The 72089-nt window shown below is 38.0% G+C and overlaps 5 protein-coding genes and 1 long non-coding RNA gene across 15 annotated transcripts in view; 1 reads left to right on the top strand and 5 right to left on the bottom strand.

Annotated features, from left to right (window-relative positions):
* Nucleotides 1-7739: 7739 nt before the first annotated feature.
* On the bottom strand, nucleotides 7740-9465 carry LOC110931676. Its single transcript, XM_022175063.1, has 3 exons — nucleotides 9336-9465; nucleotides 7984-8283; nucleotides 7740-7921 (listed from the first exon to the last, which is right to left on the bottom strand). Exons 1-3 carry the CDS (start codon nucleotides 9463-9465, stop codon nucleotides 7740-7742), a joined length of 612 nt encoding a protein of 203 aa, XP_022030755.1.
* A 15284-nt stretch (nucleotides 9466-24749) lies between these two features.
* LOC110878867 (patellin-3) lies at nucleotides 24750-28537 on the bottom strand. The gene is made up of 4 exons (XM_022127252.2): nucleotides 27553-28537; nucleotides 26584-26708; nucleotides 25293-25443; nucleotides 24750-25222 (listed from the first exon to the last, which is right to left on the bottom strand). Exons 1-4 carry the CDS (start codon nucleotides 28474-28476, stop codon nucleotides 24968-24970), a joined length of 1455 nt encoding a protein of 484 aa, XP_021982944.1. The 5' UTR covers nucleotides 28477-28537; the 3' UTR covers nucleotides 24750-24967.
* Nucleotides 28538-33034: 4497 nt separating this feature from the next.
* Nucleotides 33035-34718, bottom strand: LOC110878875 (beta-1,6-galactosyltransferase GALT29A). Its single transcript, XM_022127265.2, has one exon. The coding sequence runs from the start codon at nucleotides 34380-34382 to the stop codon at nucleotides 33210-33212; it is 1173 nt and encodes a 390-aa protein (XP_021982957.1). The 5' UTR covers nucleotides 34383-34718; the 3' UTR covers nucleotides 33035-33209.
* Nucleotides 34719-37096: 2378 nt separating this feature from the next.
* On the bottom strand, nucleotides 37097-43233 carry LOC110939959. Of its 8 annotated transcripts, none has more exons than XR_004861834.1 (12): nucleotides 42727-43233; nucleotides 42594-42642; nucleotides 42250-42384; nucleotides 41558-41704; nucleotides 41388-41439; nucleotides 41209-41295; nucleotides 39655-41126; nucleotides 39375-39496; nucleotides 38935-39051; nucleotides 37830-37971; nucleotides 37608-37719; nucleotides 37097-37521 (listed from the first exon to the last, which is right to left on the bottom strand). It is a non-coding gene; the product is annotated as an uncharacterized LOC110939959 (long non-coding RNA). The 8 variants fall into 8 exon arrangements; XR_004861830.1 differs by having other exon boundaries at nucleotides 39375-40197; nucleotides 40720-41126; XR_004861829.1 differs by having other exon boundaries at nucleotides 39375-40863; nucleotides 41001-41126.
* Nucleotides 43234-43503: 270 nt separating this feature from the next.
* LOC110878883 (F-box/FBD/LRR-repeat protein At1g13570) lies at nucleotides 43504-49079 on the bottom strand. Of its 3 annotated transcripts, XM_022127280.2 has the most exons (5): nucleotides 48860-49079; nucleotides 44481-45114; nucleotides 44293-44412; nucleotides 44129-44184; nucleotides 43504-44059 (listed from the first exon to the last, which is right to left on the bottom strand). In XM_022127280.2, the coding sequence occupies exons 2-5, from the start codon at nucleotides 45090-45092 to the stop codon at nucleotides 43711-43713; spliced, it is 1137 nt and encodes a 378-aa protein (XP_021982972.1). In that variant the 5' UTR covers nucleotides 45093-45114; nucleotides 48860-49079; the 3' UTR covers nucleotides 43504-43710. The 3 variants fall into 3 exon arrangements, with proteins under 3 accessions (XP_021982972.1, XP_021982966.1, XP_035830867.1); XM_022127274.2 differs by having other exon boundaries at nucleotides 43504-44184; nucleotides 48860-49078; XM_035974974.1 differs by lacking the exon at nucleotides 48860-49079 and having other exon boundaries at nucleotides 43504-44184; nucleotides 44481-45720.
* A 22195-nt stretch (nucleotides 49080-71274) lies between these two features.
* The window catches only part of LOC110878891 (F-box protein At3g56470), a 2281-nt gene continuing 1466 nt past the window's right edge, over nucleotides 71275-72089 (top strand). The window contains exon 1 of the mRNA XM_022127281.2: nucleotides 71275-71452. The gene's annotated coding sequence lies outside the window, so the exon portion shown is untranslated. The remainder of the gene's footprint in view (nucleotides 71453-72089) is intronic.

Here is a 72089-nt window from a genome sequence, read left to right as displayed (position 1 = left end):
TATGATTTCTACAAGTGGTGTCTGAATGAGTTAAAGGTTTATATTAGAAAACTTATGTTTGAGGTAGAGATTGTGCAGATAACCTGAGCTGGAGGAGAGCCAGGTCATGATCTTGGGATGGATTCTGAACTGATGAGATTAAAGATTCAACATTTGAGGGGGAGTGTATATTGGTGCTGATGAATAGAGAAGACGTCAACATCCGAAGGAAGATTGAAAGAGAAGAGAAGATAGAGGTTGAGGATGCTTACAACGTTAGATACTTTAAAGAGAAGCCCAAAGGCAGATAAAGACTGAAGATGTGAAGACTCGACACTGAAGACTCCGTCAACATCCGAGGGGGAGTTTGTTGGTGCATCCGTCTGTCGTCTTCGTCTTGTATCGAGTCTTGCATAGAATGTATTAGATCAGGGCACGAGAAACGAGAAAATGGGATTAGTAGAGATTCCGCTTGAAATGACATTGAGTCAGTTTCAAACGAAATCATTCAAGATCCTGATTCCGCTCGAAATGTAAATGTTGATTTCACTTGAATTGTTGTGTTGTTATTTCGCTTGAACTGAACATGCATGTTCAAGCGGAATCAAAGCCCTATATATAGGGTCCTCCAAGCGAAATCTCAGTAGTGGTCTTCCGGTTTGCAACGGAGTGCTGCCGAAGTGTCAAATCGCTCTAAACGTCATTATTATCAATCAAACGACAGTTTAAAATGTATTCCTTGCTGAATTGAACTCAGTTTCTTAGTTTCCGCCTCTGAAACTTAGATAAACTCTTCTGATCGACTCGTTTGGGTCTGAAAACGATCCTACAACGTCACACATATTAATGGCCTTGCAAACCATTATTTGATCTGTTTCCTTGTTTGCTTTCATACCGGGTTTACAAAACATACATACTTACAATGATTACAAAGTTTATCCGTGCACACATACAAAACACATGAACTCGCTCAACTTTTGTTGATGTTTTCAAACTACATGTATTTCAGGAAACTAAGTATGGATCTGGCGGGCGCTGAAGTTTTCAAGTCGAGTCTCTAATAAAAGATGTCATCCTAAGTCAAAGGGTTTGGGTTATGTATTTTATCTTGGATAAGATACATGGTTCAAAGCCTAGTTTGTTAGTGTCTTTTGTCGAGTCCTTATGGAACTCTAAACAATTTGAATGGTTTGTAATATGGATTTGAAGTCTCGGATTTCCGTTAAACAATGTTGTTTGTAATGTTTGAAAATATCTAATGGATGAACATCTTGGTTTTATCATTTAGTTGTTTGTTATGGTTGAATGCAATGATATTAAGCAAGTCACACATAATCACGCTTCCGCAAAAGTCAGGGTGTGACATAAACTGCGCCATCAAAGCGCCACATTGCGCCCATCGCCCTTGTCCCTTGCCCGAGCCCGGTCGCGTGTCGGGTGCTTCGCACTCTCCTGGCTGCTACTGGGTGTGACTTGTCACGTAAAAATACATTCGTGTAGAGAATTATAATTACAAATCAACAAAAGATTTATCTCTCCACCAATGTGAAACAAAGACACATTCCTACACATCAAAGTTCCAACACAGTACACACAATTAACGCTTATGATGTCTCATTCATTTGCCTTTAATCACTAAATAATCATTATATTATTCAATAGTATAATATTATTTTCCAAGATTTCCAACAGTGAGTGGGTGTGGGTGGTATAGCTAGTGGTGCGATGGTATTGATGGTGAATCTGGTGATCGGAACAAATAGTGGTGTAGTGGGGTCTTAATGCGAGATTACCGAACTACCTTTTCATCTGATGCTCAAACAAACGGACGTTTGACAGAAGGACGCATTGTCTTAGGGAATGTAAACTATGGGGACTTATGATGCGGGATTTTGAAAATAGGGACTCAAAAAGATCCCGTCTCCAAACTATAAGGACGCAAATTACACTTTACTCTATAAAAGATGTACTACTTGCTCAAACCTTTTTTAGACAACATCCATTGCACAAAAAAATCCCACTACCCTACTAGGTGTAGGTTAGTCATTTTGCAAAAGATGAAACAATTGCTATTTGAGCATCCACATGCATATTGTTATAAACTTTCACAAACTTCCACCTCAATTAATCCGATCATATTTCAAATCCCCCCCTAAAAAATCCTATTTTTCCACAACACCAACCTTCTACAAACCAACTTTAAAAAATATTAAATTTGTATATTTAATATTTGTATGCAAGTGAGGAGAGCCCACACCAACTTCCAGACTTGGTTTGAATTCACGGTCCACACCACAAGGATTTGGGGCCGGACCTCACCCACATTGCAAGCTGCCACCTAAACGTCCGGATTTCCAGACTTGCCACATCCACATGCGTTGTGGACGCTCTTAGTTGCTTGCACTCTTGCAGACAATATTTGTATCAAGATATAAAATGGGGTGTTTCTTGTAAACTGGCCAATGCTTCATGCTTTTATCATTAGATAAAACAAAACTTTGTAAATTTGATTTGTCTCAGCAACAATTTCAAGTTCACATCGGCCTTCAAGCTTTACTAGATATGTCAAATGATAAAAAAAATTGAGAGTGTATCTATATAAGAATAATAAATTAATAATAACAATTATAAAAATTACCATAAAATTTTATACACCTAAAACAGTGAGGCTCACAAGTGACATTAACTGAAAGAAATATATCAAAAAGATGTGTAGAACAGTTAATATATATAGTATACAGGCAAAAGGTCAGGATTTAGAGAAAACGGTGGAAAGTGTGAGAACGGAGAGAACGCTTATGGATCGTCAGATCAAAACAATCCATGGACTAGATTGCGCGGTGGCGTTTTCGTAAATAACATCAATTTTATTATGTGGGACGCGCTTCATTAAGGGTAAAAGGGTATTTTACCGCTCAAATTCAAAACGCTATTAAAACAAAATGCCAAAAATTAGTGATAAAACGCGTTGGATATTACAGGAAGAGGAAACAACACAGTAACTGAATTTCAGTTATTAACATTTATTAGAAGAAATTCTCTCCTAAATTACGCGCCAAAAACATCATTATATAAACGATGTAAAAACATCGCTTCCATAATCACTTCAAATCTATCCATTTCTGCAAAAACATCTTTAACCAAAAAGGCCAAAAATGGCAACAATCGTTTGATGGAGATACACTCTGGCAATCAGGCGATTCGTCCTGCGTTTTGACAACAGAAGGAGGGTGTATGTTAGGACAATCAAGGCAATTTTGAAGATGGAAGAAGATGTACAGAGGGGTATGCTATCCCTTGGCATCGCTCTAGAGAACGAATGCCATGAAACGCATATGCTTATGAAAGCATTAACAAGGAAATTTGGACCAATCAAAGCAGATGTAAAGCCGGACCCTGTCATGACATCATGGCGTTTTGATGATGAAACAGACATGGTGACAGTTATATACGACAGCGGAGAGCAGGAAGTTTACTGGCTTGAAAACATAATAACAAAACAGGGGCTTGGTTTCATGGAAGAATTGCATAACGCCACTTGTTTGAACACAGAAATGGACTCAAAATTAGAGTTAATGCAAAACATGTTCAAGTGGAGGCTTCAGAATCTTCAGGAACAAGAAGCCGATGAAGGTGAAGATGATGAGATGGATGAAGATCCAGATGAAGACTCCGAGGAAGAAGATGACGCAAGTGATGGATACTTTTCGGATAAAGTACCTTCTGACGAAGGGTTCTAATTTTTTTTTCTTTTTTTCTTCTGTGTAATCTTCTTTTTTTAAGATAATTAAATGATATATTTCTCTATTTATTTGCAAAACGTAAAAAAAAAATACTAAAAAGGTTATTGCTTACAAAACGTCAGAAATAACAAAAAATATTTTTCCTGCGTAATATTTTATTTTCTCCGTTATTGTATTTTGTCATCTTGGTCTGCATAACGCCATTTAAAAAAAACGCCAAACTTAGAAGATGAGACGTCTATCACCTATAAACTGATAAATCTGATCAAAACAGTAAATACAAAAACAGTAACTGAAAAGACAATTAATTTATTACTATCATTTATTACAATAAAAAAATCTCGCCTAAACTACGCGCCAAAAAACTCCTATAAGAGAGGGGTCTATATACAATGAATTGATCACACCCAGAAACACAAACGCCATATCCTCTAGAAACCACTTACTTTAAAACGCCAAAAAATGTTGGTTAAAATAACCACACATGGCAAAGCTTTCACTGAATGGATTCTTTTCTTCTGAGGGGGTTATCTTAATAATATTTTACTGAATGAGATGGATAAATATTCAAGAAAAAGAGACTGATGACAGTGATATGCCATCATGTGAGCTTTGTTCTTGATGAATATCAGCATGGAATAAAGGGATCAACACAAGTGTAAAATGCTATTTTGGACTCCATTATTATAAATAGCATCAAGCAAGAGTTGATCTTCAATGACATGCCACCAAACAAGAATATCACACCAAAAAACAGGATGCCATTAAGCAGCTTCGTCTGAAAAAGACGGGGTTTATGTAGGAAAGTTGGCATCTAGCTAAGGTATTCAAAAAAGATTCAAATGCCAAAACAAAATGAAGAAGAAAGAGGCCGATGACAGTGAAGATTCGGAAGAGAAATTAGATTACCATTTTATTTTTTTTTTCATTTTATATTGTTTTGTTATCAAGTTATATGTTGTTTTGTTATCTAGTTCTCCACAAATAAAATACATTATTATATAAAACGCCAAAAACTATAAACACCAAAACACTAGTAGTATGAAAACTGTGAGAACGGGTGCTGGCAAAGCACCTTGTCAAATGTATTAAACGCCAAAAAATTCAATAAACGTAAAAGAAAAAAAAAACATTTGATCTTATTGTAATCTTATGAAAATATTAATGACTCGTAGTGAATTATTAAATAAAACGCCACAAAAACGGCAAAAAAAAAAATTGACCAGAAAACGCTATAACGCCAAAAATTTATCTATGTGACACAAAAACAATTAATTCAATGCCAAAAAGTTTAATAAATACAATTAACGCCAAAAAAATCTTAGACGCCAGAAAATGTTATAACGCGTTGGGAAAATAAAAGAAGATTGAAAAGACAAAAAACCCCTCGGATCCTGATTATGTCCCACGCCACGTGTTTGGCCACAATACGTTCTTACCGTTCTCATACTTTTGGGCGTTTTCTCCTGTTTCCGTTTCTACAGACAAATTATTAAAAAGATGCGTAGAACAATTAATATATAGTATACAGACAAATTATAATAAAAGGTAGGAATCTAGTAATGACTTCATTACTTTTAGTATCAAAACTTTGTGGAGAGGATATCATACTTAAGTTTGAGCATAAAAGAGTTGGAGCATAAAGCAACTCCACCGAGAGTTACTTGTTTGAGGAAGTGGTGGGGAGTCATTTCATCAAAGCAAAAGATATTCTCATGAGTTTCTACTTATAGAAATCTACCACCATATATGTAAAACTTTTTATTGGGTATTTTTCAATTATGTTCTGATTCTCAGGTAAATTGGTAGTTAAATGTCACTACAATATACATACTTGCAAAATAAATGTATTATATATTTTTTCTTCATGTACTCTTAATTAAGGGTTGGCTAAACGTACCCCCTTCTTACTTGTCATACCCCCACCCCCTGAAAAGCACTTTAAAATTTGTCAAACTCCCCCCTCCCCCTATAAATCTCATGTTTGTTTATTTATTTCTTTTGTTCATACAAACATACTTGAATACCCACTAAATTTTTTTTATCAAATTTAAAAGAAATTCTTAATATCAATTCGTTAACCACTGGTTGTTTTTTATTAAATTTAAAAGAAATTCATTAGTTGATCATAAACTTTGACTTTTATTAAATTATTTAGTTAGTCTTTATTCAAATGATTTTTACAACGAAGAAAATATAAATTCGTTTAATTCACCAATTCTAATATTTATATTAAAGTACCGTTTAATAATTTCACACAAATAATAGCACAATGATAGCATAAAAAATACTAATATAACGAATGAAAATGAATAGTGTATAAATAAAAAAGTTAAAGATCCATGTCAATAGTCTTATAGTGATAATAAATTCTCTACTCATCTATCACGACCTTTGAAGAACGAGAAACAGAACTAGTAAAGAAATCTAGATGCCACTTATACTTCGACTTCCATGAAATTGCAGACGGATGCTTATATTGACTCCATAGTCCCATAGTAGGCGGTATTGGGTACTCACCTTCTAATCGCACCATGACAAAATGGTTACCATGCACGTGTGCGATAGTAACTGCTTGGTGGTCTTGAAAGTATTCATGGCCTTTCCAAAGTGGGAAGCAAGTGCTGGAACCCTTTTTGCTCAAGAAATGAACGACAACGCCAAACCGGTTTGCAATCAAGACATCAGTATCAGGCATAATCATCCATTTTGTTCCTGGTGCACAACCCATTCCTTCAAAATATCTAGACTGATACATTTCATTGTAATCTCTACCAAACACTTTCTTGTATTGATATCAAAGTAATATCAAAGTTGTGGTGTCAAACCTAATCAGTAAAAAAATCAGACATCTTTTTGTATGAGCTTTAATGTCAAATGACCGGTTTATGTAGAAGCGGTAATGGTTCTTGAATAGACCTTTGTAGTAATATCTGACTATAAAACATGCAACACTATGACTATAAACTCATAATAATTTTCAAAACTAAATAAAAATAAACGACAATATTCATGTTTATATGAAACAATATAATATTACGAACGAAGATCGACAGAGACATGCCTTTTTTTTACTTTGTGCTTAGTTTTAACTTTAACCACAGATCCAATGGTGAATAAGAAATCAACTAGGATGTTGATTAAATAATAGAAGTGCAGCTTCGAATACGATGATTACTTTTCTCCATAAACCTCCACTTTCTCAAATTTATGTATGGTGATTAAATAAAAGAACTCGATGGTCATTATATTTATTAAATTAAATAAAGAACTCATGTTGATTAAGTAATAGAATCGCAGGTTTGAATAAACAAATAAAAAAATATATGTTGATGTGAAGATATATTTATAGATTATCTATTTCAAAATTTAAAAAGAATCTTAATCTTTTAGAAGATTATATATAAATTTAAAAGATTATATTATTTTAGTAAAAAAGAAAATAAAAGGTTAGAATTGTATTATGTGAAAATTTCAAAGACGGGTATGACTAGTAAAATTAATACAGAGGGGTACGTTTAGCAACCCCTTAATTAATTATACACTTATATTTTTAACATGATAATGATATTGTTAGTTCTATTTAAATTAAATAACAGGTTAACTTGGGTCACTCTTGAAACATTTGTAACCAAATGGATAAGCAACACCTAAGGCCATTGTTTCTCATTACCACCACCTAAGGGTGGAGGGTATTGAGTGAAATCCTACCCAATAATATTATGTCATGTTAACTCACCATTCCACTCTCCATTTTGCACTCAATCAGAGAGTATGGTTAATCACCCTAGGGTGTTTGAGTTATATATTTTTTATTCTCTAGAAATTATTCATAAATAAACAAAACATATTTTAATGTAAATAAAGTACTTTTAATTAAAAAAAACATTACATAAAAAACCTAATTTAAAATATAAAAATAAATTTAAAAAAAAAACCTAATTTAAAATATAAAAATAAATTTAAAAAAATCTAATTTAAAATATAAAAATAAATTAAAAAAAAAACCTAATTTAACTATTCGTCGTCGGAATCCGCTAAAAGGTGGGGTAAATATTGTTCTCCAAGATGCTCCACAAGATCATATTTTAGTCTATAATGCGTATCTTCATCAATGAGCTCATTATAAGCAGTGTCTTCGAAAACGGGCTCGACTGGAGGATCCCGAATATGTACCGGTGCAATCGCGTTTCCGTCGTCTTTTAGAATCATATTATGCATAATAATGCACGCATATACGACCATCCTAATTTTTTAACACTCGTAGCACGCATCGGGCGATGAAGTATATGCCATTTTGCCTTTAAAACACCAAAAGCCCGCTCCACGTCTTTTCTTACCGCCTCGTGTTGCCTCTTGAACTTCTTTTCTTTCACAATGTGAGGATACGGAAATGATTTCACAAACACGGACCAAGTAGGGTATATTCCATCGGTAAGATAGTATCCACGCTTGTACAAGTGGTTGTTCACGTAAAATGGGCATTTTGGTGCAGTTCCATTTCGCTCACTAAGAAATAACGGAGATTGTTGGAGCACGTTGATGTCGTTTTGAGAACTTGCTGGACCACAAAAAGCATGCCAAATCCATAAATCCTGAGAGGCCACCGCCTCGATCATAACTGTCGGGTGACTGTGATCCCCCCTCATATATTGACCCCGCAACTCCGTTGGACACATTCTTCAAACAAAATGTGTACAATCAAGACTACCCAACATCCCAGGAAGGTGATGTTTCTCCTCATGAGCTTGGTACAAGAGCGCAACGTCGTGGCTAGTAGGTCTACGTAAAAACTCGGAAGCGTATAAAATACATACGGTTTCGCAAAAATATTCTAGACTTTCTCGGGAAGTCCTTGTGGACATATTTAAATACTCGTCGAACTCGTCTGGGGCGTTACCGGTTGCTAGTTGCTTAATCGCCGAAGTAACTTTTTGAATCGATGTAAAACTCTTCCTACCACTAGCATCTACGGCGTCTTGAAACCACGAGTTATTCGCTTGAACGTCACTCAAAATTTTTAGAAACAACCTTTTGGACATACGAAACCTTTGACGAAAAACCTCTTCGTTGAATACGGGCTCCTCGACAAAATAATCTCTCATGAGGTTTTCGTGACATTTCACTCGTTCTCGACGGACAGATTTCCTTTTTTCTATAAGTGCCTATGTCTTCCAGTTGAGCGGCTTCGTTAATAAGATTTTGGAAAAAAATTAAACTACTATCGCTCGAAGAAGAATCATCGTCTTCACTAATATCAATTGGAAGGAATAGCGGTGGTATATCATCCATTGAAAAAATAGTATCATCCATTGAAAAAATAGAAGAAGTGAATTTTTTAAAAAATAGAGTTGGATGGAGAAGAGTTGTTTATTTTAACTTTTAAATTGATTGAAAATATGGGTTTATATAAAAAAAGCAAACGCTCAAAAAAATAACGGTCAAAAATAGGGGAAACGGTCAAAAAATCAAATCAATCACTCTCACCCATTTTCGGTAAACACTCACCGATTTCCATACTCTCTCTCTCCAACTCACCGAACACTCTCAATCACTTGGTATAGTCACCGATCGGTGACTATAAGTCACCGCTCAAGTCCCCGCATATTATACCTTGTACCCTAATGGTCCCTCTTGCCACTGACGTAACAACCAACACTGTCATCACCACCAGTCCCACCACCACCTTATCCGACACCACTATTGGCACCAACACCGTCACCGCGGCCGCCTCCACCACCATCTCCCTAGTCCATTAGGATCTCCATTGTGCCTCCATCAATACCCGTTGCCACTAGCCGTCACAGTGATGTGCTTGTGGCCCTAAAATGACAAATGTTTAGTAAGACGGACAATACACTTTAATTTAACATATTCACAAGCTATGCAAAATTCACCTATTAACACTATAAGGATGGAGGGAATCCCTCCCCATCATCCTAAAGCCATGTCAACACAACATCATCATTTTTTTCATCCTATCATTTTCATCCCCAAACCAAGGGCATTTATCCTCATAGTCTTGCTCATCCCCAAACCATTTTAGAAATTATTAATATATATATATATATATATATAGGTAAAGAGTAAAATACAAATGCGTTTATCGTACGATACGTATGCGATCATCCCAGCCGTTCGATCAGGTGCAGATCTGGTGAGAATTGAATACATATCGCATGTGAAAAAATGGTTAGCATAGGGTAGTGTGAAAAATGGCATGGGGTGTGTAGATGGACAAAATCGCATGTGGAAGATTTGAATATCGCATGTGAAAAAATGGCATGGGGTAATGTGAAAAATGGTATGGGTTGTGTAGAATCGCATGTGGAAGATTGAATATCGCATGTGAAAAAATGGCTAGCATGGGGTAATGTGAAAAATGGCATGGGGTGTGTAGAATCGCATGTGGAAAATTGAATATCGCATGTGAAAAAGTGGTATGGGGTAATGTGAAAAATGGCATGGGGTGTGTAGAATTGCATGTGGAAAATTGAATATCGCATGTGAAAAAATGGCATGGGGTAATGTGAAAAATGGCATGGGGTGTATAGAATCGCATGTGGAAAATTGAATATCGCATGTGAAAAAATGGCTAGCATGGGGTAATGTGAAAAATGGCATGGGGTGTGTAGAATCGCATGTGGAAAATTGAATATCGCATGTGAAAAATCTGTGTGTGTGTTACTGTTCATCTTCTTCGATTGTTGGTCGATCATTGTCAGTCTTCCTCCGTTTGACCCTTACAACTCCCAAATTAGTAGTTCTTATTATCGATATAGCACTAAAAGGAACGAAGGGAGGTTGGGGAAGAAGATTTTCAGGTTTTTGAATTTGATTTAGGGTTTGATTTTGAACAATCATCGGTCAATTACAGAGATTTATGACCTCGCAATAACGTTTAACCTTCCTGGTATGATTTAGATATATTAAAATGATTGATTTAATCATTTTAATTAGTTTCGCTCGCGTTTGATCGATTGAAGATCGTACGGCTGAGGGCATCGCGTACATAATGTAGGATAAGAGGTATTGTACGTTAACCGGCCTCTATATATATATATATATAGAGAGAGAGAGAGAGGGAGAGAGAGAGAGAGATGGTGTTCGGAATGACCAGCACCATTGTCATGTTTCCGGATGAAATCTTCGGTACTACGAATGGCGGGATCATGTTACCATCGGTACTGAGCGACCAACTCATCATCCCATCAGACCACCCGTAGTGGGGGGGTTTTGGGCGTTTTTCCCTAAAAAAAGTCCATCCACACCCCCCAAACCACCCCTTTGGGCGTTTTTGATTTTTTTTATCCACAGCCAATGACAGCTTTTTTTCTTTTTGGTTGGCCAATACCCATTTTTGATTTTTTTTATTTAATTTTTTAAACCCCTGTTAACATAATATACCACAATGCCCACATCCCCACTACACCCATTTTAGAAAACGCCCCATAATGCCTCATTGCTGACTGGACCGCCACATAACGCAAAACACCCAATGGTCTTCCCCTCCCACTACACCCGGTCTCACATCCGGATTACATTACGTCTAGTCTAATAGAAATCTCTAGTTAACGTTATTTGATTCGCAAATTCTTTAGGTCCTTGTCTAAGTGTTTAATTCATGCTTCATTTAAAAAAAAATATTATCATTAATTTGACAATTCTTAATACTTAATATTATCATTAACTAATAACTATACAATTCTTAATACTTAATATTATCATTAATTATACAATTCTTAATACTTAATAGTTGTTCCTTTAATGGGACCAGTCACAATTTAATCCACATACTTTCTTTTCATTATCCTCCTAAAAAGTGGTAAGTTTTTGGTGCAAAAACGAACTTCAGTACTGTTAAAAACTTTGATTATGATAGTAAGTTCTCATTATTTCGTTTTGTTAAGGCTATTTTATTGTTAGATATTTTAGTGTAATCGGGGATTGACTTGGTGATCAAAGCGAATAATAATACACATCAAGCAAGTTAGGAGATGCGGGAGTGCACGCTTGTTTGAGTTATTATTATTCGAAGTGTACGGACGGAGCCCGTACTCTACGGGGGTTCCAAGGGGGTAGCGCCCCTAGGAGCAGGGTCCAAGGGGCGGCAGCCCCTGGCGGGGTCCAAGGGGCAGAGCCCCTGGCGGTGTCAGAAAATTTTATTTTCTGAATTTTGCCACATTTTCGAAATGTTTGAAACAATGGCAGTTAAATAACAGTTTTGTCATAAAAATAGAGTTAACTGCCATTGGGCAGTTACACCCCAAAACCCAATTTCGTATCCAGTTTTGATCACAATTTTCTGGTTCATCAATTTACACAAACAACATACACTAGTTCAATTTCTCGAAATCAGAGTTGTATCCGATTGAATTATTCGGGTGAACCACCGAAATAATTTGATCTGAGAGTGATTACACGCCTCTCTGATCGTCCGGTTTCTGAAATTTCCCCAACAAAGATCAAATTATTTTCTGTGAAGATGGCAAGCGGATCGATGAAGGATATGACAATCAAGGAGAACAAACTGGAGAAGTTCGAAGGGGTGGACTTCCGAAGATGGCAGAAGAAGATGCATTTTCTTCTGACTTCGTTGAAGGTTGTGTACGTGTTGACTACTCCAATCCCGGAGATACAGGAGGAGGGAAATCTGGAGCAAATCAGGAAGAGGTCGAAGTGGGAGAACGACAATTATATATGTCTTTGCCACATCCTAAACGGTATGTCTGATCCCTTATTTGATGTTTATCAAAATGTTGAAACTGCAAAATTACTGTGGGACATGTTAGAAGCCAAATACATGGCAGAAGATTCTTCTAGTAAGAAGTTTCTTGTCAGTAATTTCAATAATTACAGAATGGTTGATGAACGACCTGTGATGGAACAATATCATGAATTGCTACGAATTCTGGGGCAGTTTGCCCAACATGATATGAAGATGGATGAATCCCTCTCTGTTTCGAGTATCATTGACAAGTTACCTCCTTCCTGGAGAGATGTTAAACATAATCTGAAACATCAGAAAGGAGAGTTAACTTTGGTTGAACTTGGAAGCCACTTCAGAATTGAAGAAGGCTTGAGAGCACAGGAAAATGTGTTGGTCAATGATGATAAGAAACGGGCTGGATCAAGTTCTGTGAACATGGTTGAAACGGGTGAATCGTCCAAAGGAAACAGTAAGTTCAAAGGGAAACGCAAGTTTCAAGGAAACAACAATTCGGGTTCAAACAAAAAGTCGAATTACCCTTGCTGGAAATGTGGTAAGGTTGGTCACTTTAAGAAGGAATGTAAGATGATGAAGAAAAACAAGAAGTCTGGTTCAAAGGACAAGCAAGAGGCTGGTTCTAGCGGGTCCAAGGACCCGGGTAAGCAAGGTCAGAATTTAGTACAATTTAATAATTCGGTTCAGAATTATGTGTCACTAATTTCTGAGGCATTTTATGTGCAGGATGATGACATTGCTTGGTGGGTTGATTCGGGTGCAACAAGTCATGTATGCAAGGATCTTCGTTGGTTTAAAGACTTTCAACCAATCGAAGACGGGTCTATCATAAAGATGGGGAACGTTGCAACTGAACCAATCAAGGGAATAGGAACTGTGAATCTTGTTTTTACTTCTGGAAAATGTTTACTTTTGAACAATGTTTTGTATGTGCCCGGAATTCGAAAGAATCTGTTAAGTGGCATTGTGTTGAATAATTGTGGGTACAAACAAGTATTGGAAAGTGACAAGTATATCTTGTCAAGACATGGTACCTTTGTTGGTTTCGGTTATCTATGTAATGGTATGTTTATGTTGAATGTTGATGTTTCGTTTATGAATGAAACTGTTTGTGTTGCTTCAACTAGTAATGTTAATGATGTACCTTCAACCAGTAATGCAAACTGCATAGCTTCAACTAGTAGTAGAAACAACTTGACTAAATCGGAATTATGGCATGCTAGACTAGGACATGTACATTATAAAAGAGTTAAAGAAATGTCTAAAATGAGCTTAATTCCGCCCATTAACATAAACAATGATAAATGCCATGTTTGCAAGTTGAATAAGATAACCAAAAAGCCTTTCATGCAACATGTTCATTGGGAAACTAAAGTGTTAGATTTGATACATAGTGATCTATGTGATTTTCATGCTACACCATCTGTAGGTAATAAAAAATATGTAGTAACATTTATAGATGATGCTACTAGATTTTGTTACGTTTATTTGTTGCATGCTAAGGATGAAGCTCTTGAAAAGTTTAAGATTTATAAACAAGAAGTAGAGCTTCATCGGAGTGGGTTGATCAAAACCCTACATACGGACAGAGGTGGTGAGTATTTTGATCCAGTGTATTTCCAATCTACTGGAATAATACACCATACCACAGCTCCTTACACACCGGAACAAAATGGTGTGGCGGAAAGGAAAAATAGGACTTTAAAGGAAATGGTTAATACCATGTTGTCTTATTCGGGCCTAAGTGAGGGCTTTTGGGGTGAGGCTATGTTGACAGCCTGCTATTTGCTAAATAGGGTTCCAAATAAAAGGAACAAGAACACCCCTTTTGAGCTTTGGTATAAAAAACCACCTGGGCTGCATAAGCTGAGAGTTTGGGGTTGTAGAGCTGTGGTGAGGCTCACTGATCCTAAAATAAGGAACATAGGGGAAAGAGGTATAGACTGCATTTTCATTGGGTATGCGGAGCATTCATTTGCTCACAGGTTCTATGTTATATAACCAAATGACTACGTGTCAGTGCATACGGTTATTGAGGCAAGAACTGCAGAGTATGATGAGAATAGATTCTCTTCAATGCCTAGGCCTAGAGACATGGTTCCAAGCTCTAGTAACTCTCACGTGGCTGATCAAGTGATTGATACTCCTCCGGAACTTAGGAGGAGTGGTAGAGCAAGAAAAGCTAAATCATTTGGTGATGATTTTCAGCTATATTTGGTTGAAGGATCTAGAGATGAAATTAAAATTCAATATCAATATTGCTTTAATATTGAGGAAGATCCTAAAACCTATAGTGAAGCCATGGCATCTCGAGATGTAGCTTTCTGGAAAGAAGCTATAAATGATGAGATGGATTCTATTATGCAGAATAACACTTGGAAACTGTCTGATCTACCCCCTGGGTGTAAACCACTTGGTTGTAAATGGATCTTCAAGAAGAAGATGAAAGTAGATGGTTCAATTGAAAAGTTTAAAGCCCGATTGGTTATCCAAGGCTTTAGACAAAAGGAAGGAATTGACTACTTTGATACATACGCTCCTGTAGCAAGAATATCCACTATTAGATTGTTGGTTGCCTTGGCTGCAATACACAATCTTGTAATTCACCAAATGGATGTGAAAACTGCTTTCCTGAATGGTGATTTGGATGAGGAGATATATATGAAACAACCAGAGGGTTTTGTTATGCCTGGCAATGAGCATAAGGTGTGTAAGCTAGTTAAGTCATTATATGGCTTAAAGCAAGCACCAAAACAGTGGCATCAAAAGTTTGATGAAGTGGTTTTGTCTAATGGTTTTGTATTAAACCAAGCAGACAAGTGTGTATATAGCAAATTTGATGATTCTAGGAAAGGAGTCATAATTTGTCTATATGTAGATAACATGTTGATCTTCGGTACTGGCCAAGATCAAGTTGATGAAACAAAGAAATTTTTGTCGTCTTGTTTTGATATGAAAGACTTGGGGGGGGGGGGGGGGGGGCGGAAGTGATCCTTGGTATAAGGATCAAATGGGAGAACAATGGCAAATCTATCTCTCAATCTCATTATATTGAGAAGATATTGAAAAAGTTCAATTTTCATGATAGTTCTCCGGTTAGCACTCCAATGGATCATGCTTTTAAGCTCTCACCTAATGAAGGTGTAGCTGTAAGCCAACTTGAATATTCAAGGGCCATTGGATCCCTCATGTATGCCATGATTAGCACTAGACCGGATATATCTTATGCTGTTGGAAAGCTTAGTAGGTATACTAGCAATCCAGGTGCAAGTCATTGGCAATCAATGAATCGAGTATTTAGGTACTTGAAAGGAACCATGAAATATGGTTTGACCTATACTGGAATTCCTTTGGTTTTAGAAGGTTATTCGGATGCAAGTTGGATTAAAAACAAGGAAGATCATTCTTCTACGAGTGGATGGACTTTTCTGCTTGGGGGAGGTGCCATATCCTGGGCATCTAAGAAACAGACTTGCATTACTGATTCGACAATGGAGTCTGAGTTTGTAGCATTAGCCGCAGCTGGTAAAGAAGTTGAGTGGCTAAGAAACTTGATTTATGAAATTCCATTGTGGCCTAAACCTATATCACCAATATCTATTAGATGTGATAGTGTTGCTACCTTGGCTAAGGCCTATAGCCAAGTGTATAATGGGAAGGAGACACTTAGGTGTTAGACACAGCATGATTCGTGAGCTCATCATGCATGGGGTGATATCGGTGGAGTTTGTGAGAACTCAACAGAATTTAGCCGACCACTTAACTAAAGAGTTATGTAGAGATCTTGTGCACAAGGCGGCTGTAGGGATGGGATTAAAGTCCACCTGAGATTTCTCGTGTTAAGATACCCAATTCCCACCTAATATGACGTTAGGTGCTGAATTCAATGTGGAAAGCTTAACATCTAGAAATTGGAACACATTTGTAGCATCATCCCAAGGTATGTGTTCAGACCTGCAAGTTAAAGGAGGTTGAAGGTTTTCTTCTTAATAGTTCTTTGAAAAATTGCATATGCAGGTGCAAGAATAAAGAGCTACCTATATGAGCATGAAGTTTAGCCGCTTCAAGAAGCTAGGACTTGGCTTTGATATGTTCATTGAAGGATGGGACACAGGCTAGTAAAAATAGTGTCAAGAAAGAACATTAGAGTATGTAAACTTGTGTGTATATTATCTTCATGTATTCACTAAATAGAAAGGGTTCAATCCTTAGCGACACCCCTATATTCGAATATTTGGAATGTGTAATATACTAATGTGAAATTCAATCGTCGCGATATTTCATTTATGCATAAGTTTGATTTGTTGTGAATTTGTTTAAGTTAATCAAGGATTACGCTAAAATGGGGGAGGAATGTTAGATATTTTAGTGTAATCGGGGATTGACTTGGTGATCAAACCGAATAATAATACACATCAAGCAAGTTAGGAGGTGCGGAAGTGCACACTTGTTTGAGTTATTATTATTCGAAGTGTACGGGCGGAGCCCGTACTCTACGGGGGTTCCAAGGGGGCAGCGCCCCCTTGGCGGGGGTCCAGGGGCAGCGCCCCTGGGAGCAGGATCCAAAGGGCGGCAGCCCTTGGCGGTGTCAGAAAATTTTATTTTTTGAATTTTGCCCCATTTTCGAAATGTATGTTAGATATTTTAGGGTAATCGGGGATTGACTTGGTGATTAAAGCGAATAATAATACACATCAAGCAAGTTCGGAGGTGCGGGAGTGCACACTTGTTTGAGTTATTATTATTCGAAGTGTACGGGCGGAGCCCGTACTCTAGGGGGGGTCCAAGGGGGCAGCGCCCCCTTGGCGTGGGTCCGGGGGCAGTGCCCCTGGGAGCAGGGTCCAAGGGGCGGCAGCCCCTAGCGGGGTCCAAGGGGCAGAGCCCCTGGCGGTGTCAGAAAATTTTATTTTCTGAATTTTGCCACATTTTCGAAATGTTTGAAACAATGGCAGTTAAATGGCAGTTTTGTCATAAAAATAGAGTTAACTGCCATTGGGCAGTTACACCCTAAAACCCAATTTCGTATCCAGTTTTGATCACAATTTTCTGGGTCATCAATTTACACAAACAACATACACTAGTTCAATTTCTCGAAATCAGAGTTGTATCCGATTGAATTATTCGGGTGAACCACCGAAATAATTTGATCTGAGAGTGATTACACGCCTCTTTGATCGTCCGGTTTCTGAAATTTCCCCAACATTTATAAATCCACACGCGTACACACTAGGGCCAACGTTTAAAAAAAAATCTAAGGGCAACGAAATTGAAAAAAACGTCAAAAAAATTGTTTTTTTTTACACTACCGACGAGCGTTTAAGGGGTAGCGGAGGCTACCTCTTGTCATATGGTATGTCCGCCACTGGTACACACCTTTTTTAAATATATTTTAAGTGTTAGGATCAAATACAAATAGATTTAATATGCTAAACGTGAGAAGTGAAGTAGTAAACAAAGAAATTACACGGTGACAAACTTGTAAATATATTTTAAGTGTTAGGATCAAAGATAGATTTGAAGCTTTAGAATTAGATTTGATTGTTCAATTGAATTTTGCGAATTTTGCGAATCTGATTTAACAATCAATTTGTAGTTACAGAACTTTGTGAATCGGACTAATCATCAATCGGAGTTACATAGCTTGCGTCGTGCTTTTGCGAATCCGATTTTATTTTCGATCAATCGTTGAAGAGATAAACGTTAACTCTTCTATGGATTCTGCAAGCGAGTGGTGGTTAAAGGTTGTAAGGGGTTTGGTGGCAAAAATCCAAATTCAGTGTGATTTTGATGGAGATAATTAAACAACGGAAATAGGTAAACTGTTTATCGTTAAGGCATAAGGGCACATTTTTCGAGTTCGAACAGGGTACATGAATTCATAGAGACATCACTAAGTAAACATATGCAATTTAGCATTAATTTTGAAGGAGACAATTAGATGAAGAAGAAAAGATAGATTAATTACTCTACATATAATACTCGAGAGTAAAACTAGCATAATGCAACTACGCTACATATATAATTACTTTAGATCATGGGGTATGGTGGGGCTTGGTTGGGCTTGAGTTGGGGCATTTGATGACACGTGGAATGGGAACCCCCCACCACTCAAACCCACGCCCATGGGGTATGGTGGGGCTTGGGTTGGGGGCATGAGTTTGGTTTGGCCATTGAGAGCCTGCCATGTCACTTACTAGCCCGCCTCACGCCCGGCTTCAAACCCACGCCAATGGGGCCACGCCCAAACCCACGCCCCAACCCAAGCCCCCGGGGTGGTGGCTTAGGTGTTTTCAGCAAACCCACACCCCAACCCAAGTCCCATACCCCATAGCCTTAGACGGTATTTACGTAACTATGTAAATGCTCTATAGTACCACTGCCCTTTCGCAACGCTTGTGTTCATGAAATGGATGTCATTACAAATATGCAGTGCCTCTTTTTTCCTTTACTTGTCACATTTAACATGATAAGAATATTAATTTGTATAATAATTCATCCTTATATTTTAATGCATGACAAATTCACAATGTTTAGGATATAATAGAAAGTTTATTTGTCTAAGAAGACTAGGAAGTAATCTTGACCATCCATTTGTTTAATCAATGGCTAAGATTAAATGAGGGAAATTGAATGGAAGAAAAGAGGTGCGCGAGTTTATTTAGGGGCATTCTAGTTAATCCAAAGGAATAATTTTTCTCTCCTCCCATTCCCCCCATTTTTTAAACGTTAATAACTCTTTCATACGACATTATTTTTTTATAAAAATTGCACCAAAAAACGAGCCCTTTTTTTACCCTTAAAACGAGTATACTATTGCTATATTTTCGAAATTTTTTTTCTAAAACCCAGTTGCGTAAAACGCAATGGAAAAAACCTAGTTGCGTAAAACGCAATGGAAAAAAAAACCTAAAAAATGACATTTTTCTAAAACGCAATGCACCAAAAAAACACAAAGAAATGTCTTAGTTGTAAAACGCAATGGCCAGAAAACACAAAGAAATCTCTTATTTCTAAAACGCAATAGCCTAAAAACACAAAAGAAAGTGTACTTTCTAAAACATAATGGACTGATCAAAACAAATAAAAATGTGTTTTACCTAAAACGCAATGCACCCAAAACACAAAGAAATGTCTTATTTCTAAAACGCAATGACCAGAAAACACTTAAATTGTCTATTTTCTAAAACGCAATGGACTGAGAACACATAAAAATGTGTTTTACCTAAAACGCAATGCACCAAAAACACAAAGAAATGTCTTATTTATAAAACGCAATAGCCAGAAAACACTTAAAAATGTCTCATTTCTAAAATGCAATGGCCTAAAAAAACAAAAGAAAATGTTCTCTCTAAAACGCAATGGACTGAAAACACCTAAAATTGTGTTTACCTAAAACGCAATGACTAAAAACACTTCGAAAATGTGTTTTTCTAAAACGCAATGGCCAGAAAACACATAAAAATGTCTTAGTTCTAAAACGCAATGGCCTAAAAACACCAAAGAAACTGTTCTCTCTCTAAAACGCATTGAACCAGGACAATAGTTTTGTCTTTGAATTGACTGAACCAGGAAGTAGAGATCAAAAGGCTGTCTACGAATGCAGTTTTCCAGGGGCTGCCGCCCCTGGACCCCCGCCAAGATCGTAAAACGCAATGACTAAATCAAAAACCCAGATCATAAAAATGAAATTAAAGAATTTCTTACATGGATCGAAGCCGATTTCTTCAACGATTGACGAAATTTGAATGATTCAAACACTTATCAGCGATCGAATCAAACGGATCGAGTGATTATCTTCAAAATCACCGAAAAAAACGAGATTTTATATGAAATTAAACTGGGTTTTATAAAAGAAAAAGCTGAAGAACACATTGATCCGGTGTTTGAATCATTGATTGGTGACGAAAATCGCACAATAATGTAGTGATTATTGAGATAGAAAGTGAAGAAATGGTTGAAGATTGTGGGTTTTGAAGTTACTGGGGAGAAGAAGAAAAAAGAAAGAATAAGATTGACTAAAATACCCTTCCTCTTTATTTTAAATTTTGCCACATGTCCTAATCCTATTGCTTTCTATCCTTTCTAGCCAAAATAAACTTTCTATTTGATCATCACCCGTCTTATTATAACTAAATATGCTTTTTAAAAAACTTTAACACGCTTAATTTTATCCGATCGATTTAGGTTCATGGTAGGGGCATATCTTGTGATGTAATAAACGAAGATTAAAATTTTATTTCATTTTATTTAGACTTAAACTCATTTACCTTTTTTTTCTAAATTAATGTATGAAGAAGTCTAATTGGGTAAGAGACTCTAAACCAGTAAGAGGCTTAACTTGGCTCGGCCTGACTAGTTGGTAGTAGAGGAGCCGAGGAGGTGGTGGTTGGTCGAGGAGGTGGTGCGTGAGTGACAGATTGAAGGTTATGAACACATGTGAATGGATAAATGAGTAAAAGTTTCATTCAACATCATTTTTAAACTTAATGGGTAAGAGGTTCACTGTCTAGCCTAGGGGTGTTCTGTCAGTGAAAAAAACACAGCCCCTTACACATCCGTTCACAAAATAAATAAAATAACAATTTATAATCAATATTCTGATTATAATACATAAAGAAGAACTGAACCAAAATGAAAGGAAATACAATAGAAGAAATGTAAACTAAAATAGGAACAGATTACAAAAGGAAAAAGAAAGAAAACGTAAAACAACGGTGACTGAGGCACGTGAAGATCACGCTTCCCTTAAAACAGATTTCAGGCCACCCAGGTGAACCTGTCTGTTTCCCAGAGTACAACAGCCTAAGCAGATTGTACTGTCAGGATTAGCCTAGCACCTGAAAGGATACCTGAAACAAGAGTGTGCAGAGATGCAAAGTTAAGGAATTCGTTTGATGTGTGTGTTGTATGAACAATACGATTTAAGTATTCTGTGTCTAAAACAAAGCGCAAAGCTTTGTATTTATAGTTTTATACTGATTAGAATTCGAAATGATTAGTCTATATTGAATGCACAATTCAATAAAATAAATTCTAGAATTCAATGGCACAATGAATTCTGAAACTTAATCAATTGACAGGTAGGAACTTGAACAGTCTCTAGTTAACAACACCAAGTCAAGACACATCTAAAAAATACTAAAGGCGGCTCCAAGTGATGCGAGCGTGCGAAGTGCAAAGTGCGCCATCAAAGCGCCACATTGGGCTCATCGCCCTTGTCCCGGTCCCGGTCCCGTGCCCGAGCCCGGGCGCGGGCACGTGTCGGGTGCTTCGCACCCTCCTGGCTACCATAGGGTGTAAGTTGTCACACAAGAAAACATTCGTGTAGAGAATTCTAATTATAAATTCACAAAAGATTTATCTCTCCACCTATGTGGGACAAGCTCAATTTTCCACATATTTATGGTTCCAACACACAAACTTAATTATTAAATAATCATTATATTAGCTCATAATATAATATTATTTATAAAATTTCCAACAATTCCCCACATAAATGGAGATCGTCCCATACATTCAAGTGTCACGATAAGATTCCAGCGGTTAAGTAATGCAGGATAGGTAGGTTTTCCTTTGAACCCTCCTTTGTGACATATACTTAGTCTACTAGCTCCCACGTACGATTTTGCAAGATAGAATCAATTTCACTCTTGATGGCTTCTTTCCATTGAGGTCCATCTGAAGAGGTGACTGCTTCTCGATAGGTTTGAGGCTCACTCTCAACCATGAATGTAAGAAAGTCAGGCCCAAAGGATTTGTCACTCCTTTGCCTTTTACTTATTCTTGGCTCACCCTCTTTAGCCTCTGATTGTTCTTTAGTTTGCTCTCGAACAATCTCATTAACCATTGTTGATGAACTTGTTTGATTGGTTGTTGAAGAACTCGCATAAGTTTGTACTAACATTGGAAACTTTTCTTCAAGGTAAGCCACATTTCCTGGCCTTGTCTCTATGATAGAGTCCTTGTGCACATTAGGATTCATGGATTCATATACAAGAAAACGATGTGAGCTTCCGTTTTTGGCATATCCAATGAAAATGCAATCAATAGTTTTTGGCCCTATTCTAAGTGCCTTAGGGGGTGTAACAATCACCTTGGCCAGGCACCCCCACACTTTCAAGTATTTATAAGATGATTTATGTCCCCACCACAACCTATGAGGTGTTATATCCTTATTCTTGAAAGGTATTTTATTTAACAAAAAATTGGCCGACAATATTGCCTCCCCCCACATGTCCTGGTTCATCCCAGAACTTATCAACATTGCATTCATCATTTCTTTTAGTGTACGATTCTTTCGCTCTGCGACGCCATTTGATTGGGGTGTATAAGGAGGGGTACACTCTTGTATTATGCCACTTTTTGCATATACTTCCCCAAATGGTGAAACATATTCACCTCCTCTATCACTTCTCACACATTTTATTTTCTTGTTGAGTTGATTCTCAACTTCAGCTTTATACAAGATAAACTTGTCAACTGCTTCATCCTTACTCTTAAGTAAGTATACATAACAATATCTTGTATTGTCATCGATAAAGGTAATAAAATATTTATTACCACCTCTGGTGGGAATTGATTTTAACTCACACATCAGTGTGAATCAGATCAAGGGGTTCAGTTATTCTTTTAACTGATTTGAAGGATGATCTTGTTTGTTTGGCTTCAACACAAGTTTTACATTTTGTTTTAGAGTCAATGGCAAAAGTTGGTATGTAATCTAATTTAATTAAACGACGCGTCGAATTAAAATTTACATGACCAAGACGTCCATGCCAAACATTAGGATACTCAACCAAGAATTCATCACAATATACGCTTGTCCTGTGACTTGAGAGTTCGTCATAAGAGTATTTGCAATTTCGTCATCGCAATGTGGTTTTTCCTTCTAAGTTGAGCTTTTTCTTGGTAATTATTGAATTATCTTTGGTTTATATTACTATTATAGTTAAGTTATTTGATGTTAACGGTTTTGATAACCTACGGCTATCGTTTGGAGTATTGTTGAAAACTGGTGAATATATAGTTAAGTTATTTGATGTTAACGGTTTGGATAACCTACTGTCATTGTTTGTAGTATTGTTGAAACCTGGTAAATGATGATTCTATAGTTAAGTTATTTGATGTTAACGGTTTGGGTAGACTACACTTATTGTTTTTTTTTTTTTTTTTTGAAAATAAACTTTCATTCAAAACCCCAAAACGGTCCTTAAAGCAAGGACCGAGGCACAAACCAACTTACATCATGTACAACGGGGACCAACACCAATCTTTCCACACTATATTATTACATTTAGATCTATTCTTTAACCATAGAAAGGAAAGGGACTTCACATTCGCAACTATATCCCCAATATACGCCGTCTTCCCATTAAACACCGACTCATTTCTAGCTTTCCACAATACCCACATTGTCACGATCATCACACCATGCACAATCTTTCTTCTCATCTTACCACCCATAACCTTTTTGTACACTTGCAACAAATCTTTAACCTCAAACGCATAGATCGGCTCCACACCACACCATCTCCCAATACGCTCTCAAACATTAGTCGCTATAATACAATCGGAAAGGACATGTATAGACGTCTCCTCACAATAATCACACCAAACGCACGTCTTAAGAATATGCACACCTCTTTTCACCAATTCTACCTTAGTCGGCAAACGGTTCATCTCCACGTGCCAAGCCATAGTAATACACTTTAACGGCACCCATGAAACCCATTTTATCACAAAAAAAATTGCCGTAATCTTCTCCCTTTCGCATCAGATTCCTAACCGACTGAACCGAGAACATCTTGTGATTCTCCCCAACCCACACCCATTTATCTTCTGAGCTCGTCATCTGCATATCTTCAAGACTGATACAGCTGTGACCATTGCTGGAAGTCTTCGGCCGATTGTAACAGAGGAATCCAATCTGCATCGATATGTAGTTGGTCATCCACAATCTTCACCCGATCCGACACAAAGCACGTTTTATTATTTTCCAATCTAAATAAGTTTGGCCATCTATGTTTTAAGGCACAATCTCCCATCCAAACATCTAGCCAAAACCGCACAGAGTTCCCATTTCCTAGCTTCGCCCTTGTAAGAGTATGAAGAAAAACGTCGTTCGCTTTTAAAATACTTCAATAGAAGAAAAACAATTCGCCCTTATAAGAGTATGTTTTAAGGCACATTTATTGTTTGGAAGGCATTACTTCAATACTTCTTCTTATGGAATTGGGACCTATGGGCCTACTTTCATAGGCTTCTGGGTTTCAATTAAAATATCTCAATAAAAGAAAAAACAATTCAGCCCAAGAGTATGCTACCCTCAAAATCATAATTCCTCAAACCTTACAAGCCTTTTAAATAAATTTAAGTACATAACACCATAAAAAACAATTTCATACCAAACCAAAAACAACATAAAAACTACCTTCAGGCCACAACAACTTACAACAAAACTATAAATAAATAAATAAACACTCGATTCACAGATCATATGTAAACCCTTGATGCAACTTCTCTATTCCGAAAGCGGGTTCACCTTGAACCTATAGAGCAGAGTTTTCTTCTTGGAAGTCGGGTTGTCGACGGTTAGAAGTATCTTCCCGAGCTCACTGATCTTGAAACTATGGCTAATCACTGGTTCATCGGTCGGAGTCATCTTTTTAGCCTTTTGTATGATTATGGTGTAATGGCTTTCGTTATTCGGTACATATTCGGCACTATAGCTTACCTCCCAACCAACTACACGTAGCTCCCATACGAATACGCATTTCTGCAACATTTTATCAGTTCGATTAGCATCGAGATGATATTGATAACACAAAACGGAATGTAAAACGTACCTCGTTTACTATAATCTCCACTGTCTGCTTGGTGGATGGTCTAACGGTAACCACTGAGGCCGGATCATCAATTGTGAATTCCGGATTGCAATCGCAGTAATCCACACTCAACCCACCATACTGAATCGGTACATGCTCAGGACTCACGTATCTGTTAAAACAACCCAACTCACTTAAAATCTAAAGCATCTGGTTTTGAAGATGCCATTTTCGTCCCTAAGGGTTGGCCAGTTTTGCAACTTTCGTCCAAATGTTTGTTTTTTGCATATGGATCCGAAAGGTTTGATATCTTGCCCTTCATCCGGCTCGTTAACCCCATTCATTTTTCTCTGTTAAGTCAGGGGTATTTTCGTCTTTTTATTTACTAAGGGTATTTTGAATAGGTACATTATGCTAAATGCTTGTACATAAAGTGAAAAAGACCAAATTGCCCTTTAACTAACAAAAAAAAAACGAAAATACCCCTGACTTAATGGACAAAAATGGAAGGAGTTAACGAGCCAGATGAAAATGGCAAGATATCAAACCTTTTGGATCCAGATGCAAAAAAACAAATATTTGGACGAAAGTCGCAAAACTGGCCAAACCTCAGGGATGAAAATGGCATTTTACTCCCCCTAAAGTTTCACCAATATATCATTTTGACCTTTTAACTTTTTTGCAATGGTTTTACATATAAAATTTTTAATAAGCCAATTTGAGAGGTCGTAATGCTGCATTGATGTATTGAATGTTTTTACATTTAACATATTTACAATGTTTAAAAAAGTTTATCTTGCCTGTTTGGCTGATTAGAGAAATATAACCTGGATTAAAACAATTACCAATAACTAGGGCTACAAACGAACACGAACACCACCTTGTTCGTGTTTATTTGTTAAGGAAATAATATGTTCACGAACTGTTCATGAACACTTGCCGGACAAGATTTTTTTTTTCTTGTTTGTTCATTAAAGAACTGAACGCGTTCGTGTTCGTTTGCATTTGTTCGTTAACTTTAGGTATCAGACAAAAGCGAACACAAATGAACGAACATAAACGAACACGTAACCGAACGTTCACGAACATAAATGAACGAACGTAGCCCCTTTTCATGCTTGTTCATTTAACTAAACGAACAAAATGTCTCGTTTGTGTTCGTTCATTCATTAAACGAACACAAACGAGCTTCCCGCCGAACGATTCACGAACTACTAAACGTTTGGTTCATTTGCAGCCTTACTAATAATGGGTTGAATTGGCATCTACAGTTTCTAAAAAGTCGTCTAAACAAAATAAATGCAGAACTTACTTAAAAAGGGTTTCGGGAGTCCTTGCGGTGCTAGCGAAAACAAACTTGCTCTTAGTCCTTTGAGTCATAAACGGACTGATCATTGTATAGAAAGCTAGATACCACCATGGGGCATTGATGAAAACCTTCAAAGAAGATGTTAGGATCAATAATCACACATACAATTATTGCATGAAGAGTAGGTGGCAAAAATGGTGGGTCAAATAACATGTTAAAGATAATAAGATGGGTAACTATTTTTCGTCTATCGGGTTGAGTTGACCCGCAATCACATTTTTGTCCTTTTTTTTTGAAACTTTACAAATAAATCATTATTATGATCACAATCTAACATGTTAATACAAGCTTGGTTTTAAAATGCGCGCATAATGCGTGATGCGCCCGATGCGCTAATGAGAGCGCATCGCAACAGCTGATGCGATGCGTTTACGTGATGCGAGAATATTGCGCGCATTTCGCATAATGCGCTCATCGCATAATGCGCTCTGATGCGCGCAACATTGTTTTTTATGCTTTTTTTCCAGATTTTATGAACTGTGTTCGGTTTTTCCATAATTAACATCTTAGTATGCTTGATTTGAACCAAAAAACACAACTCTTACCTTCTAATTACGTCAGTTGTTTTACTTTAAGTATGTTTTTATAAGTTTTTATGTATAAATAATTTTTAACTATTTTTTTATTAAGAACGCATCACATACGTGATGCGCTCGCATCACGCATCACGCATCACGCATCGCGCATCAGATTTTTGGACTAAACGCATCGGAGCGCATCACGCAATTTAAAACCAAGAATACAAGAATTTTCAAACTTCTAAAAGGCTATATATAAAAAATTAGCTCTACACAAATTCACAAATTTGAACCTAAATGCAATATTCAATTGTTCTAAACGAAAATCGTATTAACAAATTCAATCATCACACATTAATCAACACCATTGGATATTTACAAACCACAAACTCACCTGTTTGGCCACAAACTCAGGGTAGTTATCCTGCAGCAGCTGCAGAGCCTGCTGGGTAGCAACCCGAAGCTCGCGCTTCGCCGGTCCAGGCGCGTTCTTCAAATCGTTAACCTGAAAAATAGTATTCACACCACCAGACCTAAAATCCAACTTCCTTATACTCCTCTCAAGAAACTGAATCCTCCACCTCAAAAACCTCAACCTTTTTTCATCATCAGAAAATGTTTTCTCATACAAATCTTTATTCTGAAACTCACCATACACATTGTAACAAATTGGGTGTCCCTCTTTATCAAACCCATGATTAAACACAACTTTTTCAAGATCATCCCCAAAGTCTTGTTCCAATAAAGATTCAATATCAAATGTTTCCCGCCATTGGAGGGTATCTTTAAGCATTGTGAAGGAATCTTTGACTTTGAAGTCTCGAGCTCGTAAGAACTTGAGTAAAACGACGTCGGTTCGGTCGTCTTGCAAGATGGGTATGCCCCAAATTGAGAGTTCTGAAATGGGTTCGTTTTGTTTTTGCAAAAAGGCGAAATCTTTGGTGTTGGTGAGGGAATCTTGGATTAGGGTTTTGAAGTCTTGAAGTGATTTTTGTTGTGAGGGTGAAAGATCTTTGATTTGGTTGCTTTCTTCTTTGAAAGAAGGCATGGGTTCTGGGGTTTTGGTGGTGGTGGTGGGGTCAGTTGATGTGGGTTTTTCTGGGTGTTCGATGACGTCAGCTATGGTGGCGGTGGTGGTGGCGGTGGTGGTGGTTGTGGGTGGTGGTGGAAAGGTGGTTTCTTGGTTTTGGGGTGGTGGTGGTGGTGAAGATGGGGTTTCTTGGTTTTGGGGTGGTGGTGGTGGTGGAGGGTGGGAGGAAGTGGGTGGCTCCGCCGGGAGTTCCGGTGGAGATGTGGTGGTGAGATTTACATCGGCCATTTTTGAAGTTAGTATCGAAATGAGTGTTTTTCTTCTTGAAGGGTATAGAAGTGAGGAGAATCTATTTTGCCCGTTTGAAATATATGGTATAGATTTTTGAAAATTTAATTCTAAAATAAAATAACCTTTTTTTCAAAAAAAAAATAGTGAATTTCTAGGTTACTTTGTAAAATATTAAAAAAAGTAACTTTGGGTTGTTTGGGAGGTTGCCTCTGAATTGGTAACATTTTTTAAAACTTACTGATTCAAAGGCTATCTCTTAATCGATTAGTCTTTTTAATAACTCAACACAAAGTTATCAAAGAGCCCCTTAATGTGTGTATCTGATTAGGGTGAGGGGAGTAAAGTGATTGTATGGAGGAAGAAACAATGAAGGAAAAATTGGAAGCGAGAGGGAGGCTGGGAATGGAGGGCTAATGTGTGGGACGAGCGAAAAAACCGCCCCACCCTCTTCGGTGAAGCCCATACTTGTCTCCTCGCCGGGCATCCCATATACGCACCTGCCACCCTTAGAGGTTATGAGTAATAAGTATCAATTAAGGCTTCCGCTATTCTCACACCCCTAATTCTTATTTTCACATCTTTTTTCACTCCATCTCTCTTTGTATATATCTATGTATGTATAGCGAGATAAAGGAGAGAGGTGCGTGAATATTAACTCTCTTAATTAAATCAACATAAATCAATTACTACACATCCTTTTTAATAATATTTTTTAAGCCTAAACACCTAAATGATTTCACATCTTATAAAGCAATTTTAAAAGATTAAATTATATACTCATATATGATGTATCATTTGAACATCTTTACTAGGATCAACAGGTTTAATAGTTATTTTATAGTTCACTTAAATTATTATCTAAAAGATATGTTAAATTTCGTATGAGATGAAACAAAATAATTTCTTATTAAATGAGTTGTGGGACATAAAAAGTTGGTTCGGTGAGATGTAATGTTGATATCACCTTTTTGGTGTGTGTGAGAGATGTCTATGAACAACAAAGCTGTACTAGCAATCAAGATCTATAACTATTGGTAGATAAATCAATTAAGATCTTGACCATACAGGGACTGTTTAGTTTAAATCTAACTAAAACCATGAATTGGATTTTGAAAAGAAAAAAAAAATCACACCAATGTATATTGTTTTAAATTGATTATAAAATGTATTTGTATTTGCTTACTAATAATATTTATTAATATGTAGTACAAAATCAGATCTGCAATTGAATCAATGACCATGTTCATTGTAGTTTTCCCCATTAGCTCATAATTGAACACATAGCACTTGTGGTTTTGAATTTAAATTGTTGTGTTTGGATTTCTGGATTTTCTAGGCCACTCTTAAGGATCGAGACTCTAGGGTGACTGGTGTCACAACTTCGTACTTAAAACACCTAGGATCAGTCATTTTGTCCTGCTTATAATCACTGGTCACTGATTTCATCATGCTTTAGATCTCCTTATGGTAATGACCTTAACTCCTCAGCTATGAGGTGTTCGAGAAGTGTAAATGTAAGCACTTACACTTCTTGCACACACATTTCCTTAATATTAAGGTACTCCCAAAATATATGTTAAAATAACTAGAATCCACACATTTTTTTAGTAGGCTTGATATTCAAATTGTGTGTCGTCAAAGTAAACTCGGCGCAAGAAACATTTGAAATTAATTTTATTTATAAAAAAAAATCAAAAGTCTAATAAGAAGCTCCCAAAGCTTGGAATCATAATTTTAGAAGTTTAATCATTTTGATGTTTAATTTTTTTTGTGTTTTACAATTAAAGAAATGCCATAAATTCTCAGGTGTATTAGCATGGATGTCTCTATCGTCTCACTAATCATAAGGTGATTGAAATCTTATTAAACACATATGTACATGGTTATTATTATTATAAGTTAAAAAAACAAAAGAAAAAAATATATTTTCATGTGTCACTTCCACGATAAACTCCATAGAATGTCTTCCGGTATTTGTCTCTAAATCAATTATTTCCAATATGTTCCCACAAAGATTAACAAGTTTGATAACCCAACTACCAACATTAGTGTCCAAGATAAAGATTTATATTCTTATTATGTGTACGCTAAAGTCTAAATACCCTAAACTTAAACTTCAATATGTTAGACCATCAATATGGTCTCACGCACTTGCCACATCATCCTTATCACACACGTTTTGATGGGGCTTGAGCCCCTTTGCTCGTGGCTAAAGACATACCCTTGTCCACTCCCATCTTTTCAAGTCACGACCCAATCGATAACCTAAACACATTTAAGAGTAACCTTATTTTTATTATGTTATGGAAAAATAAATCAAAACCGACAATGATGACAGAATCTTTGATTGATCTTCTGGCTTCTCAAACACTTCTTGATCACCGGCTTTTGTCGCTACTTGATCACCAAGAAACCTTTTACGACCGTTGCAGTCGTGTAGCTAAAAGGGGTTACTCTCCTTTCTCGAAAAATGACTCTTAAAACCACCGGCACCAAGATCTGATACCAATTCAAGTCCAGACCTGATAAACCGAACACACGTTTAGGAGTAACCTTAGTTTTATTTTATTATGAAAAGGTAACTCAAAAACCACAATACAATGACGTTCTAACTCTCGAACATAACTCTAAACTTGGCTATATAGTTGAAACCCAACTTGGTCAACAAACAACTAAAAAAAACTAATTATAACATTATTAGGAATCTAAACCATTTTAATCAATTTGTCAATTTGGTCCCCCAAGTTCATCAACAGGGCTGGCCCCGGGGGGGAGGGGGGGGGGGGGGGGGGGGGCACCGCTCAGGGCCCAATCCTCCGGGGGCCCAAATTTGTTTTTTTACATTAAGTGTGTATATAAACATTCTGTTTCAAGTTTGTTAAACAATTGGAAACTTGCTCTGGTGGTTTTTCTGGTCCACTTAAAAGAGTTGATCAATTTTCTTAAGTTTGATTCTTGCAAAAGGCATATCGTTCTATTTTATTTCCTTTTTCTTCCCTTTTCTTCCCTTTTCTTTTCCACCTAATATTTTTTTTTCGTTTTCTTACTGTATTTTCGTTTTCTCCCTGTTTCAAATCTAGATTTTCTTTTTCAGTTAGAAACTGAATTTTTTTATTATTTATTTTTTTATTTTGTTTATTATTTAAATTAAATACAACTAAAGAATTTTTTGAATGGTTTTTCCTTTTATTTTACAACAACTAATAAAGAGAACACGTATCACAATTAAATTTTTGGACTTTTTATTTAGTTTGTCATAACAAGTGCATCAAAACAGACAGTTTTTCTCCCACGCAGCGTTAGGTTTGAACCCACTAGTTTGTATATATTTCTAACTTTATATATATATCCACACACATATACTTTTTCAATAAAAAGTTATATTTTTGCGGCCATTTTTTTCATTTATTCTTATGTTTTCTAGTATATATTCAATTAAATATTTATCTTCTCTTTTTAAATCTGGGTTATTGAATTTATATTATAGGGACCCGTTTTCTTCTATTCGCACAGGGCCAAAAATTGTTCATGGATTTTCAGAGACGGCCCTGTTCATCGAATTGTGACTTGTTATCCACCGCCTTGTGGATCCATATGGCGAATTAAACGATTTGGAACGAAAGCCGCCACAACCACCATCAAACGATCACCATTTCATTAGAAGTAAACAACATGCTTACTTCGAAACACACTCTCCGCCCCCATTTCCCTTGCTCGGTTTCTCAAGTGGCGCCATTTCCCTATTTGGTTTCCTCATTATCTCTGGACCCCATTCATATTCAATTTTAACTTCTGCACATCTCTTCAACGGCGGCCTTCCCCTATTTTCCTTCACCACTACCATCTCAGGACCCGACTCATATTCGGTCTTAACCTTCACACCAGCACCACCGCTGCTGCAAGGTTTCTCAGTTGGCGACCATTGATCTTCAATCTGAACATTCGCATCACCATAACATGATTGTGTTCCCATTGGAGTTTCTTGTTTGATTGGTCTTTTGCTCTTTGATCAATTGAGTTAGATTTATGACGCCTTCTTGCTTGTCGAACATGAATGTGCCCACATCACCTTCTGATAACTTGTAATGCTTACGGAACATTGCCCATTCTGCTGATAAGCTTGTACTTGATACTCGCTGATCCTTTTATTCCGTGTGCCGTAAACTTCATTGTCCACTCTTTTCCTTCATGATCCTTCAACTTTACGCTCTCTTTATGTTCTAGTCCTGCAGCCTTCACAAATTTGATCGGCAGCAAGTACAACCCACAATAAAAAAACTTGATTTATTAACAAATGCATACTCACTCTTTTGACACGTGATGCCTGTAATCCCACGAGCCTCTTATCCATTCTCATTAAATCACGGTGGGGTAGCAAATCAAAATGAGAAACTCACATTGGGTTTAGGGATAATCAGGCGACTTTCCCTATGTTTAACACTCTAACCTCTACAAAAACGCAAACCCTTCACTTAATATGCTTCATTCCTTCTATACCTTCTTCTAGACAACCTAAACAAGATTCAATTCACCACAAAAAAAAAACATGAATTTCTTCAAATTCTATGTTCACTTATACATCTTGTACACCTTCACCATTCTGTAACTAGTATCATTGATAACTGATTCCCAAAAGGGGCACTTACAATTGCGAATTTCACAAAAAAAACAATTCATCATCAAATTCAAATAAGAATGAACTACTTGTAATAACATGTATGTAAAACGTGTCATCTATGTATAACAACCGGAGGGAACTTAAACTTATCTGAAATAAACGGTACCGCCTCAGGCCTCTCCACAAGATCCCGATACAAATCGTATTCCGCTTGATAATCATGCAAATGCAGCTCCCCTTTTTGATTCGTATGATAATGATGCTTAGCGGAATCCGACTTCCCAAACCCAAAAATACTAACCTTTTCACAAATCCCTAACGCAAGCATCACCGCCTGCATACCCGACGAATAATGAAAACTAGATCCGTCATGTGAACCCGCCCATTCGTCTAACGGCTTCCCGGTTTCTTTAACAAACCTAGAAACCGAATAATACTTTACGATCCGCGCACATAGGATATCGAACTGCGGGTCAGTGATCAACAACGGCGCCTTGTGCGACGCGTTACACACAGCGTAATCGAGAAAATGTATCATTTGACACATGTACATCATTATCGCCACGTTTTCGCCATACGGGTGACAAAAACACCTCTCGCGCCGCGCACACAAGTGCAGAATGTTACTGTTCACAAACGAGAGGCTCGTTTTCGAACCCACATTGCGTTCATACCCGCGCGTTCTCGCATTATTCAATCTGATAACAAACTCATGACTATCAATCACCTCACCAAGATCAGATTTTAACAAGATCCCACTATTACCCACCACAGCACAAGTCTTATACTTCAAACCCTTTTCATTATCATCATTACTAGTGTTTAAAATCTTGACAATGTTGATCAAATTCGACATTACATCATCCCGAAACCGGTGGTTACGCCACCAGGTTTGTAAATATCTCCTAAACTCTAACCAGAGCCGGTAAAACTCCGGGGACCGGAGCTGAACCGGGACCCCCCGAGCCGACCGGGCTCGGATATCGATCCGGTGACGCCCGGACCACAGAAACGAGCGGTGGCGACCGCTCGTTAAGTCCCTAAAATTACCGTCCACCAACTGTTCGACATCTTGCCTCAATGAATCCTCAGCCAAATCAACAGCGGCAAATCTCAACAATGTGTCGTTAAACACCGGTGCAGGTCTTTGCTCCACCACGATGTCGTTCCGGTACCCCAATTCCCCACCGGAGGAGACGCCGGAAACCATGATTCGGAAACAGAGTGTGGCGGCGGCTGCGATAATAAACACAACACTGAATATAGGACGGATTGACCTCTTCATGTTAACGGTTAAACCCTTTTTCAGTCAACGGTGAGTCAACTCAGATCCGGTGATGAATCGGAATGATACCCGTTTGATAACCCACATGAAGATGTGAGTAATGATGAGATTGGATCGGAGAATTTGGAGATTTGGTGAATCTAGCAAGGGGTGAAAACAAAAACTAAAACTGAAACTGAAAACCAGAGGGTGTTGTGAAGTAGATGGATTATTGGTTGTATGTATGTTTTTACATTTGGGTTTTAATTTGGGGTTTATGGTTGTTGGTTAAAGGGTGTGAGTGTGATTAGTTGGTTGATTGTCATTGTGTTTTTAATATTTTTTTTTTCTAGTTAAGATTGATTATCATTTGGCATGTTGTGATTGGGAAAGGGATGAATAAGATAGGGACAATGTGAAATAACAATTAGCATGTTTTGAAACAATGTATGGTTGTGGTTGGATCTTAATCCATAACCACAAAATTTGTGTAAAATTAGGGTTAGTGGTAATACGGTATTTTGAGATAAGACGTGACTAATAATTTGATATATTATGTTATATTACCATTCGTTTTTTTTTTTAATTAGAAAAATAGAATACAAAGGGATTAGATAAGAGAAGTGAGAAAAGTAAGATTGGGCCGGTAGAATTGTGACATATGCGGCAATCGGTTATTTATTTATCATGCACAAAATTTGTCGGGATGTTTTTGGGTTGTTCGACCGGTTTTAAGGAATATATGGGCCAAAACATTACTATGGTTTGAGGAATGACAAACAAAATCGGTCAGGTTGGTTGGGTGGCCGAACTATTCGGTTAGAAAGTGTGACGTTTTAATGGTTCGTTTTGTCAACCATTGTTTTAGCATAAAGCTAAGTGACATAAACACATTAAATACTCACACAAGTAAACCAAGACTCAAAAACAACTCGCGTAAAATCCTAAAACAACATAAAATACGTCGGGCCGACGTATATACGTTTTGTATTGCTTATTGGTGTATAAGGCGGCATATGGTTGTAGGTTCAGGTGTATTTGCTTCGGTGTATAAAACACCGTGGGGCATATAATACGTTGGTTGCAGGTCATTTTAGCTCTTTTATGGTCTTTAACATGCAAATCATGGCAAACTCTTACATAAGCTAATACATGAACATAACAACACTCATTTTATGCAACACACTAGGTTCTAGATTGCTAGAACCAAGTTTACCCATAAAATTACTCATCTCAAACTCCTAAAGTCGGGTCAATTTCTTTATAGCTCACATTACATACATGTGAATCAACTCAATTTACCTACCTTATATGAACATACTAGTTTAAGAACCCGCGAGGTTCGCGGGTGGACTAAAACACAAATGAATAAGTTACATTTATTGAACTAATCGTTTGAATTAAATAACCGTTCAAGTAATAATAAATTAGTAAACTACAATGAGACAAATAATGTAATATCTCGAGATACATGATGATGCAAATTTGTGTAATATTGTGTTTATGGAAGATAATGGATAGCGAATTATAAGTCAACGTACTGTTTATTTATGTAGAATTTTAGGTTAATAGTTAAGTGTGTGTATGAGTATACATGTTTTGTATTACGTTAACAAAATTGATTAAAAAACAACAAAAAATAAACATTAAATGACTTCAAAGAAATGTTATGGATCATTTTAGAGAACAGTTACATGGAATGAATGATCGAACGATGAATGAGTACATGGAGATCACAAGTCACGAAATACTTCTTTGTAAACTACATTTGTCGTTTTATTTGTTCCGTTTCATTAGTATCCTAACTTTGTCTCCATGTGTATTTATAGGTTTCGTGTAAAACTTATTACCTTTTAATTCTTGATGAGATCTCAGTTAAAAAATGTTTCATAAACCGATACAAAATGTTATATTGTTTGTTTTTAAATTATATTATATTATGCTTTTACTTGAATTTTCAACTAATAAAATTCATAAACATATTATAAACAACGTGATGAAATCCTTACACGACAAATGCTAAATTGATTAAGTTAAAAAGAAAATATTGGTTAAATGATTACCCGTTTTGATCCATTACTCAACCTGTCTATTCAAACATTTAAGGCTTACAAACAAACAAAGTTCGACTCATTAATAGAATGGTAGAAAAAAATACTAATACAGTAATACTAACCAAATGCGACGCTTGATCCATTAGACTGATCTCACCAATTATTCCGCACTTGAACCATCAGACTATAAACACATATTCTAAACGTCAAGAATTTAACCTACTTTTGGCTTGCTTATTCCAACCCATTGTCTCTACTTGCCTACTCCAACCCATTATTGGATTGGCTCTACTTGATTTGAAATGCACTTATTCATCTACTCACCAATTCCAAGTGCTAGAATGTCAGCTTGGGATGGATTTATGATGGTGCAAAACTGCTTGACCACAAATGGAAAATTATATAGATAGCAATCAAAAGTGTAGCGACTAACCCTTATGACAGGAACAAAGAGTCTTTTATCGGTATGTGCAGGCGTGCAACAACGGATGTGCACTTCATGAAATCAACCATAGCACACATGATGTCATGAAAATGCATGTTGAGTTACTGTGTAGTAATTTATATAAAATAACATGAGTTGACTTTCAGAAGTCAACGGGTCAACAAACAAATAGTCTCCCATACAAAAGCACCTAAATAATAATTTTGGAACCCATTTTGACCCAAAAAAAAAAACTGATACTTCATTAAAACAACCCACTATGACTGAACCCCATTTTGGCCAGAACATGTTTCGACCGGAACATGTGAATCGTTACCCAGCCCTACCTTACTTGACCCACTTCATTTGCCAAACAGATTGAAGATTCTACATACTACTCGGGTAAAAAATCTAACGGGTTAGCATGGATAATTACTATGATTAGGAATAAAAATTGATGCTAGTACAATGAGGTGGCACTTCAATAAGCATAAATAAACAACATGGTATTGGATACATGCATGTTAATCAGGTTGATACATATACTAAGAAAATATATCTTAGGTGTTTCGGGTGTATTACCCGAACTAAGATTTTCATGGAAATTGCGTTCAAGAGTTTTAGATCGATCCTCGTGCATTGTCATATCAAAATGTGAATAAATGCTTGATGGTAAAATAACCTGAAAATATTACAGTAACAAAAAATCAAATAGATGGTTTTTCTTGTAGTAAAACTGTAAAAGTATATCCAAGATTTGCAAGTTACCTTGGTAGTAAAAACAGATGGAAAAGAAACACCTATGAAATATCCAACACCAATTCCCATAATTATAGTTATAATTAGTTTTGTTGTACCATTTGACTTCTTGAAAACACCACTGGATAAAAAGACCAACTTTGATTAATTAATATTGCTCAACCAAACAAAATTTGTTTTTTAAAGAAAGGAATCAAGAAGTGTGACCCAAGGAGAAATATCGGAACTAACCCGCGATGCATGCCGTTCATCATGTTAGAAGTGTCCAATTTCAAATGTCAACATCTAGGTAATTATGCGAGCAATTCCTGAGAGACTTACAGCACCCTCCAGAACACTATAGTACAGTTTTTTTTTACCAGGTTTAGAGAACCTGAAATACATGTAACGAGTAGTGTCACTGAACAGGTTATACGATAAAAATAACATAGCAAACAACACTCAAATGACTGAGATACCAAGTCTTTACAATTTCCATATTACAAAATAAATATGCAACACATGACCGATCTGTGGTAAGGCTTCACGCAATGGTTAATGTCTACATAGCGCACACATGTAGGGGTGTTCTTCGTGTTTTTTTCTCGGGTTTTTCGGGTCGGGTTGTTCGGGTTTTTTGCTAGGAAAAAGTGACCCGATAACCAAACCATTTAAATCTCGGGTTGATCGGGTTCAGGTTATTCGGGTTCGGGCTAGTTCGGGTCGGGTTGTTCGGTTTTCGGGTTTAGATGTAATATTAAAAAAAATGTTTTTTTTTTGCAATATATAACTAAAATTCATCATTGTACTTAAAAATATTATCAAAATTAAAAAAATATTTGACAATATGACATGATAATGCTCAGAGGTCCTAAAACATAATGTTTTAGATACCAAAAACTATAAACCAAGACACATATACCGAAAAAAGACATTAAATGTTCGGTGTTTTTTTCGGGTTTCAGATTTGGGGTTTTTCGGGTCGGGTTTTCCGGGTTTTTGGTTGGGAAAAAGTGACCCGATAACCAACCCATTTAAGGTTCGGGTTGGTCGGGTTCAGGTTATTCGGGTTCGGGTTTTTCGGGTATTCTCTACTTCGGGTTCAGGTCGCTTCAACTTCGGGTCGGGTTTCGGGTTTAAGATAAAAATGAACAGCCCTACACACATGAAAACATTTTAGGATCAAAATGGGTGGTATGGTGCACTTACTTTCTAACTTTGTATTACATAAACCTTACATTTCTTGAGAATTCTAAACTTGTTCATGAATTGTAACATGATTTTTAAATTGATAATATATGTTCAGTTATAGCATGTTAAAAGTTGGACAAAATCACTGAAATGGTTCCGTACATACCTTGAAGGCTAACGCATTTCCTTTTCAATACAGTCTAAACACGTTCCGACATCCATTAAAGATGTATGCATTGGGAGTTGTAATAAAATTTTTAATTACCCTCTTACGTCACAACAACTGTATTTGAAAAAAAAAAACAAACTAAAATTAGTAGGTGAAAAGGTGTATGAATTGTGAAAATCACTATCCTAAACCGCTTATCTGAGCCCTAAACAATCTGAAATAGAAGTTGTTTATTAACAGTTCGAAACATTAAAAACTGAATATTGGGACTTGAAATCAACTGTCTAAATATCCAAACACCCTGATATACAGTTTTTAACAATCATGCTTAGGATAACTTATATTACCCATGTGACCTATTCGAATGGGTTAATTCGTTCCCTTTTCGGGCATGTAACACATATGCTCCAATCAAAAACCGCTATAAAAGAACCTACATTTACTGGTTTCATGCGGTTAGCTGGTTTAACAAAACACATTGAAGAAGCAGGTCCCGAGCGGGTCGGTACTTCTACGGTGATGAACGGCCACACCTCGTCTTCTCCACTTCATCCTAGACCTGTAAACAAGACAGATCTGAAAGATGAAGTACAGAAGCAGACGAGTTGTGATCTAACGGTCCCACGGATGGCGCCAATGAAGAAGCAGGTCCCGAGCGGGTCGGTACTTCTACGGTGATGAACGGCCACACCTCGTCTTCTCCACTTCATCCTAGACCTGTAAACAAGAAGAGAGAAACGTGGGCAATGTAGAGACGGCCGGTAGGGGAAGAATCCCCTATTTCCAGCTACAAAAGTGTTGCCCTATATCTCATGCCCTAATGAGGAGGTGGAGACCTCCTTATATAGGAGATATGGGAAAACCCTAACCTCAATGGGCCAGGCCCAGTTAGGGGTTGTCTCTACGAGCCCACAGCCTAGTGTAGCATAAACTACAATGCGCTAGGCTTCGCGGATTAGTACACAATAATAATAATAATATATAATTAATATAAAAGTGATAAATAGCAGAAAAGTCCGACCGTTCGGGTCGGGTCCAGTACCATACCTCGTCACACATCAACTATTTAATACAAAATTTTAACCTTTTTTTAACAAAATGTGTTTTGAGTCAACTCAAATCGTCCAAAAAATGCTTAGGTCGCCCATTTTAACACCTAAAATTATATAGATAGCAATCAAAAGTGTAGCGACTAACCTTTATGACAGTAACAATGCCTATTATCGGTATGTGCAGCAACGGATGCGTACTTCATGAAACCTATGAAATAAACCAGTCATGAAAATGCATGTTGAGTTACTGTGTTGTAATTTCTATAAACTAACATGAGTTGACTTTCGGAAGTCAACGGGTTAACAAACAAATAGTCCCCCATACAACAACACCTAAATAATAATTCTGGAACCCATTTTGACCCAAACAAAACTGATACTTCATTAAAACAACCCACTATGACTGAACCCCATTTTGGCCAGAACGTGTTTTGACCGAAACATGTGAATCGTTACCCAGCCATACCTTATTTGGTTGATTGTTCAAATTACATGTCAGGATTAGGCCCGACAAAGTTAACCACATACCTAGTTTTGGGTTTTTTCTGGACCATTATTTTAGCATGTTGGGCATCAAAAAAGTATGAATGGTTGTCATGGATCAAATTTCGTAGGATAGAAGACTCCCACAGGTTATGATGGGTTGTGGGAAAACAACTTATGGGTCGTACTGCCAATTGCTTATGACTGCCCACACTCGTCACCACCAGAGCCATTCCCAACAACGTACCTAGCACCAACCATCGCCTCTGCAACAACCACCATCAACCGAAGCCACCACCTTAGCTACCGTCAACCAACGCCACCATCATCAACTAATGCCAACACCACAGCCACCGTCAACCAACGCCACCACCTTCAACCATCGCCACCACTGCAGCCACCGTCAACCACATTGCCACCACCACAGCCATCGTTAGTTAAATGGTCCAACCCATGTCAGGACCAAACATGGAAGATATGAGAAATCATGAAAAAATAGTCAGAGAGTCAATAAAAAAACAAACAAACCTGGGAATGTTGAGCACCAACACCCGCAGCGGGCCCATTTGGTCCTCTAAAAACAATGGGTACATTAATCTGCCCAGCAGACACGTAGTTTGACTTTGCTGCAGAGTTGATAACATGGTCAATCGCCTGCAAAACATTACCAGCAGATTGTTAAAACAATCAAACACATACATTGAAACAGACGCTAGTAATATGTAGATGATGTAACCTGCATAAATAAGTTGAAAGTCATAAACTCTATCACTGGCTTCAGACCATGATATGTAGAACCAACTCCAATACCGGCAAACCCAGCCTGAAAATATGAATAAGTATTTTCAGACAAAGAAGCTGTAAAAAGGTATATATATAGTAAAACAGTGAAACTGAATAGAATAACTTCCGAACCTCGATAATAGGGGTATCAAGAACCCTTCCAGGTCCATAAACCCTTGGTTATCTAGCCAAAAAAAATGTACAGTGAGATAAAAATACACAAAGATATCATGTCGGCCCGCCCATTTTACAACCTCTAGTTATTTCTTTTGTGGAAATGAAGAAAAGCATGAAATTCTAACCTTCTTAGCACCTTCGTATTCTACCCCCAATCCTTCTTCTACCCCTATTAAGCATATACACGCCTACCCTTCTCAACTTTTGAATTCAACACCAATTCAGTATTACAAAGAGATGATAACACCAAGAAATATTCTCATCTCATGTACCTATTTAATGAGATTACATCAGCTTTAACCCAAATACATCTTTAGAAATACAGATGTATATATATAGAATTGTTGACCAATTATCTGAAAACTGCAAATATATTATGTATCACTATATCTCATTCAAGCTGCATAACATGTTTAGGGTTAGGATCAAACATCATTCAAGCATTTTATTGAGCAACTAATGTGCACTCTAATAACATCATATTTAGCATATGAAATGAGTACTTTATGTGACCAAATGGGATGCCCCATAGTTTCTTGCTAAGGATGGATTTTTTAGTGGCAATAAAGATTCGTTTTCACGGTAAAAAAACAAAATAAAACATGACTAAAAGGACTGTTAAAAAGAGCCTTTGTCTAAGATCTGATTTTCATCTAGTAATATTCTTAAACTTCATACATGCTCAGTTCCGAATTTCCAATGAATAGTCACATGAGTTCAAAATTAGTCAATAAACTTTAATAAACATTCACCAATAAAAATTAAACATTCAATTTGATTGGATTAAAAAGGAAATGAGTAGGGAATAAGTGTAAACCTGAGAAATTGAATAGCAATTTGATGAGCGAAAGGGTGGAACATGAAATTGGTGGCATGAAGGAACATGACAAATCCTGTGCAACCTAGAATGAACAATGAAACCACTGCCAATGATGTACTATCGTGATTATACCTACAGAAAACACCATCAGATTAGATATAAAGTACAACATATTGATCTTTTATCTCAAAAGGTTTTTGAATTCACCTTATGCGTAATAAACACATTCCAGACCCAAAAAAGAACCCTAATCTAAAATGGATGCCTAAAGAAAACCCCAATCTATAAAAAAAAATAGATGGATTCAAAAAAATAGGAAGTTAAATGATAATGAAACATACCTTACAAATGAACATTCAATATCAAATCAATTGGAGGATTCTAAAAACCCTAACCAAAAAACAAATGCATATTTAACATTAAATCGATGAAAGAAAGTTAAAACGAAGCAGGATAATTATACGAAAAACAAACCTTCGAGATGAAGAAATCGACACATGTTGGGTAAAAACGAAGCGGGAGCCAATCGACTATGTAACGCTTGCCGGAGGCCACTGTGGTCATAAGCGAGACCGCTATTCTAAACCCTTGACAACCGATGGTCATCCTCGTCGCCGGTGGCGAGTGGTGTCGCAACAACAGCCACCACCGTCTCTATCTCTAACACTCACTCCCTCTCTCTTATTGCCATATATCGACCATTTCCCTCTCTCCAAATGCCTGAATAAAGATCCATCATTCCATCAGATTGAATCAGTAACCTCGAAGAACTGGTGTAGACTCCTCTAGGGTTTACAGAGGATTATGAAAGGGGAAGACAAAAGAAAATCGATGATAATGAAAAGGGATGAACGAAGGAAAAGGAGAATTGGATGGATCTTCAAGATCTGAAAGCATGTTGAAGATGATAAAGATACCTGGATGAGAGTTTTTGTGTTTGATAGAATTAGGGTTTTTGAATGACACGGATGAGAAGCCGTGTTTGAGAAGCCGCTTATTGAGAAAATAAAATGCCGCTCAAAATCAATAGAGGTGGAATATCACATTGCCACGTGGCAGAGATTGGCTTAAGTTACTGCCATGTGACACCAAAATGTATTGTTTTAATATACATAATAGATATTGCTCTTAAAGGCCATAAGTTCTCTTGCATGTCAAAACAATTCATTTGGATCTCATATCATTATAGAATTCAAATCTCGTAATAAGACTTTGCTTCCTTACACATAACACATCGACATGTTCACACAATAAAGTATTAACACAAGATACATATATAACATTCCATAAAAGAAATCAATCACATGATACACATAAGAAATGCACGTAGACACTTCCATATGTGGGTCGTGTGCTCGTAGGAACTTCCAACGCTCGAGTCCTAATATTAGTTCACACTCTGAAGTTAGCATTACATGTAAATACAACTAAATTGCATTTAAAAGGTTTATACATAAACTAAACGTCATTTTCAACAATGATATCTACCATTGGTGATGCACTTTGGGACGATAAGAGAACTTCGGAAACCTGCAACCCGTCATCCCTGTGACCTCCCTTATGAAGGGATATCCTCACCTTCTTGAGCGCAGGTGACTTGGACATAATAAACTTCACAAAATCCAACGTAGGCTTCGTGTTCTTGTTCCACAAATCGGAAATCTCTATTACCTTCAGATGCTCCAACAAAATATCTGAACAACCTTTGAGTGTAGAAGAGCATTTCTGAGACTGAAGAATGGGATCTTTGTGACAATAACGATCGGCATTCACCCGTAGCTTAAGTTTTTCCATGTTCGGGGAGCTTCTAATCAAAAAAAGAAGGAAAGGTAACCCATATTCGTACATGAAACTCATCTCATCGATATACACGTACTTGAGGTAGATTAACGACGTTGGAAGCACTTGTGGAACTCCGTCTTTATCAAAATACTTGAACCGCAGCCAAAACAAAGATTCGTTTACAAAAAAAAACCTTGACCCATAGCAAAAACAAAGATTGGAAATGTACAAAAAAAAATCGTAAGTTGACTTGGTTACCTTGGTTATCGAGAAACAAGTAGACAGATTTTCAACCATAGGGAAACACTCAAATAGATTTGTAAGGCTGTACTCCTCAAAATCTAGTGATTCGTCAAAACCTTGTGAATCATCAATCATCTGCAACAACTCGCAATATTGAGGAATATAAAGAAAAGGATCAAAATTCTATTATTACAAGAACTTACCAGAGTCAAGCTCTTAAGCAATGGACAACTGGATATGAGATGTAGAAGCGTCTTTTTACTAGTGTCTACATCTCTCAAATATAAGTTTGTAAGGCTATCAAATACATTGAACGTCATCGGTCTGTAGCCAAGATCACAGTTATCGAGATGTAGGTCCGTTAACTGATGAAACGACAACATAGATAAGGGTAACAGATACGCCCAAGTGAGGTCAATTGTTAATTTCTTGACACTATAGTTCCTCAACGCATAATTTATTATATGGTAGATTTCATCACATGTCTCATCTGAGAGAACATTAAGAGTGAACTCGTGTATTGGACCCTCGTGTTTCAACAAAATTTGATAGAAAGCATAGAAAAGTTTACACCAGTAGCTCGTTCCTTCCCTTTGATTTTGTATGTTGCTAACCCTTTCTTCCTTACGAGGCCGCTGATCACTAACGTCACCTAATACTTGAAACGTCTCCTCATCAAACACGAGTTTTGGGATTTTGGTCCAATGGTACCTCCATTCCTTAGAAAGGATGCTTGTCCTTGCTGCCTCTTGAATCGGTACAAGACATAGAATGTTTTCAATTATGGTGTGAGGAAGCTTCTTGAACATGTCCATCTTAGTGCATATTCTTCTTTACCTAATTTCAATTCACTATAGTCAATTTCACTAAAAAAAAAAAAAACTTGTCAAGTTACATCAAAACAGAAGGTAGACGGGCAATAAGCTGCCTCTAATCTTCCAAAGACAAACCACTGCCCCCCCTGGGGATGAACAATTGCTGTGGATGACCCGTTGAACCCTAGTCAAGAAGTGGATAGCTTCTGGTGCTAGGGAGCCAAAGGTATCAAAAGCTAAAGGGACAAAGACATGTTGGTTCTCTGCGCAAGCTTTAGCGTGCTTATCCACTTTCTTCGATTCTGCTTTTCTAGATGCTTGCCTAGCTACAAACCCCTTTTCCCTTAAACTAACCAAAGGGGAAACCCCGTGAGGTCCACACAAACATGTTTCCCCCAAACCCAGCCAAATACAAGCAGATCCGCTGGTCGCAGAGCAGATCTCCCTTCTATAATCAATGTATTCAACTCTATTGTTTGTATGTAACTGAGAATCGATCTATTTCTTTTAATGTATTTTAATTACATATTTGGGGAAGAAGAATGAGTATTTAAGACTCATTTTAAGAATCTGTTTATTGTTTATATCCCAAAGTGAATTAAGTCTACATTTTCTTAATCACAAAGTTATTTAAAATCTTCTTTCCTTCTGGTAAGGCTAGGATTGGGGCATTTGTTAATTTATGCTTTAAGATCCTAAAGGCTTCTTCTTGTTTAGGTCCTCATTCAAACTTAACTGTTTTACAGGTTAGCTTAGTTAATGATATAGCTATCTTGGAAAAATCCTTAATAAACCGTCTATAGTATTCGGCTAAACCTACAAAATTCCTAATTTTCATTGCGGATTGCGGAACCTTCCATTTGGTAATTGCTGCTATCTTATCAGGATCTACGTGAATACCTTCATGATTCACCATATGACCTAGAAATTGTACTTCTGGCAGCCAAAATTCAGACTTCGAGAATTTGGCGTAAAGCTTCTCTTTTCTTAACAAAGTTAAGAGTGCATGCAAGTGCTGACAATGTTCTTCCTGACTTTTGGAATAAATAAATATATCGTCGATGAAGACAATTACAAATTTATCCAAATATGGTTTACAGATCCTATTCATCATGTCCATGAATGCTGCAGGTGCATTCGTTAATCCGAAGGGAATGCCTGTAAACTTGTAATGACCATACCTAGTTCTGAAAGCAGTTTTAGGTATGTCTTCCACTTGTACTTTCAATTGATGATATCCGGAACGTAGGTATATCTTAGAAAAATATCTAGCTCCTTGAAGTTGATCGAAAAGATCATCAATCCTAGGTAATGGGTATCGATTCTTAATTGTAACCTTATTCAATTCTCTATAATCAATACACATTCTCATCGAACTATCCTTTTTCATAATAAACAACACTGGTGCCCCCCCCCCCACGGGGATAAACTAGGTTGTATGAAACCTTTACTTAATAATTCATCTAATTGATTTTTCAGTTTTAATATTTCTGTGGGTGCTAACCGATAAGGTGCCTTGGCTATCGGTATAGTTTCTGGAATTAGATGAATCCTAAATTCTACCTCCCTATCTGGTGGTAACCATGGTAATTCTTCTGGGAATACATCTGGGTATTCTGAAACTACAGAAATTTCCTTAAGTTCTTTATCTTTAGTATTAATGATTACTGAAATCATTTATACTATTCCTTGCTTTTGTTCATAATTAGCAACTTTCATTACTGATATAAACTTTATGGGTTTACATGGCTTATCTCCTGTAATCATTATTACTTCTCCAGTGGGTGCACAAATTTCTATGGAATTCTTATCACAGATAATTCAAGCATGGTTGTTTACTAACCAATCCATTCCTAACATTATAAAACATATTTATGCTAAATTTCATTATTTTATTCTGAAAAGACTATTTGGGGTTTTAAGAACCCCAAACATAAACCCACTATATTACTACTCAAGCCACTTGGGCTGTGGCCCGGTGGTAAGTAGTCAAAGACTACTTTGGTGAAACTTAGGTTCGAACCTGGTTAGGTGTATTATTAGGGAGGAAATAACTTGTATCGCCTCATGGTTGACATTCTGGTCTTTGGATGGGTAGGAGGAAAACATGACTGTGTGGATCTAACAGGGGTTTCCCCGCTTGTGTGCCTAGGGGGTAGTGCTTTCACGGTGGGTCAGGCTGCTTTAAAGGTTGCTTCGGGTAAAGTGACCAAACATGAGAAAGCGTGCCTTGACAACCAACACGTGTTTATCCCATTTGCTTTTGATACTTTTGGTTTTCTGGTGCCAGAGGCTGTGGACCTACTTAGTCGAGTTCAAAGGGTCATGCATAGTAATGTTATGACCCCGAGATCTATGAACGTAGTTTTTAAAAGGCTTAGTTTTGCTATTCAAAAAGGGGTAGCGCTTGGTTTTAAAAAGCGAGAGGCGCACAAAAGCGACGAGGTCTAAAGTTGAGGCGCGAAGCGCAAAGCGCAAAAGCGGTGGGCTTTTCGTACCCGAAGCGCAAGATGTTTATATAATTTTTTTTATATATCCCATCTATGCAGTTAATTTATAATATCATGCATATATATATATAGAGTAGGAGTTCTACGGAAAGTGCATTTTTCCTAGAAAGTCTAGGAAGCGATCTAGGCCCTTCGTTTGGTGTTTTTAATGGCTTAGATCATATGGATGGCATTTTCGTAATATCTTAGTTATATAATGAGTAGGGTTCCTGCGGAAAGTGTGTTTTTCCTAGAAAGTCTAGGAAGCAATAAGAACGCGACATGTGGCATTGAAAGATTTTAACTAAAAGGGCAATTGTGTAATTTGAATATTATTTTAATTATTCTACGGAAAGTACATTTTTCCTAGAAAGTCTAGGAAGCGATCTAGGCCCTTTGTTTGGTGTTTTTAATGGCTTAGATATATATATATATATATATATATATTTATATTCATATCTAGAGTCCATATAATTTTTTTTTTATAAATACTTTGTCCCACATCGGTGTGGGGACAAAGTGAGTGGTTGTTTATAAGGTAAAGCATTTACTACTCCATTGTAGCTTTATGACATGTTTTACCACAAGTCCTACCCGCGCGCAGGGGTGGGGGGTGCAAAAAATGATTTTCTCAGCTGGCATTTGCTTGAACTCGTGCGTGCCCGCACGTCCTGCGGACACGAATCCGAAAAACCAGGCACGCGTGCGGCGGTTTTTGCACCATTTCATTAAGCTTTTTTTTTCCTGCTGTTGGTTTTAAGCATCATGTACAAGTCCAAACAGCAGGTACAACATGTTTATGCAGCCAAACGCTTAAGGTACATGAGGCGCGCTTTTTTGGCCAAAAAGCCCACAAAAATCATCGAAATATGCGCTTTTTACACAAGGCGAGCAGCATAAAAGCGCCAGACCCTGCGCCTTATTGTGCCTAGGCGCGCCTAGGGCGCGCTTTTTAAAACCAAGGGGTAGCGGCGTAGCTTGTTGCCCGTTTACCAACTATCTCGATGTAAATTCATAATACATAAATTGTATACCTCACAAGAACCACATTTCAAAAAAAAAAAAAAAAAAAAAAAAAAAAAAAAAAAAAAAAAAAAAAAACTACTCAAAACCCCCAAACATGTATCATGATTTACTCATCTAACATGGAGTTCTAAGAACTTTAAGAACAATATAGATTTAAATAGATCATGTACACCCAAAATGAACATAAACCCCCAAGTTGTACCCACTCAAGAACACTCTATAACCTAGGTTTTAGGTTGAAGAAATGCTTACATATGGCTCCTAGCACTCAAAGAAGGACGAATACACCTTAAAATTTCTTGTCTTTCACATCAGATTCACCCAATTTTGCTCCTCAGTCCTCCCATCGACACAATCTTACTTGAGTCATAAGATAAGACATCACTGCACCACCCTTCTTTGCCAGATCTTGATAAGTTTGTTCGTTGGAGCATTCACGTTATTTTTTTAACAGCAAAGGGCAAAGGTTAAGTTATTTGTACTTTTTAAAAGTACATCAATAAAAAAAAAAAAAAAAAAAAAAGGGTAAACTGCCATTGGTTCCTGTGGTCCGGGCACTTTTACCATTTTAGTCTAAATCTCAAACTTTTTAAATTTGGGTCCCTGTAGTTTCAATTTTGTTGTCATTTTGATCAAAAAGTGAAATTCGGCCAGATTCCCCAAATTAAACCCCATGTTTTGTCCTTTTGCTTAGGAGTATTTTTGTCATTTTAAACATTAATATATATAAATAAAATAGAAAATCCTCAAAACTCTTCACTCTCTCTTTCTCTCTCTAAACACCCTTTGCACTCTCTCTCTCTCTAAAAACAACACCCCTCTGTCTCTCTCTTCTCTCTCTCTAACACCAGCGTAATCTGTTCATGTAAAGCCCCTGCTACACCCAAAATCTCTTCATGTAGTCTGTTCCTTGTTCCTGTTTATAACATCCAGCGGTTTTGTTGATCGGTTTTATCGACGCAGATGTTAACGTCAGTGAAGTTACGTCACCGGTTTCCATTGAAACAACTGGTAGATTGATTGTAGAGGATAAAATGATAAATAATTGGTTTACCGTTCACCGGAATAATGGATTACCGGAGTGGATGATGGGAGAAATTTGATTTGGGGAATTGGGGGTTTGAGAAGCCAGGGTTTCGATGGCTGCCCAATAAACGATGCTTCCATGGCTGCCCACCTTCACTGTTCTTGAATCTTGATCAGTGTTTCACCAACCAGATTTTCTATCTTTAAATACCCTAATTCATTTAGGGTTATTATAGATTCAGTTAACAAAACAAAGGTCCAAGACACCCCCTCAACGCCGTTGCCTTCAACCGAGCGGTGAAGGCGAAGGTGGTGGTTGGTTCTCCGGCCACATATGTGAAGGCGAATGTGGTGATGGCGGTGGAGGTTTGATGACAGTGGTGGTTGGCGGTGGTTGTTTGTGGTGGAGAAAGGATGTGAAGGCGAATATGGTGATGGCGGTGGAGATTTGATGACAGTGGTGGCTGGCGGTGTTGGTGGTGGAGAAAGGTGATGATTGGTGGTGGAGATGGAGAGAGAATTCGTTGAAACAATGAAGGAGATGAAAAAGAAATAGCAGGATTTATAATTAAAATGACAAAAATACCCTTGAGCAAAAGGACAAAACAGGGGGTTTAATGCCAAATTTCACTTTTGGACTAAAATGTAACACCCCGTGTTTTCGAATGTCAAAGTCAAAGTCAAAGTCCAAGTCCAAGTCAACTTTGACTTCTTTGACTATAATTAGTCTATTTATGTTTATTTGTATTATGTGGAGTAAGTGTTGTTAATCAGTATATATATATCGAGGTAATCAAATGTTTAATCAACGCGAACCGATTTACGACTGTGAATAGTAGGAAGTAACAATGCGATAAAGTTAACTAATCAGTAATCAAACCGATCTAACCATCATCGAACTCGAATCTCGAATTACGCGAACTTGGGTTGTTGTTATACGTGTGTGTGTGCCTTACGTGTTGCCTGTGCGTGTCTATTTTATGTTTTGTGTGGTGATCAGTCGAATTAATCGAAACTCGAAACTCAAGTCAAGTGCAATCGAAATCAAATTACGACGAATGGTAACGTAAGGATAGGGTGGAATATAGGTGATTGTATGTTAGATATAGTAGTTGGGACTGAAAGTAATTTGAATAGGAAACTCCATCGTACTCGTATCGTCTTCAATCGAAATCGAAATATCGAAAATCATCGCACCGAACACTCGAACCAGGCTGTTGATCGATCAGGCTATCAGCCGATCAAACAGCCCAGCCGATCGGACGGACTGTCCGATCGAACAGGCTGTCCGATCGGGATGCCTGGCCGATCGGCCAACCCTTTCCTCTTTTGGAGCCTATAAATAGGGCTGTCATTGTCACTCTTTCCACTTTTGGAAACTCTCTGACCGGCCAACTCGTGCTCCTCACCTTTTCTTAGATTTCTTCCAATTCCGGTAAGTTTTCATCCTAAATCTTGTACTTTCTTGATCAATGCACACTCCTACACTTTTCTATCTTCTGAATCTCGATTTCTAACCGTGAAATCACCAAGATCTAAGCATTCTTGGATGATGTCATCATGGTGTTCTTCAAGAACACCATGTTTTGGCTTCAATCCACCATGAATAGCTCGGATCTAACCGATTTCCACATAAACAAGCTAAGATCTATCAAAGATCTAAGCATTTACATGGTAAGAAGGATTGGAAGAAGGAATCCCAACTTTCTTTCAACTCTTTTACACTCAATGCCTTCAAACCGATAGAAACGGGGCTTGAGTCAACTCACTAATCATTTCAATGGTGGTGTGATTCAAGATCCGAGTTCTATCTACGAGGTTCACCGACTTCGGGTTAAACGTGCAACCGCAGTTCCGAACCGTTCACCGGCCGGACTTGGACTATTCCTGTCCGAGCAGGAGGAACAAGTAAGGACAAAGGTTTCCTGGTTAAGCTCGCTGTCAAACTACCTCGACATAACGTCAAATAATCAGAATAGCCAAGTGTTAGACGAACAGGCCGACCAGGTCAGGATGCTGGCCGAAGGTTAGGCTATTCGAACGAACAGCCCAACCAATCGGACATGCCAGCCGATCGACCAGGCCAGCCGATCGGCTAGTATATGGTCCCACACTTTGACAATTTCATGAAGTATAGTATTGAACGAGATGATGTTCGATCGAACAGCCGTTTGTCAACATTACTCCTCGGATCATGAGATACTATGCTTCAACACTTAGTCGATTTTTAATTCGTTGGACGTATAGGAATGCCACCTGATCGAGCATGATGTTCGATCGAGTATGCTGTTCGATTGAGCGACATCCCACTGAGGACTACTACTGAAATTCCTAACCGATCGGTTAAGCCGGCCGATCGAACAGACCGTTCGATCGATCGACCCGAAAGGTAAGAACACTTCAGTGTTTTCAAATACTACAACGAAAAGTTCAAAAGTTTAAATCCTCACACACAAACACATCTCATTCAAAGAAAGAAACAATCCACTCGAACAGCCCAGCCGATCGAGCCTACCGGCCGATCGAACGGACTGTCCGAACGGATTGTCTAGCCGAACGAACAACCCGTTCGATCGATCCTACTGTTCGATCGACCAGGCTGTTCGACTCACTTACACTCATTTCCCTTCTACGTGTTACTCATCGTCATACTATCAAACTATTCAGGCTAACCCCACTCTCAAGCGCTCCCTTCAATCCATCAATCAACCGCTGTGAGTATACTCGATCCCGTTTTGCTTTTTGCACTTTTGGGTGTTACATACGTTACTTATCAAAAATCATTATCGAACACACTACTCAATTATTTGAACGCTAACCAATATGCATGTATTACGTGACTAAATGAATGCTGTTGATTATGTTTACACGTGGAATTTTGTCTACCTGCCTTAACGACATAGTACTATAGTTTGGATTCAGCACCCGTTTACACGGGGGTTGTTAAGGACAATTACTTGCATGGATTACGGTGGTAATCATGTATTGCGAACCGTCTCGGACGGTCAACCCGCAGTCATTGGTATCGATAGGTCCATGTCGATAATTAACATGCTTCGTTTTCCTCTGTGTACGTGCTGGTTATGCGTAAACTATTCAAACTCTATATGCTATTATCAAACTTGTATGCTCACCTTTACATTATATGTGTTGACTTTATTTTAACGTATGTGACAGGTGTTTAAGATGTTTGCTTGCTAGAAAAGAGAGGCTAGAATAAAGCTCTAGAGGCCCCCAACAAATAGTTGTCTGTCAGGAAAGAGCAACTAGAGCATAGTTGTCTGTAGATCTTGTCAGGCTGGGTCTTTAGGAGCATTTGAACAATATTTATTGTTTTTATTTAAATCTGAGTTGTCGGAACAGAATACTTGACTGGTAGTTATCTGTAATAATTTGTTTGTTATTTGGGACACGGTATGGGACGTGTTACTTAAACTGAATAGTGATGATAATTGTTATGGAAACTTCTGGACAATCTGTTTCGCTCAGTGCCATGCCCCGATGATTCCGTCATCGGTTGGGGTGTGACATAAAATGGCAACAAAATTGAAACCACATGGACCCAAATTTAAAAAGTTTGAGATTTGAACTAAAATGGCAAAAATGCTCAAACCATAGGGACCAAAATGGTAGTTTACTCAATAAAAATTTTTAGTGAAAAATGTTACGTTAAAAAAAGTGTTTGGCATTAACAAACGTGCCTTTTATTTTTGGCTTTTTGAGAAGGAGTAAAATTTTGTTTTTCAAAAGGCACAAAAACCTATATTTTTAAATTATTTTTTTGGTTTTTTAACATAAAATTACAAATCTAACCACACCCTTTAAAATAACAACTAAAAATGAAAACTTACCGTATCCTTTTTAGTCATTTTATTTTTTCCCATCTTAAAAGCTAACCCAAACACTTTTTAAATCTTCTTTTGAAAACGTAAAAAGTCAATAAACGCTTTTGACAAAAAACACTTTTACCGTTAAATAAGCAATCCCAAACACCCTCTAAATTACATTAATGTAAGGATTTGAACTATGGTCTTTTCTCCAAGACTCAAACGCCGCTAGCACCCACACTGACGGATCTAGAAAATAATTATAAGGACAACATTCAATTTTTTAACGTACTTCATATAATGGTTCGGTACGAGTCGAAACGGTTCGGGTCGAAACGATGATATCTACCATTGGTGATGCACTTTGGGACGATAAGAGAATTTCGGAAATCTGTAACTCGTCATCCCTGGGACCTCTCTTAAGAAGGGATATCCTCACCTTCTTGAACGCAGGTGACTTGGACATAATAAACTTCACAAAATCCAACGCAGGCTTCATGTTCTTGTTCCACAAATCTGAAATCTCTATTACCTTCAGATGCTCCAACAAAATATCCGAACTATCTTTGAGTGTAGAAGAGCATTTCTGAGACTAAAGAGTTGGATCCTCACAGTAATAAGAGCCATTAACTCGTAGCTTAAGTTTTTCCATGTTCGGGGAGCTTCTAATCAAACAAAGAAGGAAAGGTAAGTAGGTAACCCATATTCGTACATGAAACACATCTCATCAATACACACATGTTTGAGGTAGATTAACGTCATTGGAAGCACTCGTGGAACTCTGCCTTTATCAAAATGCTTGAACCACAACCAAAACAATGATTTGTTATATGCAAAAAAAAAAACAAAAAAAAAAAAAAACAAAACTTGAAACATGGCCAACACAAAGATTGGATATATACAAAAAAAAAATGATGACTTGAATTGGTTACCTCAATCATCGAGAGGTAAGTAGACAGATTTTCAATTTATTTTCTTTATTATATAAAAGAATAATAATTTACATCGAGATAGTTGGTAAACGGGCTACAAGCGGCGCCGCTACCCCTTTTTGAATAGCAAAACTAAGCCTTTTAAAAACTACGTCCATAGATCTCGGGGTCATAACATTACTATGCATGACCCTTTGAACTCGACTAAGTAGGTCCACAGCCTCTGGCGCCAGAAAACCAAAAGTATCAAAAGCAAATGGGATAAACACGTGCTGGTTGTCAAGGCATGCTTTCTCATGCTTGATCACCTTACCCGAAGCAGCCTTTAAAGCAGCCTGACCCACTGTGAAAGCACTACTCCCTAAGCCCACAAGCGGGGAAACCCCTGTTAGATCCACACATGCGTGTTTTCCTCCTACCCATCCAAAAACCAGAATGTCAGCTAGTCGAATGGTAGATCTCCCTTCCAACGGATCTGTTAAGAAATTAACGGGTGTCTCTTTCTTAGCAGAAATGTCAACGCACCTGAATATGTCAAAAAGGACATCCCTAACCAAATCATGTCGGTATTTGAACCCCGGGAGCTCTTTACAATGAATGGCATGCTCACCAAAAGAATCCAAACACGCCTTATGACAAACCGATAATACCTCATCAACTGGGAATAAAGGAATCATGAGGCGATACTTAAGGATAGTACGGTACTCCACCGACGACATATGCTGGCCTAACCCATCTATAGGTATAGCAAGAAGAAAATCTTGTGCATGTGGTGATCGGAGACACTCAAAAACGGCTCTTTGTCTAACGGTCAAGTCAAACTGTACTTCAATTTCGTGGACAATTTTACTAAAAAGAGCACTCGCCAATGCATGTTGGGCTTTAGGGGGGCGGTGTCCTTATTAGTGAAACCGCTGAAGTCAAAGCTTGGAATCGTATCATGAAGACAAGCCAAAGCACAAACATAATCAGAATCCATACCGCATATGCCACTGTCTCTTAAGATATGGTCCTGTAGCACCCACGATTGGGCCCTCGAGGCCATAAAAGCAAAAAGAGTAATCTTCAAAACCTGGTAAATCATTAATAATCTGCAGCAGCAACTTGCAATAATGAGGTAAATAATGAAAGCAAATGAGAATCAATATTCTATTTTACATGAACTTACCATAGTCAAGCTCTTGGGCAATGGGCAACAAGATAGAAGAGGTAGAAGTGTCTTCTTATTAGTGACTACACCTTCCATAAATAAGTTTGTAAGGTTATCAAATATGTTGAATGTTGTTTCCTAGCCAAGATAACAGTCAAGATGTAGGTCCGATAACTGATGAAACAAGATGATAGAAAAAAAAGGGTGTACCTATTGGCACACCCAAATGCCTATATGCACACCAAAAAAGTTTTTTTTGTCCTATATGCACACCCTGTAGTGTCGAGCTGTGGCCAAAGCGCGGCGTTTTGGTTCGGTCAACCAGATAAAAGACTGACGGGTCTCTTAACTGGACCAAAACGCCGAGCTTTGGCCGCGTTAACCAGACAAAAACTGACGGGTCTGTTGACCGGACCAAAACGCCGAGCTTTGGCCGCGTTTTTGGTCCTGTCAACCAGACAAAAGACTGACCGGGTGTCTGGTTGACAGGACAAAAACGCGGCCAAAGCTCGGCGTTTTGGTCCGGTCAACAGACCCGTCAGTTTTTGTCTGGTTAACCGGACCAAAACGCCGCACTTTAGCCACAGTTCGACACTGCAGGGTGTGCATATAGGAAAAAAAACCCTTTTTAGGCTGACTATCTACACACCAAGTGTACAAATAGTCTCAAAAAAAAAATATTCCTTGATTAAATAAATATATTATATGATCGAGTTCAATACATGTCTCCTCTCCGCTAATGTAAAGGGTGAACTCATCTATGGGACCCTCGTGTTTTAACAATATAAAGCATAGAATAGTTTACACCAATAGCTTTTCCCTTCCCTTTGACTTATTATGTTGTGAACCCTTTCCTCGTGAAGCGGCGCATCATCGACACAACTTGATACCTTAGGATCACTGACCTTGGGGTATCATCGTGCCACCAGTGAACCGCCCGATCATATCTATCTCCATTAGGCAATAGTGTCTATACACAAATTCAGGAGGAAACTCAATAAATCTAGAAAAACTCTATTGTTGGAATCGAACCTAGGACCTAATATAAGCCTTATCTCATTTGGAAGATGTCAATAGGTTATAATGTCATGGCTGCTTTATATTTTATTTGAATAATGTAATTCGACGTACGATCATTATTTCTCAAATAGCGTAGATAATTTCAGTTCACTATAATCAACATATTCTAGTGTTGATATGAGTTGACTTTTATAAATAACTAATTATAACTAATTTGTGCGTTAAGGCGACCTTTTAAAATATTTTTTTTTATGTAAAAACGTTGAACCACATACAACAACAACAACCATACCCAGTAAATCTCACAAATAGCAAAGCTACTTATAGGGTCTGGGGAGAGTGGGATGTAGACAGACTTGCCTCTATCCCTAGGAATAGAGAGGCTGCTTCCAGAAGAGACCCTCGGCTCCAAGACGAACAACATACCAACACATCAAGTGAAAGAATATAGACAAATAGAATATAGAAAAAAAGAAGTCACCTATACCAAGAAAGTGATCAGAGTGACACAGTATAATGTAAATCATGTATAATAGCATACAACCTCATTCCGGCATAAACACAAGAAGTCAATCGCTGGTAAAGTCACTTAAAAGAATAAGAAAAACCTACGTCCCTAAAATACCCCTAAGACCTTACTGCACTATCCTCTAGAAGTCCTTAACCCTAATCATACGCCTCCACGAAGTCCTATCTTGGACCATGTCCTCGGAAAGATGCAACTCTAGTAAATCATGCCTAATCTGCTCTTCCCATGTCAGTTTGGGTCTGCCTCTTCCTCTCCTCCCCTCCACAGTAAGAGTTTCCACCACTCTAACTGGTGTCGTCGTTTGCCTCCGCTTCACATGCCCAAACCATCTCAATTTCCCCTCCTTAATCTTATCTGATATACTAGCCAGTCCTAATCTTTCCCTAAAAACATCATTTCTTATTAGATCCAACCTCGTGTGTCCACACATCCACCTCAGCATCCTCATCTCTGCTACCTCCATCTTGCGCGCTTGTGTCTTCTTGATAGCCCAACAGTCTGTTCCATATAGCATAGCTGGCCTAACTGCTACCCTGTAAAAGTTCCCCTTTAGTTTAGTTGGGAATCTCCTATCGCATAATACTCCACTTGCTGCCCTCCATCTACACCAGCCAGCCTGTATGCGATGGGTTACATCACTATCTATGTCACTATCCCTTTGTAAAAACGACCCCAAATACTTAAATTTAGTTGCCTGTGGGACCAATTGATCCTCAATGGTGATTTGGGTGTCATCGTCATCGGCTACACCACTGAAATCACAGTGTAGATACTCAGACTTAGATCGACTAATCCTTAGGCCCTTGCCCTCTAGAGCGACTCGCCACTCCTCTATCATCGCGTTCAGACACTGTTTAGTTTCTGCAATCAACACAATATCGTCTGCAAAAAGCATGCACCACGGGACTGGCTCCTGGATCAACTTGGACAACTCATCTAAGACCACCGCAAAGAGAAAAGGGCTTAACGCAGACCCTTGGTGGAGTCCTACCTCCACAGGAAAGCAGTTTGTATCCCCTACAGGCGCGCAGACACTTGTTTCCGTTCTATCGTATGTATCCTTAATTATGTCAATACACTTCCCAGGTAGCCCTCGACCCTCCAAACTATCCCAAACCAGTTGTCGTGGGACAGTGTCATAAGCCTTTTCAAGGTCGATGAACACCATATGTAAATCTTTCTTCTTCGCTCTATATTTTTCCATCAATCTCCCTAGAATATGTATCGCTTCTGTAGTTGACCTCCCTTTCATGAATCCAAATTGGTTTACTGAAACATGCGTTTCTCTTCTAATTCTAGTTTCAATTACCCTCTCCCAGAGCTTCATAGTGTGACTTAGCAGTTTGATTCCTCTGTAGTTCCCACAACATTGAGCGTCTCCTTTTTTCTTGTATAAAGGCACCACGACACTACTCCTCCACTGATCTGGCATTTTTCCAGTCTTGAAAATACTATTGAACAAAAGTGTTAACCATCGGACTCCTTCTTCCCCAAACACTTCCACACCTCAATCGGTATGTTGTCCAAACCTACTGCCTTACCTCTTCCCATCTTCCTAAGTGCCATCCTCACTTCTTCCTGTGCGATCCTCCTGCAGTAGCAATTATTCTGTTGTCGCCTTTAAGTTCTGGGGTTGCTGCTATCTTGTTGGTATGCCCTACCGTCGTTGAAAAGATTATGGAAGTAGGTTTGCCATCTCAACTTAATGTCATGTGCCTTGACTAAAACACTTCCATCCTCTCCTTTGATAAACTTTACTACTCCTAGATCTTGTCTTCTTCACTCCCTAGCTTTTGAAATCTTGAACATATCATGCTCCCCCTCTTTTGTTTCCAAACGTTCATACAATTGTTATAGGCTGTGTTTTTTGCCTCAGTCACCGCCTTTTTCGCTTCCCTTTTTGCCTTCTTGTATATCTCCCTCACCCTTAGCCGCTCCTCCTCATCTGTGCATCTCAAAAGATCTCTAAAACTCTGTTGCTTATCCTTTATTTTGGCATGCACGTCTTCGTTCCACCACCAGGACTCCTTATGCCCACTAGTCTTTCCTGTTGTTACCCCTAGCGTCTCATTCGCCACCGTCGTGATTGTAGTCGCCATATCCTCCCACATCCGGTTTGTGTCGTCACCTAGTTGCATCGATGTCATCGAGTTAACTTTATCTCTAAACATCGTAATTTTTTCTCCCTTCAGGTCTCCCCAACGGATCCTAGGTCGGGTTTTCCTCTCCCCCTCAGACAACCTTACTTTTAGGGCTATATCTGCTACCCGCAAATGGTGTTGAGTCGCTGCAGTCTCCCTTGGTATAACCTTACAGTCCATCCACATCCGTCAATCTTCCTGCCTCATCAAAAGATAGTCGATTTGCGTGTTACGTCCTCCGCTGCTGAAAGTGATCAAATGAGATTCCCTCTTCCTAAAGAACGAGTTTACAATACTTAGGCCGTGAGCTGCCGCGAAGTCTAGAAGGTCTCTACCAGGGTCATTCCTATCGCCAAAACCAAAACCCCCATGTACCAACTCAAAGCCATCACTATCCTTACCAATGTGTCCGTTAAAATCTCCTCCTATAAAAATTTTCTCCTCCCTAGGTATGGCCCTTACTACTACATCTAGACAATCCCAGAACTCTCTTTTCTCTTGTTCTCCTAGTCCCACTTGCGGTGCATAGACGCATACCACTGTCACTACTTGCTCACCTAATACTAACCTTAGCGTCATAATTCTATCGTTGTGTCGTATCACCTCAATTACATTCTTATGAAATTCTATAGACACCAAAAATCCTACTCCGTTCTTAGCGCCATAATTCTATCGTTGAACCACATACGCGCGCAACAAAGCTAGAGAAGCTCATAACGGCCATTGATCTCACTGACCATCACCACTATTGATCACCGTCATTATTTGTAGGGTTTGAAGCAGTACCAAACAGTTTTGTGCTATAATGTAGATAAGAAAAATAATAAAATTCTAATAAGTTAGATAAATACAAAAACTTTGAGGATTATCCAAAAATAAAACCAAACCATAGGTTTGTCTTGAATGTTAGGGGGCTTTTTGTAACAAAAGTTGAATGATAAAATTGTGAGGTGACTCAGTTTTGATAAATAAAGGATAGTTAATTAATGTGTATTGTTATTTCCCGGAGTGAATTAATTCTGCATCTTCTTAATTACAAATTTGAATAATATTATAAAGCCCCTACGGGTTTTTTCACGTCACATAAGCGACATCTCAATGTTACGTCACATAGGAGACTTTAAAGACTCTTCCTTTAACTTGCATGCAATGCTTGTTAGCCTCCTCAATGCCATAGCGCCCCCCTTATCTTGACCAAATGCCTCGATCAAGCCAAAAAAACGCCCGCTAGCACGTTGGCGGAGAGCCTTTAGCGCCCCCTCTTAGCGGCGGTGGTATGGTGGTTGGTGCCCCGGGGAGCTATAATTGGTGAGGTGGCGGGGTGGCGTTAAGCCACATGCTGTGGCCTAAAGGATAAATTATTTTTGAGTTCCTGTGTTTTAGGGGTTTTAACCACTTGAGTCCAAAATTAAAATGTTTAATGCACTGAGTCCCTACAACGATTTTTCTTAACCATTTGAGTCTAAATTTTTAACACTGTTAGAATTTTTTGGCTAAGTATTGTTAAATGACCAAAATATCCTTATAGTTAAAAAAATAAAAAAAATAAATTATTACTAGATTTTTCTCTCTCTTTTATATATCTCTTTCTCTGTCTCTGAACATTCTGCACCCTTCATCTCTCTCTCATCTTTCTTTCTCTCTCTAGACCATCTACATCCCTTCCACCATAACACCACACTAACCACTAGTCCCTACAACCCTTTTCCCTCCCGATCTATCTCTTTCTGTTTTCCCGCCACCACAACCACCATACACCACTAATGCCACCGCTGACTCTGCAAGATCGATGGCGATTTTGCTGCCAAGAATCACTTTTCGCCGTCAGACATCCCTCGACTCAGATCTGTTGGGGATTGGAGCATCGTGAAATCCTAAACCTTACGGAACCAAAAATCCCCAACCACCAAAAACCCTAGCCGCCTCCGTCACGATTCCATCTCAAAATTCCCCAATTGAAGATAGAAGTGTTGGGGTAGTGTTGAAGTTGACGACTCTATTGACAGAGAATAAAAGGTGTTGAGGTTGACGATGGCAACCTTCCCCCGAGTGTTTTTTTTTTTTTATCAAATATGTACAATCACTTGAAGATGGCGGGTGAGGATTTGGGTCCTCCATAATAATGGGTTCTGAGAGTTCTGTGTATTTTTTGTCCAATCTGGAAAACGATTTTGGTGGGGATGGCAGTGCAGTGGTGGGAACGATGGTGGTGATAGTGGTGGGGATGGTGGTGCAGTGGTTCGGTGGGGATAGTGGTACGGTGGTGGGGATGATGGTAGTGCAGTGGTGGGGATGGTGGTGGTGTGGTGGTGGGGCTAGTGGTGATTGGATGTCTAGAGACAGGAAGAAAGAGAGATAAAGTGCAGCGTGTGAATGTGTGAATTGTGTGAATAACATACTTTTATATTTTTTATATAATTGTTTTTATATATAATATTAAACTCTTATGCATTAAAGACTTGTTCATTATACTCTTATGCATATGTGAGTTGTACTTTGTGTGTAAATGACCAATTACCCTCATAGTTAACAGACTTGGTGGATGGTGTTAGAAATTTGGACTCGAATGGTGAAGAAAAGTGGTTGTAGGGATTCAGGGCGTTAAATATTTTGATTTTGAACTCAAGTGGTTAAAACACTTAAAACACAAATACTCAAAAAGTAATTTACCCTATTATAAAACATACTTATGCTAAATATCACTTTTTATTTTATTTTTGATGGTGACAGTTAAAAACTATTTTTTTATATTTTGGTAATAACAAGATAAAAAAACTAGTATATACTAAACAAATCAATATTTAACTTTTTTTTCGACAATGATGTTCATCAATCACATAACAAACGGTTTACCCTGTTTCACTACACTTGCAGAAGTGTTTATAAGGGTGGGTGCGGGAAAGGGGTGGGGAGTTGGTTTACTGCTCGGCAACACCGGCGACGTCAATCAAGTCACTGCGTGGACCGTGGTGAGTGTGAATTCGGGGAGTGTTCACCGTACTAGGCGTGTTCATCGGTTCGATTTATTTGGTTTTCAAAATTTTATAACCCAAACAAAAAACCAAACTAAATTAGGAATATGCAAACCGAACCAAACCAAACCAAATTCAATTTGGTTTGGTTTCGGTTAAAAACCAAATAAACCATATTTAACCAAATTGTACCTAAGTACTTTTTTTTCCGAATTTATATTTATGTTTGTGTTCTAACTTCCGAACATCAAATCAATAACGAATTTAAACCTAACAATATATAAATAAAAGACATAGCAAAACAAAACAAACGTATCCATAAAATAGTCGTACACACAACCACAAAGTTAAAACTTTAAAACATAGATCATAGAAACTATAAATAGTCAACAAGTCTAATGACACAAAATATAGATAATCTTTAAACAATGGGGATACATATACTTAAATATTAGACTTAGTATTTTAGGGTAATAAATTGTATATAGTTTATTAAACATTATTTGTAACAACCTCCAAAATTTCAAATAACCATTCCCAAAATACATTTCAAGGAAACCTGATTGAGACCCCGAACTTGTACAGCACGACCCGACATGAAAAACAAAAGAAACTTGAAACAGGGACCCCTGGAGACAAGCGGGGGGGGGGGGGGGGGGTCCCTAAAACTCCCGCGACGCGTGGCGGAATACCTGGACACGTGGGGGAATCGAAATTTGACAAGTGGCCAGCCTATTTTTGCAACAAGGCTAATCTAGCCTAGGAGAGTTAGCCCCGCGACACGCGGAAGGGAGAGGGGGCCCGTGCACGACGTGCGGGAGGCACTAAAATTGAGTATATAAATCAAGCAGTTTGGGACTTCTTCAGTTTGCTTAGTTTGATTGTTTAAAACGTTGTCCTACTTCTCGTATCTCAGTTTCTTTCAACAAAGTTCTAAATTCCCGAAACGCTGCTCCGATATCAGGTAATAACTCTAATCACTGATACGGTACTTTGTCTGATTGATTGAAACCGATCCAACGGATGTTTAAGTGCTGCCGATACCCGGCTATACTTTGTCATTCGTTGTGGGTTTTGATCTCGTGATTATCGTTAAAGTTGAAATGAGTTAATACACTAATACGTGCGCATTGTGTATTTAATTAGGTATACCAAGCTTTAAACCAGTAGGCAAGATTTATCAACTTAAACCTACAAGTGAGTCATTCTTCTTTTTCTCACAACATTGTGAGTCATTATATTTTTATCAAATCGCTTTGCAAAACCCTAAATATTTTCCAGTTATACTTACAATGATTAAGTCTTTATATTCTTAAATTACTGCTAGTATGTGGGGTTTTTTATACATCACTTGTCAAGCGTTACTATTAAGGGACAGGATCCAATAGTGATAGGATCACAGTCACAGGTCTTGCCGAGTGACAACTAGGCTGAGTAATTATAAGATATAAGCAAATGTAAAAACTCTTAATACTGTAATTATAACAATGTGTTTTTAAACAACTGAATGAACTCACCAGTATTTTTCGCAGACCAAATGCTTTTAAAAGGCGTTTGGGTGATTTACTGTGAAGAAAGGAAAAAGTGTCGTGAAGCACTTCAGCTTAAATAAATGGCTATGTAAATCTAAAATAAACGTGTTTTCTGTAAACAAAGGATTTCCCAAAGAAATTCCTTTCTGTAAATACGGGGGTTACCCCACAGTTTATTGAAATGAAAACTTGGTGTTTTGACAAACTCTGATAAAAATTTTCCTGACACACGATCCTGACGATTTTTCCGCTGCCAAATAATAAACACCAGTACCACTGCTGTCTGCCTCACAGCTCCCAAACCAGGGTACGGGTCGGGGGCCGTGACATTATTATTTTTATTTAATAATTAATTAAATTAACGGTTTATTCGGTTATTTAAATAAACTGAATAAACCAAACTAAAAAAATCTGGATCCAAAAACCGAACCAAAAACCATATTTAGAAACCAAACCAAAAACCAAATTCGTTGTTCGGGTCGGTTTATTCGGTTACGGTTACGGTTTACGGTTTTTATTTGGTTATGGTTTTTTTCTGAACACCCCTACACTGTACATGGGGAGAGGAGGGAAGAGGAGAGAGAGGGGTGTATTGTGGGCCCCACTCTCTTTCAACCAATCATACATTTTTCTTTTTAAAAAAAATGGTTTGGGTGAACCACCCCTTGTGATTAAGGGCAAGAGTGGAGTTGGAGATGGAAGTTGACATAGTAAGAAATTAATGGGTTAGTGGAGAGTTTACCTCTCCTCAAGAGGTGACCACCCCTCTCACCCTAAGGAACAAGTTCAAAAGATTACCAGTTTGATTTGAAGCAGTTCGTCGTCGATCGATGCAGCCTGCAGGGGACCAAACCACCTAAGCTGTGATGTGTGAAGGCTGAAATCAGGGCACCAATGTTTCGAAACTTGATACCAGAGGCATATGTGAGATAGAATAGAAGAAACTGGACTACGATTTTGGGATGGATCAGGAATGACTATTTGGGCTCTAGACGACTAAAATTGGGTTGCTGATTTTGGGTATAAAGTTCAAAATTTGGGCTTAAGCCAGCCGAGCGAGTTAGCGTATCTATGCTTGAAATGTAAGTGAGCTAGCTCGGCATGGCTTGGCTCGGCTCCAAACCATTTGAGCCGATTTCTAGTGAGTATTCTTTTACTGAGCTTTGAGATACAAGCTCATTGGTTAAAGTACCAGTATCTAATAAGTGTGGCATTCGACTATTTATATTAGTTTCTACAATGGTTAAAAAGTGAAAAGTCTTGATAATTTTTTCTAATCTAGACAAGAGTACAAAGGGAAATCTTTAAGTACATGAGGAAGAAAAGTTCCTAGAAAAGAGAGGTTGAGAGAGGTGCTTGTCGGAGTTCTTAATAGTGGTGGGGTCACATGAAGGCGAAGATGGTCAAGGCTTCTTGGTAGCCATAAAAAGTTGTTATGCCGTCTCGATGATGGTTACGACTGTTGTGAAGATCAATAACCCTAGTACTACTCTCACTCAAGCACCCAACAACAACTTCGTGAGCTCCCTAAGGGCAAAGAAAACTGTATTTGTTGGTATTAATATCCGATGTTACAAATGGTATTAGATCTCGGGCCTTTACACTTTCAGAGGTTATGCTCTTTTCCTTTTGAATGAAGCCTCCCCGGTTCAAGGCTTCCCCCCCCCCCCCCCCCCACACACACACACACACATATTTCTTTCGCCCATCGCTTTCTTTCCCCTTCAAATATTAAAAGCAAAAGTAATCAAAAAATTCTTTGATTATCTATACTAGCAAATGAAGTAATGAAATAATTTTCATTAAATATATTAGAGAATTGTTGCATATTTGCATCAACTCTAAAGTTCGAAGTATCTACAAACCAAAAACTGAACACAAATCATATGTGCACAAATGTACCCTTTAAAGTCATTTATTTTGCAAATAATATAAAACGATTCACGATTGTATGAACCCTTTCTTTTTTGCAGATTGAACCTGGAAGTGGGGATCGTTTGGTAATATTGAAGCCAATGATAATCTTCTTTAACATCGAATATTGATCTACACATTTTCAATCTTTACAACATTAAACAATATATGGAGGAGGGTTCAAATGAGAAGAAATTTTTTGTAAGAATAAAAAAGAACAAACTTCAACCAATAAGAATACTTCATTTTACTTCATTTAATTTTTGTATTTAATATGGGTGTAAGGGTATATTGGTAAAATTAGATAGATCATTAATTGTTAGTCTTCCTTGTTAATAGCTAACTAAATTAAATTTGTAACTTATTTTCAAAAAAATATATTTTTTCAAAGAAGAAAAAATTTAATTTAAAGTGTAGGATAAATTATGAGGTGTGTAGGATGAATTACGAGTTGTGTAGGATAAATTTCAGTATGTGTAGGATAAATTTCAAAAACGTGTAGGATAAATTTTGATGTGTCTAGGCAAAAATTTTAGTGTGCAGTGTGATAATCTTTATGACTAATTAATTAGTCAAAAATAATAATAAATGAGATGAAAGAAAAACTATTTAATGTTTTACAATTGTACCCTTTGTTCTTTTTCTTCTCAATTTAATTTTCTTCTCAAATCAACCTCCCCCTATAGTAAATATTAAATAACATAGTAAATATGATCACAATTTTTGTATTTCATTGTTGGGATTAGGAAGCCATGTCAAGTGGTAGCCGACACTTTTACACTCTCCCCGGAAAGGATGGTAACCGGTGTTGCCTTTCTCGAGCGTGTTTTTTCACTCCGTTTTCAAACCATTAAATGCATTCCCCCCAGTTGTCGACTGGCGTTCGCTCAGGTCTTAACGGGTGCCCTACGTAAAGTGGTGGCATCTCGAGGCTCGGTTGAAAACTGGGTTCAGTTGCTTTTGTTTCCGTGTTGTACACTGAGGGTTGTCAGGCCTTCTTCCAGAAAAGAGCGGAGATCAGGTAATAGAAAATCCCTGCAGTGCAGCAGCATCTTGCAGGCGCTTGCATTGTGGAAAGATGGGTCTGGTTTCACGGATCTGGTCTCTTCTCTCTTGAATAGTGGGGGGATGCTGAGGTTTCTAGGAGGGATTCCGGAAGGGGCGAAGACAATAAAAAGGATCCCAATATCAAGCAATGCCTGCGGAAGGTCAGGGATGGGCATTTTATGGCGGCGGTCAAAGTTTTATGTTCCAGTGGGGTTGCCCCCTTTGGAGAATCGACCATGAAAGCTCTTATTGATAAACACCCTGTGGTGCCACCCCCATCATTGCCTTCCAAACCTATTGTCCAGCCCACTGTTATTGTAGCAGAGGATTGCGTACTTAAATGTATCCAATCCTTCCCTAGAGGGACATCTTGTGGCAGAGATGGGATGCGGGCCCAACACTTGTTGGACGCTATTGGTTGTGAGGGTTCGGTAAGTTCCTCGGGTCTGCTCACAACCATTACTGGAGTTGTCAACCTATGGCTTGAGGGGCTTTGCCCTAAGGTGTTGGTCGAGTTTGTGGCCTCAGCCCCCCTCACCCCCTTATTGAAACCTGATAATGGTATGAGGCCTATCGCCGTGGGGGGCATCTGGTGTAGGTTGGTATCTAAGGTGGCTATGAAGAAGGTTGGGAAGGACATGGCCCAGTATTTGGGGGATTTTCAATTCGGGGTTGGTACACCAAATGGGGCGAAGGCGGTGCTTCATAGTGCGAACAGGTTCCTAAACTCTTTTCATGAAGATGGGTCCATGGCCTTACTCACGGTAGACTTCACCAATGCTTTCAACATGGTTGACCGCTCAGCGTTCCTCCAACAGGTGCACCAACATTGTCCATCTATCTATCGGTGGGTCTAGTTCCTGTACGCCCAACCCGCTAGGTTGTATGTTGGCAGCGATTGTATTGGGGCCACCACTGGAGTGCAACAAGGAGATCCCTTGGGGCCCCTTCTCTTTGCCCTAGCCTTACACCCACTTATTCTCCGTGTCCAGGAGCACTGTAACCTCCTCTTTCATGCTTGGTATTTGGATGATGGCACGATTATAGGTAATGCAATGGAAGTTGCTAAAGCCTTGGACATCATTAACACGGAGGGACCATCCCTAGGGCTCCATCTCAATATTAAGAAAACGGAAGTGTACTGGCCATCGTGTGACGGTCTCAAGGTTCAGGACGACCTTTTCCCGAGAGGGATAGGCAGACCTGAGAGGGGGGGGGGGGGGTTAAGCTCCTTGGGGGGGGGGGGGGGTTAGCCGAGATTCTGTTTTTATCGAGGAATTAGCAGGGTGGCGGGCATTGACAGCGGTTGACCTTATGAAACTCTTGCCCTGCCTCCAGGACCCCCAGTGCGAGCTTCTTCTATTAAGGTCATGCATGGGGGTAGTTAAGTTACTGTTTGGGCTGCGGACCTGCCAACCCCACTTGATGGCCAATGCGGTATCCTGTTTTGATGATGGTCTTCGAGATGCTATCGAAGACATTGTTGTGTGTGGGGGGTCCTACTTCGGTGACCTTCAGTGGCGTTTGGCATCTTTGCCGATGCATCTGGGTGGTTTGGGCCTCCTCTCAGCTCGGGATGTTAGAGTTTATGCTTTTGTGCCGTCTAGAGCTCAGTCGTGTGTATTGCAAGACCATATCCTTCGGAACAATGGGGTTGTTAAGCTTGACGTAGACTACCAACATGCCCTTGAGTACTTAAGTATCTCACTTCCAGACTTTGATATTGGCGGTTTCTCTAATATGGACACCGCCCTCCCAAAGCCACAAAAAACTTTGGCGAATGCCCTATTTGACAAAATCGCTCGGAGTCTGGGAGAAACATTCGATTTGTCTCCCCGCCAGAAGGCGGTGATTGAGTGCTTGAAAGGCCCCCATGCGCAAGATTTTTTGACTGTTATCCCGATCGAGGGGCTGAGGCAATGCATGTCGGCTGTTGAGTATAGGGCTATCCTCAAATACCGGCTGATGATCCCTATGTATTCAGAAGACGAAACCTGCCCAATTTGCCGTAAAGCCTGCATGAATAAATACGGGGAGCATGCTATTCATTGTAAGGAGCTCCCTGGTTTCAAATATCGGCACGACTGGGTGAGAGATGTTTTGGGGGACATCTTGAGGAGAGCGGGGATTTCTGCCAAGAAGGAGGCCCCTGTGAATTTCCTTACAGATCCGATGGAAGGGAGATCTACATTGAGACCAGCGCATCTGCTCGTCTTTGGCTGGGCGGGAGGGAAACATGCTTGTGTGGATCTCACAGGAGTCTCCCCCTTAGCTGGTTTAAGGGAAAGCGAGTTTGTAGCAGGACATGCTATAAGGAAAGCGGAATCTAAAAAGGTGGATAAACACGCTAAAGCATGTGCTGATAACCAACATGCATTTGTCCCCTTCGCCTTCGACACCTTTGGCTCCCTAGCTCCAGAAGCTATCCGTTTGTTGACTAGGGTCCAAAAGGTTGTCCACAGCAGTTGCTCATCAACAAGGGGGGGGGGGGGCAGGGGTTTGTCTTTAATAGGCTAGGGTTTGCTATTCAGAAAGGGGTAGCGACGCAGCTTGTTGCTCGCTTACCTGCGATATTGATGTAACTCGGCCAGTATTTTATATAATAGATTGCGTTTCATTAAAAGTATCATTATAAATTTAATATACAAAAGTTTCACAAAAATATGTTTTTAAGGTTTAATTTAAAAATATCATTACAATAATAATTGTCATTATCATTATAAATTACAAACTATAAATTATAAGTTATAAACTATAAAAAAAAGAAATAAGAGCGGATTTTGTGGGAAAAATTAACATATTTAATCTAATAAAAGATTATCGGTCAAGTTAAACATAAATATCGGTAAACTTAAACATATATTTCAAAAAAGTCAACAAAAAATCAATTTTGTTCCCCCGCGCCACGCGAGGGAGCTAGGTGGCCCCTCAGCGACGAGTAAGGGCACCCTGTTTCAGCAAGATTGTTTTCTTTTATTTTTTTTTTAAAACACATTTGATCGTTTAACTTAAACACTAACTGTTTGTAGTGTTTACCATAGGCTTTCAAAATGGCGGGAACCAGACGGACGACCAAACACATGAAGAATCGAACACTCTGAATCCACCATTTCCTCAGGAACATCCTTTCGGAAAAGTTAAAGCATGATTACGCGTGACAAAGTTTTTGAGTCTAAAACCTTATTGTTCTTGGACTGTAATTTATACGTTATAATTCATTATATCGGTTCGTCTGGATTATCAGTTAACCCAGATTCGTACTTATTTGTTTTATGTAAAAAAATATGGGACCTAATTGTACGAGTATTTAAGATATATGGTATTAACGGGGTAGAGTGTTACAAAATACATGAAATGGATGTATAAATACATGAAATGAAAGTATAAATAAATGAAATGGACGTATAAAATATTAAATACATGAGCTGGAGGTATAAAAGCTAGAAATATATGAAAATATGAACGGTTCGACTCGGTTAATTATGGTTAAATGAGGGTACAAAAATTGATAACCGGTTTTAGTTAATTCAGTTTTTGGTAGATTTTGATTTGGTTTCGTCTGTTTTAGGTTTGGTTTGGTTTCGATTAACGATTCAATTATTGCTCAATCTAGACACTGTTAATCATGTAAAATATCAATTTTTTTTTATTAAAAAAGCTATAGCTATAGTATACTCTGATTAACCAGAACAAAATGCTAGTTTTCATGGTCTATTTTTTTTTTAAATAGTAACTTACAAAAAAGTTATGGTAGTTTAAAAATCGTGGGGGTGATTATTTTTTATAAGGGGGAAATATGTAACTACTAACTACAACTACAACAACCATACCCAGTAAATACCACAAATAGCAAAGCTACTCATAGGGTCTGGGGAGGGTGGGATGTAGACAGAACTTGACTCTGTCCCTAGGGATAGAGACGTTGCTTCCAAAAGAGACCTCGGCTCCAAAACGAACAACAAACCAACACATGAAGGCAAAGAATATAGAAAAATAGAATATAGAACTAGGGATAGAGAGGTTGCTTCCAAAAGAGATCTCGGCTCCAAAACGAACAACAAACTAACACATGAAGGCAAAGAATATAGAAAAATATAATATAGAAAAAAGAAGTCACCTATGCCAAGAAAGAGATCCGAGTGACACAGTATAATGTAACTACTAACTAATTATATATAATTTTGGGAAAAATGCCCGAATAGTCCCTGTGCTATAATCCCCACCTTTCTAAAATTACAACTATTTTTCTCAACTTTTACACACTCGTTTCTCGGATAGTCGCTAAAGTGAATGGGGTTAATTCGTCTGTTTTCAATTTGGTTTTGGTTAACGATTCTGTTATTACTCACTCTAGACACTTTTAATCACATAATACATCAACTTTTTAATTAAGAAAAAAAACTATAGCTTTACCATACTCAAATACTCAAATTAAAGAGTATAAAATATTTGTTTTTATAGTGTAATTTAAAAATTAAAAAATATATCAATGTACCAAAAAGTTACGACATGGGCCAATTATATTTTTATAGGGCTTGTTTAAGAATTATAAACAACATTCGCACATTAAAGGATATAGATATAGATATTTTAAAAATAAAAAAGAGAAAGGATTTAGTTTCCTTGCTTAACTCGGCTGCCTTCGTTATTTAACCTACTAATGCCTCATTCGAACATCAACTGCCTCCTTGCTGCTGTGCTGTTTCAGTGAATCAACCATCTATCTCAATTACAGATTGGCACTTCTCAAAACAGGTAACGACTATTATTTTGCAACATCTACTAATCTTGCATTCTTGTATTGTGTATATATATATTGCTAATTGCTCAACTTAAAAAATTAATTTAGTTTTTGCGATTTGAATCTTTAGTGTTGGTGATTTTGATTTGCTATTGTGCATTGGCTATTTAAATGACAATTTTTTTAGGGTCGATTTGCTGATCTCAATTGTTGTTTAGGGATGATTTCAATTTGCTATTAGCTGATTTCATTAGTTGTTTAGGGCTGATTCAATTGTTGTGTAGGGCTGATTGGCTAGCAAACATGACAAACGACACAAAATTATAGGCTTTCACGACGTTTGATTTGAACTCAAGGTTTATTGCCATTATCTCTATTCGTTATTAAGTACGGATTCTATGGTCTCTTACTCACAGCGTTTTATATCATTGTCATCTTCATAATGTCTTTTAGTCTTTATATCATTGTCGTCTTCATCATGTCTTTCAATCGAATCCGTAATGACTGATTTCTGTTAGTTATAGTTACAAGTATTTAATTGCATCATTGCCATTGATTTAAGTGTTTTAATGAATGTGAACCAATGGTGTGTTTTAATGAATGTATTAGATTATAACTGATAGAAGTGTTTGAGTCGGACTAGTATGGTTA

Source organism: Helianthus annuus, chromosome 1 (assembly GCF_002127325.2).
Source record: "Helianthus annuus cultivar XRQ/B chromosome 1, HanXRQr2.0-SUNRISE, whole genome shotgun sequence".
NCBI classification, from domain to species: domain Eukaryota; kingdom Viridiplantae; phylum Streptophyta; class Magnoliopsida; order Asterales; family Asteraceae; genus Helianthus; species Helianthus annuus.
Note: the sequence above shows the minus strand (reverse complement) of the source record. Positions and strands in the feature narration are given on the sequence as shown.

Excerpts from the sequence above, each read along its gene's own strand:
- LOC110931676 (XM_022175063.1), bottom strand. The coding sequence starts at position 9,465 with ATGGTGGTGGAGGCGGCCGCGGTGACGGTGTTGGTGCCAATAGTGGTG. Across the intron at positions 8,284-9,335 it reads AGGGACCATTAGGGTACAAG|CAAGTTCTCAAAACGACATC; the intron begins GTATAATATGCG and ends TTTGTGGTCCAG. Across the intron at positions 7,922-7,983 it reads TCGCCCGATGCGTGCTACGA|ACGACGGAAACGCGATTGCA; the intron begins GTGTTAAAAAAT and ends TGATTCTAAAAG.
- LOC110878867 (XM_022127252.2), bottom strand. The coding sequence starts at position 28,476 with ATGGCCGATGTAAATCTCACCACCACATCTCCACCGGAACTCCCGGCG. Across the intron at positions 26,709-27,552 it reads CTGAGTTTGTGGCCAAACAG|GTTTTCATCAATGCCCCATG; the intron begins GTGAGTTTGTGG and ends TCTTCTTTGAAG. Across the intron at positions 25,223-25,292 it reads TGGAGATTATAGTAAACGAG|AAATGCGTATTCGTATGGGA; the intron begins GTACGTTTTACA and ends AAAATGTTGCAG.
- LOC110878875 (XM_022127265.2), bottom strand. The coding sequence starts at position 34,382 with ATGAAGAGGTCAATCCGTCCTATATTCAGTGTTGTGTTTATTATCGCA.
- LOC110878883 (XM_022127274.2), bottom strand. The coding sequence starts at position 45,092 with ATGGACATGTTCAAGAAGCTTCCTCACACCATAATTGAAAACATTCTA. Across the intron at positions 44,413-44,480 it reads TGCTTAAGAGCTTGACTCTG|ATGATTGATGATTCACAAGG; the intron begins GTAAGTTCTTGT and ends GAGTTGTTGCAG. Across the intron at positions 44,185-44,292 it reads CTTGTTTCTCGATAACCAAG|TATTTTGATAAAGACGGAGT; the intron begins GTAACCAAGTCA and ends CTGCGGTTCAAG.